We start from the raw sequence: 72,089 nt of genomic DNA, 5'->3' as shown, positions 1-72,089 counted from the left end.
TTTTATGTAAAGAATAAGAGCATTTATAAGGTGAGGTGCATTTGATGGTGTATAGAGAATCACATTTTAGTAAGTTTATTATGTTACTATTATTTTATTACGACATAATGCTTATGGGTTTAATTGGTTTAAACTATATGTTTTCAAAATTTAAAATTTGTAAAGCTCTCACAAAAATCTTGGTTGATTTGTTATTTTTTAAGACTCAATGGGAGGAATTTTTTTTTTAATAAATATGGCTATTTTATTAATAACTTCTCTAAACATATTTTTTTAAAATTATATTTTTATAGCAATTAATTTTCATACTTTTCCATAATCTAACTTAAATAAGCCATATAAAAAATAACTTAAATAAGCCATAAATTATGGTTTATTTTCTTAAAGTTATATTTATATGGAGAAAAAAATATCACATATATTCGAATAAATTTTTTTAAAAAAAATCATACAAACATAAACAAAATGAAAATCACATATTATATATTGCCCCCGAATTGTTCACGTTGTTAAAAATTCCACTCAAACTATTTCTGTTACTTACTGAGATGTGAGATTTCTGTTATTTTGTATCTTATGTGGCTAACAAACATATGAAGTGGCACGTTGGGCATTGACTAAGCACTGCCACGTCACGACCACGTATATAATTTAATTATAAAATAAAAAAATTATTTATTAAATATTAAATATTTAAATATCTTTTTTAACTAAAATCATTAAAAAAATACTAATTTTATATTTTAACTAATTTACGTTTTTTTAAAATATTTATTTTCATAAATATAAAACAAAATTTTAAAAAATAAACTAAGTTAATTTTTCCCTTTTCCTCGATCTCTCTCGTTTACCCGATCGTGGGGGATTTTGCTAATCTGGGCTAGTCGGCTTCAATAAAAAAAGCAAGGGCCATTGTAGATCTGGGCTCTGCGGCATCAGGAGGGAAAGGGATGTTTCAGAGATCTGGGCTTGGCGGCATCAGAAGGGAAAATGATGCGTCAGAGATCTGGGCTCGTCGGCATCCGGGGGGGGTAAGGGACGTTGTAGATCTGGGCTCATGGCTGGCTTCGTCAAAAGTAGGCTGCGAAGTCGTGAATGACGACTGTGGGACTCCAACAAGTTTGTGGACTGCGGAGTCGGGATGACAGGAAGTATGGTTTCTCTGTTTTATTTGGGTTTTCAAGTTAAACCCAGATTTATAAGTGGAAAAAAAAACTATACTAAGATGCTTTAATGGAGCTACATGTAAAAAAAATGATTTCAATTTGGGGTTTTGATCATGTATTCAATAATATATAGATGTATTTGAATTTGGATATGGGAACTGAATATATTTTTGAATTGGGTTTGTTCATAATTTAATTTTATGGTTAATATCTCACACAAATGTCTCGTATCACAGTAATTAATCTCATAACAAAATAAAGAATTATCATAAAATAATACTTTAATTTTTATTGATAGCTTTCAAGAGTACAAGATTTTTTATAGGTCATTACATGAAAACGATCATTGCCCAACAAGACACATAAACATGGTAATCATGCTAAGATATCTTCTTCCTTTCAATAGCATTTACCTCATTCTCGTGTGGGTCCTTTCGGTACCTACATACTCTAGCATAATACCCAGATTTTCCACAAACAAAACAGAGGCATGCGAGGTCCATGCACAGTACCAACAAACACAAAAGGATCCTCACCTTCAGGCTCAAAGGTGACCATCTTCCTTCTGCAATCAATAGTTGCCCCATACTTTACCAACCAATCCATACCAAGTATCATGTCGAAGTCAGTCATAACTAACTCTATCAAGTCTACTGACAACTTTCTGCCCTCCACTGTCACTGGCAAAGATCTGACCCATCTCTTGGATACCACTAATTCCCCAGTGGGTAACAAAGTTCCAAACCCCACAGCATAAAAATCACAGGGTCTACACAGTCCATCAATAATTCTACTAGCAACAAAAGAATGTGTAGCACCAGAATCAATCACAACATTATAAGGAGTTCCAGCACTAAAAAGCTGACCTGTAACAACAGAGGGAGAAGCTTCAGCTTCTGCTTGTGTCAATGCGAACACTCGAGCTGGAGTCGAACTGTCCGCTTTCTTGGGTTCTTATTTTCTTGCCTTAGGGCAGTCCTTCTTAAGATGGCCCACTGCTCCACACAAAAAGTAGGCCCTTGCCCTACACTCACCCAAATGGTGCCTCTTGCACCTAGGGCATTCAGGATAAGACTTCCAGGCCTCACTACCACCTTGACAACCCATTGAAATACCACGGGTTCGCCTATCTGAACCTAGAACTGGGAAGGTATCAAGAACCTTCCTCTTCTGATCACTGCGGCCTCCACCCCTACCAGAACCCACAAATGGAGGACCTGTCCTCCTGAACTCCTTTCTTGCTGCACTATCTCGCCAGATCTTGTTCTCTGCACTCTCAGTTGTGAGTTCCTTCTCGACCACCTGTGCATAGGTAGTAACCCCTGCCATAGTGGTAATACGAACATCTTGGGCTAATCTAGGCTGTAGCCCCTGGAGAAATCTCTCCCTCCTGGTCCCATCAGTGGGCACCAACTCCATGGCAAACTTTGCCAATCGATCAAACTTCAGGGCATACTTAGCCACTGATAAACTCCCCTAAAGTAACCTGATGAACTCATCAGCTTTTGCTGCCCTGATGGCATCATTATATATTTCTCGTTGAACTGAGTCTGAAACTATTCCCAAAACAAGGCATTGATGTTTCTGGTTTGGGTTATAACCTCCCACCAAACTCGGGCACCCTCCTGAAACATATATGTGGCACAAGCCACTCTCTCATTACTAGTCACCCTCATGAAGTCCAGGATGGTGGTAATCATGCTCATCCGCTACTCTGCTTTTACAGGATCTGCACTGCCTTCAAATATTGGAGGTTGCTGTTTCCTGAACCTTTCATAGAGAGGCTCTCATTTGTTACCAACCTCTGGCAGCTGCTCCGCTGCTGGCACCGATACAGGAGGTGCCTCAGATACACTGGCCACTGCAGGAACCTGTTTTTGTCTCAGGAGGCAGAGTTCTTCTCCCTGTCTATAACTGCTGCCAGTTCGCAGGAGCTGGCTGTAGAATCTGTCCCTGGTCATTCTCTTGACCCTGATTACTATTCTGGCCTTGATCACCCTGACCAGCTGATGTATCTGTCTGTCATGGATTCATTCTTATCAACTTATACTGTGCTACAATAGTTAATACGGTCAGTCAGGTAGTGATAACTAAACCTCTTGCCGCCTTACGGTCCAAGAACAAGTAGATAACAATCATATTCCACATTTATACAAATATACAAATAGATACATGATTATAGCATTTAGCACTTAACATGTATCAAGTAATAGTAGGGGTGTTCGTGATGCGGTTGGTGCAGTTTTTCTCTAATTTTTTGGACCGCACCGCATATGCGGTTTGAATAATTTTCCAAACCGTAACCCGCACCGTATAGACCTCAAACCGCATAAACTGCACTGCAAAAATGCGGTGTGGTGCGGTGCGGTTTTGGCAATTTATACCTATCGCCAAATAATTTAACAATTAAATATTATAATTAAGAAAGATTCATAATAAATCTCATAACCATAGAGTGTTTAACAAAATAATTAAATGTACAACAAGCTAATAAATTTTAAGCAAAACAATAAAAATATAACAAACTAATAACAAATAAAAAATATAATATAAAAGTAAATATTATTTTAATTAAAGAGGAATATCTTTAGATTGAAGTGGAATATGTGTTAGCATCATATGAAACATTATATTTCTTTCTAGATATTGTGTATATTATATTATACTATATAAATATTTATGCATTAACTTTAAATGTAGTAAAATTGAAAAAAAAAATATAAAAAAGTTAATATATATAATGATGTGGTGCGGTGTGGTTTGAACCGCATTTATAAAATTTAAAACCGCAAACCACACTGCACCACGCAGTTTGGCAAAAATACAAACCGCAACCGCACCGCGAAGGGTTCTAAACCGCAAATTGCGGTGCGGTGTGGGCGGTTTTTTGAACACCCCTAAGTAATAATTCACAATCAACAATACTAATGAGTATGTTCCAGCAATTTCAGTACTATTTAGCACACGGTTGCTGAAGATGCAGTATTCAAGGCACAGTCTTAACATGGTGTCTCATGTACACAGGTAAAGCATTTATACATATAAATACATAAATAGTTACCAAACCATGAGTCGAGCTTGTCTTCAGTGATGAGTGTGCATGCCCAGCCAGTCTACAGGAACCCTAAACCTTGGCACGCTCTGATACCAAGTTGTAACGCCCTGGTTACCCCAAGACAGTTACGGTGAACTTTAAATCGTGAATTTAACTCGCTAATCGAGTTCTTTGGTTAAAAACGTGCTTCTAGGTGTTATTAATAGGTTAAGGTGGAAAACCAATCAAAAGGAAATGGTATATTTGATTTAAAACATAAAACTGTTCATGGGCCCATAAAAATGTTTACAAGTTATTTACAACATAAAATGGTCATTACAGTTTGAAATTTACAACCCGCCGATTTAAGCGACAAAAATAGGGTAAACCCCCTAGTTCCCGTGAGAACTCCTTGGCCGTGGTGGTCAAGCGGCCGCATATGTACACATCACCACCTAAGCTCTCCACTCAAGGCTGGGTGAGCTTTTCTTTCCATTTACCTGCACCACATAGCACCCACAAGCCAAAGCCCAGCAAGAAAACACAATATTGCGTGAATATAATATCAAATGATGATCTTAATAATCATTCAAGACTTTCAGTCTAAGATAGAGAAGTGACAGTTGTAAAAGTCACTAAGGTGGGTTCCATTCCCATTAGCCACGTGACGATAAGGTCACATGGGCTTTATAAATAAGTGATCCTTTCACTAGCTTATATGAGATAGGTATCTGGTGAAGTAGTCACCAGCATAAACCTACCGAGTGACCAAAGAGTCACAACTATGGGATTCTGTTCCCTTAGCCATGTGACAAACAGTCACCTAGGCTTTTGGCCCTGGCTCTGAGTAACTAGTCATAGACTAGACAAGCGCTCATAATTTTCATCGAACTTAGGATCGGTCCAGCATTAATGCTCCTTATGAGTCATCCAACGCTGATATCGATTATATCTAATCTTTTATCGGCTCTGCGTTCGTGACGCTTATGCCGTTTCTGACTCTTAGGTCAGTAGCACACGACCAGTGTTCAAACCGTTGTGAACTTGACTAGTAAGTCACAGCTTCACAGACGGATCTGACACCATTGCCGACTCAGACTAGTAAGTCAGTGCCATTCACAAGTAAGTAAGATTTGCTAACATTTAATATGCAATCAACGTCCACGTTTAACATTCAACATGCCTCCAAAACAATCACACATGCCATATACACAGGGTGCAGTTTTCTTACCTTTGATTCGAGCGAGAATGAGTAAAAGAACAACTCTTGAGAACAATCTGACTTTAGTTCCTTAGCGGTTACCTAGTCATAACCAATTGGAATCCATTAATAAAGTAAATCAATAAGAGGTTCACAATCTAAAACCTCACTCCCGGGATCAATCCCGCCCTCTCAGGACTCCCAATCCACCCAAACAGGGTAAATGAACCCATCCCCGAGCCTTAAAAGTCATCCCGAGCCCTAAAATAGGCTTGCTAGAAAATGGACTAGCGCTGGGGTGCTACTAGGTGGTGCTAGGGCGCTGTCCCAAGTCAGAGAGACCCAGCTCTCTGCCTTGCCTAGCGCTGGGGCGCCAGGAATGGCGTTGGGGCGCCATCTGCAGACCATAATATTTTTCCGGTTTCCTTCCTTGCGACTCCCCCTGAAAACTAAGCTTCCAAACCAATCCCAAACATCAAATTCAACCCCTAAACTTCATTTATACCCCAACCTCATCAAAACCCAAGCAACCTTACTCAAAAACTTCCATTGATTCCTAACTACACACTTCAAATTCTCTTGACTAAAATCCAATAGAAAAACAGGGTATAGCTAAAGTTTCATAGATGAATTCTTACCTCAAGCTGGATTTGAGTCCTCTTCAATGGATGAACCAAGTTTCTAAGCTCCAACCTTTGATTTCCTAGCTTCTTTCTTCAAGTTGGGGTTCAAAAATTGAAAGGAAAAAGAAAGAAGGTGATGAACGTGAGAAGGGAAGACTTGCTCTATTTTTCTTTCAGTTCTTTCTACAGCATACTAGAACCCCATATATCCCTTTCCCAATGACCATATTGCCCCTAGGTTAAATAAAACTCTATAAAGGCTAGTAAGGGCAAAAATGTCATTTATCCTCTAAACCTGCTAATCATAATTAACGTTCTCCAATTCCCGCTATTCTCGATATTCTCAAATACCAATAATTCATATCTCATTACCCTTTAATTCCCGGCAACGCTCTAATCATTAAATCATCCTGAACTCATCCCGAGCCTTGAACTTAATCCCGTATGACTAAACTGCTAATTTGCACTCAAAGATCGTCTCATACCGAATAGCTCGAACAGATCCACATTATAATTTGGCCTCAGCAATAGATCATCGACATGCATACAAATATACAATTACGCCCTTCATGGGCCAAATTACCAAAATACCCCTGTAATGAAATGTGGACCCGCCTGTTTGCATTTAACATCGTATTATAATATAATTCACATAAGCATGCATATAATGGTTTAATGGCATAATAAATCATTTATGGCCCTCCCGACCTACTAATCCAACCATTAAACCACATTAGGGATTTTGGGGCATTACAGGTTACCAATAAAAGAACCACAAGCACGATCCTGATTCCAAGCCCCTAGCGATAACCTAGTCACAACCATAATATAAAATATCATCAAAATGAGTAAATAAATACTTCCAGACCTAACCTAAGCCTCTGGGACTTCGAATCCTACTAAACTGGGTAGTAGTATCGATCCCAGGCCCTTAGAGTTAAGTTCTCACGACTAAAAACCAAATCTGGGCAAAATTTCCTGAAGCGCCGCGACCCTCTAAACCCTATGTCGCGGCCCGCCTCTAGACAGAAGCCAACCTCCTCCTTCTTCAAGCCTGGGCTGCGGAACCCTAGAACAAGGCCGCGACCCAACCAAGAACCAGCCCAAAATCCTCGTTTTCTCCATTTAAAAACCTATCCAAACATCTCCAAATTCCAAAATCAAAGTTCCCAAATATCCTAATTATCCAATACCAATAAAACCCAAGCTTCAATTCATTCAAAAACTCATCAAACACACAAAATCCAATTCTAGCTTAAAAACTTTAAAAACTTGAATTACCTCCGATTGAGTTATTTTGCCAGCTAAATCCTCCGGCTAAAAAGCTTATAATCTTCCCTAGAATCACTATGTCTCAATCCTTGCCTGAATCCGAGTCCTAAAACTCAAGTTTCCTTCGAAAATGCGATCGGTTGTCGAAAATAGAACTTTAAGGAAGAGAGAACGTTCTTTTATAACTCTGACAGGTTACTTCAAGCTTAAGTAACCTCAAGCAAATCCTAATGCTCGGGGTCCTGAAAACGCCATCGGGGTAAAATAGCCAAAACTCCCAGAATTTCCCCCTGATCTCACTAACTCCCAATTTATCATCGAATATTTATTCCCATTATCCAATATCCCGGTAATGTGCTAAATACCCCTTGACTCACTCCGAGTCAAGTATAAATCACGTTGTGACTTTCCCACTAGCTTGCCTCCTAGGATCGTCTCATGCTGAGTAACCCTAGCATAACCAAATAATAATGAAGCACCACACACATATCACATATATACCAAATATTCCCGAAATGACCAAAATATGAAAATTGCCAATTAAACAGAAATTGGCCTACATGCATATTTAATACACCTAAACATGCATATCTAGTCATATTATGATATAACTCACATAATCATGCATATAGCCATTTAATGTCATAATAAATCAATTATGGCCCTCCCGGCCTCCTAATCAAGGTACTAAACCTTATTAGGAAATTTGGGTCGTTACAGTTACCCATCAAAACCCATTAAAAACGAACCAAAAAAAAAGGTTTCCAGCACAGGCCGGTCGACTGAGTGGCCAAAAATTCAAGCTTGCCCAAAACGCAAGCTAGTCGACCAGGTACCCTATGCCAGTCGACCGGCTCAAGTCAGAGAGTTATTTTTGCGTTTTTCCAAAATCATTTATTTGTACTTGCCTGCGTGCATGAATAGGGTTATTACTGCTAGGCATGCTTATTATGATTTGATGACATGTTATTAATTGCTTATGAGCATGTTTAAGTTTTCTTGCTGAGCCTCGACTCATGGGTGCTATATGGTGCAGGTAAAGGTAAAAGAAAGTTGGACCATCCTTGAGCTGGAGAGATTAGGTGACGATGTGTACATATGCGGCTGCTCGACCACCACGACCAAGGGTTTAAAGAGGAACTAGGGTTAAACCCTATTTTGTTGCTTAGGTTGGCTGGTTGTAAATCTTTTATTGTAATTAACCTTTTAAATGTATTTTGGGATCCCAATGTATACAATAAACGTTTTAGTGAAACGTTTGTATCCTTGACCAAAAATTTTAACCCTAAACCGTTAATCACATTTAGTTACACGATTATGGCCAAATGACTCGTTTAACGAGTTTAGCACTATTTAAAATACACAGTGTAACGGACCCTGTGAAGTAGGGCGTTATAGTAGGATTGGCTCAAACATGCCTAGTTATTTGGAAAGTGACCAAGGACTTACCTCCTCAATCACTTGGGGGCATATAAGGTATACATAATCACGCATAAGCAAAAGAGTAAAAAGCATAACTGAGTAGTACTTAGAAATTTTTTACAGTTTATAAAGTGTTGTGCTTTGTTCAAAAGAACAAAAAAATTAAAAATCTTGTTTGTTCAGACGAGCAGGAAAGTTAGAAATCTTATGTAGCAATTATTGGTATATCTAGTTAAAAACGAGTAGCCTAATGTATGTAGTACAAAAAATATTACAAAAAAAAAAAATACTTGAGATTAAAAGTTGCTCTGATAGCCAATTTTTTTACACCACGAACATTATTTCTCGGGTGTTCCAAAATATAAAAAGAGAAAAATAAAAAAAAAGGCAGCATTATTGGTCGACTACCTCCTCCTCGACCTTCTCCTGCACATGGTCGTCATTAAGATTGAGGGAGATTTCTGGCTCTTGAGTTTTAGGAACAGCAACCTCGACAGCTTCGGGAGCAAGGCACTTAGCGATCTCTTTCTCACGTAGCCTAGCAAGAAGGTAATCAAAATTAGTCTCCTTGTTGTTCTTCCAGAACATGTATAAGCAGTTGAATGCAACATTCTTGAATTTGGTCTTGGTCGAAGCAAAGCTCTCCTCAAGTCAATGCATTTGCTTGTCGTTTTCCTTCAACAGCTGATCACGCTTAGAAATAATACGAGTCTCCTTCTCCTAGAGAGCCTGAATGGCCTTGCTTTTTTGGTTGGTGTCAGTGATCTTCTCCTTCAGATCCTTTTCAAGCTCCTCAGCCTCCTTCTTCTTCTTTCTATTGGCCTCTTTGAATCTCTCCAAAGTGACCCTTTTCTTCTTCAGCTCGTTGGAAACTGCCTTTGCTTGAGGAAAAGTATGAGTAAAAGTCATCACACTCTGCAATATTAAAAGATTAGATGCGAGCATAAATTATTGTTCAGACATACAAAAAAAGAAAACGTGCTTACCGATAATGCATCTGAGATGGCCCGACCAAAGGCTTGGTCCACAGAGACTTCCTCGAGAGCCGCAAAGGCTTCAAAACTTAGACGTTGCTGAGAGAGCTGGAGCGTACGGGTGCAGATCACCTCAGCAGATGCCTTGAGGCGTTGAACTATATCAAGAGAAGTGTCGGGGTTGACCGCCGAAGCAACTGGGGAGCTACTTGTAGGAGGAGGAGTTTGGTCTGTTAGAGGAGTCTGGCTAGTAGGAGGAGGGATAGTCTCTAATTGAGGAATGTCTTGACTGAGCTATTTTGTTGCAGGCTCTTTGCTCGAACCAGCTCCAGCAGTGGTCATTCTCTTTGGGGCCTTCTTGGTCGAGGCAAGAAGAGAGGCCGAGATGTACAAGTCAAAAGTCTCAGAATCTGACATGGCTACGAATAATTGCAGATGTGTTAGGAAAATTCAATAAAGGTATAAAAGAAACTAGAGTAAAACAATTAGAAAAAAGATGGTACTCTTATTGTAACACCTTGGATAGCCAAGATCGTTACACTGTGTACTTATAAAAGTGCAGGACTTGCTAATCAAGTCAATAATTTGAAAACGTGTCACTAAACATGTGAAAGCTAAGGTTAAAAAGGTTTTGGTCTCAAAAGACTCATTTCATATATATAAACTATGGTAACATGGGATCCCATACAAAAACGCAGTTAAAGAAAGTTTACAGACTCCCAAAAGTACATGAGTAACTATTAGCCATACTAAGGCAAAATAGACAGTCTTCAGGTTCCATGTCCTTGCCTAGACCTCAACCGTGGCGGCCGAGCACCTGGTTATGTACATTCTGCTCGCCGAGCTCTCCAGTCAGGGCTGATCCAACTTGCCCTTGCCTTTACCTGCACCACGTAGCACCCGTGAGCCAAGGCCCATCAAGAAAACATCATAGATAACTCAAACAATGATAACAGACAAACAGTTCAGTAAGCATGTACTCTCATCAGATATTCAGCATATACAACCCAATACAAGATACATTCTATCACATACACTGTTCATGTCACATAATATTCAGGGTCGACGACTTAGGGCGCACCCTCTGTTTAACCCACTGACTCTGGCCCGCTTAAACCAAGCTCAGTGCATAATAAGCTGTCCTCGGCTACCAGTGGCCGAGCCGCGCCCTGTGCGCTAGTGAGACCCTTGGCACCCTTAGGCCGTTGGTTCACTAAATGGCTTGCATGGCATAATACCATCTTTTCAAGCTTCTACAATAGGGAACCCTTAGTCCCGTCACATATATTCAACCAGGTGCAGTTTTCTTACCTTTAGTCTGGGCGGTTATAGAATTACAAGCAACGCCCCTCAAGCACGATTCGTTCCCGAGCCTAAGCCTTTATCACCTAGCCACAACCAAAGTATAGGGTTTCATAAATACTCAAATATAGGTTCCAGTTATAAAACTAACTCTCGGGATATCAAATTCCACCAAGCACAGTGGTGAAACCAAACCCGAGCACACAAGACCACTCTCCCATGCTTAAAACCCTCAAAATCTCAAGTGTGCAACCAAGGGCTGCGGCCCCCAAAGCCTAGCCGCGGCCCTTCCCCAAAATAGAGCCTACTCCCTCACTGAACCACACATGCGCCGCGACCCTTGCCTTGGGCGCCGCGGCGCTCCCCCTTGGCCGAGCCCCCTTGGCTTCTTTGCATGCTAGGGCCGCAGCGCTCTAGAACAGAGCCGCGGCCCTCCCCTTCGAACCCAGATTTTACACCATTTCAAAGCTCAAAACCTTACCTTAAACCATCCCATAACTTCCCAACTCTTGACCAATTAATTCCCAACCTCTTTAGCATGATCAAAACAACATAACTCTCAAGAAAACACAGCCTAACACACTCCAATCTCTTCCTTTCAATTTTTGAAACCCAAGTGCTAAAAACACACAAACCAGCCATCAAACTCAATTTAAAGCCTCTAACCAGGAGTTGAAACTTACCTTTGCTGTAGTATCACTTCACCAAGCTGTGACCAAGCTAAGCTCCCAAGTTTCCCCTCTTAATTCTGCCTTAGAACATCACAACTAAACTTGTTTCAGCACTTAACTAAAACCCAGCTAAAACTCATAATTCAACCACAGAAAGTAGAGTTAGATGCTTACCTTAATCCCTGTTTTAGTGCTTGATAAATCCCTGAGCTAGACCTCCAAATTCTCACCACCAAACTCAGAAATCCCAGCTAGTTTCCCTTAGTTTCCTTTGTGTTTCCTTAAGCGTGAGAGAGAGCCTAAGTGTTTAGTCGGTTGTTTATCTTCTAAAAGCTTCTCTATATCAAAATTATCTATTAAGTTAATCTCGAGGCTCGGGGTGTCGGAACCGTCCCCGATGCCAAAATGGTAAAATCCCCCATTATTCCCGCCTAAACATTCTAACCTCAAATATATCTCCATATATTTATTTCCATGTCTCGATAACCCAAATCACTATCCGCTATCTAAAAGTATCCCCGACTTCTCCAAAGTCATATCTTAAACCCCCATTGTGACTTTTCCCACTATCTGGCCTAGACTCGTCTTGAGTCGTGCTCAGCGAACCTGTCCACATAATAATGTGGTTCTCACATATATCACATTTCATATTACCACATAATATAATCAATTATCATATAAATATTATTAAACATATAATTACTCATTAAATCACAATTATTCCATTAATGCCCTCCTGGCACACTAATCAAGGCCCTTAAGCCTTATTAGCGAATTTGGGTCGTTACAACTATCCCCTCCTAATGAGAATTTCATCCTCGAAATTTACCTGAATAGTGATAACTCTACAAAATAGAGTTATTTTACCATATTTTATATGCTAATTATTGCTTAGTTCTTGAGTTTTTAATTAACTTATTAAGTTTTTATGTAATTTTTAATCTATTAGTCTTTTTGTAGTTTTCTAGATTTTTTTATGTTTTTATAGTTATTATATTGTAATATGTTGTAATTTAATTATTTAAATTATTGTTGTGTGTTTAGTGGTAAAAATAAATGCATATTTATTCAACTTAAGTGTCAAAACAAATTAAGTTTAAATTAATATTTTCTTTAAATTAATGAGATGTATTTGTATGTTGAAAATATTTATTTGAAGTTAATTTATACTATTTTATAGAAATTAATTTGCATTTTTTTGCATTTTTATTTAAAGGAAATCAATGATGGAAGTGGCATTTATGAAAAGAAGGCAAAGATATTGGCACAAGGCCATATACTCCATTCAGCCGGCCCAGCAACAAGGCCCAGGCGTGGCCTTCTTCAGCCTTCAAGCCGCTCCTCCAAGCTGCCTCTTCCATCTCCTCTCCAGGCGTACGGCTTCAGCCTTCATCAATCACCAAAGCATATGCATATATGCATCTGCCAGCATCTCAGCCCAACGTGGGCCTTCCTCCTTCAGCATCCCAACCAGGCCCGGCCCGCCTAGCTGCTCCCAGCTGCCTTTTTTCAGCAGTCCAAGCCCACGGCCTGCCTCCAAAAGCCCAGACGCCAGGCCCACGGTTCCCAGCCATCTGTCCCCAGCAGCCTCCAATGTCCCTGCCGTACAGCACCTCTTGAGCTCATAAAATTGCATTTTGTCCCCTATGACAAAAATGCCAACCTTTTACCCATTTTTTCTACACACTTTTTACCCCAAAATCATCATCACTCCTATAATTTACCCCTATTTACCATATTATTATTAATTTAATCAATTTACTTAATTTAAATTGATTATTTTAATAATCTCATTTTGGCTATAAATAAGGGTTTTGAAGACCATTTTGGGGTGCTTAATGTTTTTGGTTACCATCTTTTTCTCTCATTTTTCTCTCTACCATTCTATCTTCCATTTGGGTTTTTCAAGAGCATTTTGCAAGTATGTATGTCTTTTATTTTGTAATTTCTACTCTAGTTATGTGCTTCTAATCTTTTTCATAAGATTATTAAGATCATGATGAAGCAACTTGTAACTGGTAATATTTATGTTGTATGTTGATTTCCCTTGTAATACAACAAAGTTTATGGATTTTTCTTCTACATATATTTCTTTCATCTTAAATATCTTGTATTTTAGATTGTTAGAACATATTTACACTTTGTTCTTCATTAGTGCATAAACATAATATTCTTTGTGTAAGATGTGTCATTAAATTGTACACATCCATGCTTAGAACAAAAATATTATGTTTTGCCTTATAAATAATGTTCATTGATTTATTTGTTATTTCATTAGATTGATTTACACTAAATGCTTTGAAATTATAATTTTGAAAAGTGAAGAAAAATCCTATCTTTTTATAAGAAAATTGTGCTTAAAATTATAAATATTTTTGGAAAATGATAGTTTAAATTATTTTAACTATCACTAAAACTTGGGAATCAATATACTAATAAATATTATTAAACTTACATTTTGTGGATTCTAGTATCTTAATAATCTTTTCTTTTAACACTTATTTTCAACTCATTATTGGTTTATTTTCATTATCTTAAATAGCTTTATTTTTCAATATTTTATTTTATGTTCATAATATTAAAACTTATCAATATTTGGAACTAGGTTAGAATTTATTACTTTTGATTTAAAATAGTTTCATTTTCGATTTTAGACAACTCCTTTGGGTTCGACATCCTTGCTTACAATCACTATTCTATATGGACGATTCGTGTGCTTGCGATATATAAATTTTTAAACATACCCGTTTTGGGTCCATCAAATAGCTCGGGATACTCATCCCGCATCGCCGTCTCTAGCTCCCAGGTCGCTTCCTCGACCTTGCTATTCCTCCATAATACTTTCACTAACGAAATTGTCTTATTCCACAGAACTTTATCCTTCCGATCCAAAATTTGAACTGGTCTCTCCTCATAGGACAAGTCTGTCTGCAGCTCCAAGTCCTCATGCCTCAACACATGTGTAGTATCAGAAACATACTTCCGTAACATAGAGACGTGAAACACATTATGAACTCCTGATAAGGACGGTGACAAGGCCAGCTTGTAAGCCACCTGCCCAACCCTCTTTAGAATCTCAAAGGGTCCAACGAACCGAGGGCTCAGCTTGCCCTTCACTCCAAACCTCCTCACACCCCTCAACGGTGAAACTCACAGAAACACGTGGTCCCCAACCTGGAACTCCACGTTCCTACGCTTAGGATCAGCGTAGCTTTTCTGTCTGCTCTATGAGGCAAGCATTCTAGCTCGAATCTTTTCAATGGCCTCATTAGTCTTCTGAATCATATCTGGCCCCAAATATCTTCTCTCACCCATCTCATCCCAGTGAATAGGCGATCTGCACTTCCTTCCATATAACATCTCATAAGGAGCCACTCCAATCGTGGACTGATAACTGTTGTTATATGAAAACTCAATCAATGGAAGATACATACTCCACGAACCCTTGAAGTCAATCACACATGCCCTAAGCATGTCCTCCAATACCTGAATCATCCTCTCAGACTGTCCATCAGTCTGAGGATGAAAAGCTGTGCTAAACTTCAACTGAGTCCCCATGGCTCTCTGCAGAGCTCCCTAGAACTTAGAGGTAAAGATAGGGTCTCGATCGGATACAATAGACTTTGGAACCCCATGGAGACGAACTATCTCCTTCACATACAGCTCTGCATACTGTTCCACAGTATAAGTTGGCTTAACTGGTAGGAAATGAGCTGACTTAGTGTATCTATCCACTATCACCCACACCGAGTCATGAAGTCCAACTGTCCTGGGTAATCCTCCCACGAAATCCATCGTAATATCCTCCTACTTCCATTCTGGGATACCCAAAGGCTGCAGCAATCCCGCTGGTCGCTGATGCTCAGCCTTAACCTACTGACAGGTTAAACATCTAGATACATACTCAACTACATCATTTTTCATCCCGGGCCACCAGTATAATGTCCGCAGATCCTGATACATGTTCGTGGTACCCGGATGAAGTGAGTATGGCGTAGTGTGGGACTCATCCAATATCTCACGCCTAATCCCCTCATCTGCCGGAACACATATCCGTCCCTGATATCGGAGCAAACCTGTCTCCGAAATTGAATAGTCCTTAGCTGTCCCTGCTAAGGCATGCTGCCTACTATCCTGCAACTGCACATCCCCCAACTGACCTTCCTTGATCCGCTCCAGCAGGGTCGACTGCAAAGTGATATTGGCTAACTGGCCCACCACCAGTTCTATCTTTGCCCTAACCATCTCATCAGCCAATTCTCTCGAGATCTGGGTAGAACTATACAACTGTCCTGGGCCCCTCCGGCTCAATGCATCTGCCACCACGTTGGCTTTCCCAGGATGGTAAATGATATCACAGTCATAATCCTTAACCAACTCTAACCAACGTCTCTGTCTCATATTCAGATCCTTCTGCGTGAAGAAATACTTCAGACTCTTATGATCAGTGTAGATCTTGCACTTCTCTCCATACAGATAATGACGCCACACCTTCAGTGCAAACACAACTGCCGCTAACTCCAAATCATGAGTCGGATACCTTTGCTCATACTCCTTCAGCTGTCGAGACGCATAGGCTATAACTTTCTCATTATGCATTAGCATACATCCTAAACCCAACCTCGATGCGTCACAGTAGACCACGAACTTTCCTTCCTCCGAAGGAAGACTCAACACAGGCGTAGAGATAAGTCGTCGCTTCAATTCTTGAAAGCTGTTCTCACACTTCTCTGACCAGACGAACTTCTGATTCTTTCTTGTCAACTCTGTCATTGGCGAAGAAATCTTCGAGAACCCCTCAACAAACCGCCTGTAGTAACCAGCCAACCCAAGGAAACTCCGCACCTCCGAGGCATTCCTCGGCCTCGGCCAATCCCTAACTGCTTCTACCTTGGACGGATCCACCTTAATCCTTTCTGCCCCAACTATATGTCCAAGAAAGGTCACCACCGGTAGCCAGAACTCACACTTCTTAAACTTGGCGTACAACTGATGCTCCCTTAATCTATGTAAAACCTGTCGAAGATGCTGCTCATGCTCCGCCTCTGAACTGGAGTATACCAAAATGTCGTCGATGAAGACAATAACGAACTGGTCCAAAAAGTCCTTGAACACCCTGTTCATCAGATCCATAAAAGCTGCTGGGGCATTGGTCAAACCAAAAGACATGACCAAGAACTCATAATGCCCATAATGCGTCCGGAAAGCCGTCTTTGGTATATCCTCATCCTTGATCCTCAGCTGGTGATAACCAGATCGAAGATCAATTTTTGAGAACACCGTCTTACCTTGCAGCTGATCGAACAAGTCATCAATCCTTGGCAGAGGATACTTATTCTTAATAGTCAACTTGTTCAATTCTCTGTAATCGATGCACATCCTCAAGGTCCCGTCCTTCTTCTTAACAAACAACACCGGAGCGCCCCATGGAGAGTAGCTAGGCCTGATAAACCCCGGTATCCAGGAGTTCCTGCAACTGCATCTTCAACTCTTTCAGTTCTGCTGGTGCCATCCTGTATGGTGTCCTAGATACTGGTTCTGTCCCCGGTGCCAACTTAATCTCAAATTGTATCTCCCTACGCGGCGACAACCCTGGCAAATCCTTAGGGAAGACATCCAAAAACTCGCTCACCAATCTAGTCTCTCCCGGCCCTGCCGGCATAACTCTGGTGGTATCCACCACACTAGCCAGAAAACCTACGCATCCCCCCTGCAACAGGTCTCTGGCTCTCAACGCTGAAATCATAGGTATGCGTGGTCCAGACACCGCACCCACAAAGACAAAAGGGTCCTCGCCCTCCGGCTCAAAAGTAACCATCTTCTTCCTACAATCAATCGTAGCCCCATACCTAGCCAGCCAATCCATTCCTAGAATCATATCAAAGTCTCCCAAATCTAATTCAATCAAATCCACCGAAAGTTCCCTACCATCAACCATCACTGGCAGTGCCCTAATCCACCTCCTAGAGACTACCAGCTCCCCTGTAGGCAACAAATTCCCAAACCTCGCAGTCCAATACTCACTAGGTCTACACAGTCTATCAATCACTCTACTAGAAACAAAAGAATGTGTAGCACCAGAATCAATCAATACTGTAAAAGGAAAGCCAACACTAGAAAGCTAACCTGTCATTACTGAGGGACTAGCCTCAGCCTCCGCCTGAGTCAAGGTGAATACCTGAGCTGGGGTCAAGCTATCCACCTTTCCTGCTTAACCTTTCTTCACCGTTGGGCAGTCTTTTCTGAGATTCCCCACTGCCCCACAAACAAAACATGCCTTGGCCTTGCACTCACCTATATGGCGTCTTCTACACCTCGGAGAATGTAGTGGATCAATGTATATACATGAAGGTTAGTGGGAGCAGCTTCATTTGTCTAGTATTGTATGTGGATGACATTCTACTTGCATCCAATAATTCTGACTTATTATTTGAGACAAAACAACTATTGTTTAGCTACTTTGACATGAAGGATCTTGGTGAGGCCTCTTATGTGCTCGGGATTTAGATTCTTCGAGATAGAGCTAATGATATTCTTCGTTTATCTCAAAAGACTTACATTGATAGGATCTTAAAAAGATTCAATATGCATTCTTGTTCTCCTGGGAAGGCACCGATAGTGAAGGGTGATAAGTTCTCAAAGGCCCAATGTCCACAAAATGATAAAGAGAGAGATGAAATGAAGATTATTTCTTATGCGTCACTTGTAGGCAGCTTGATGTATGCTCAAGTATGCACACGCCCAGATATTGCTTTTGTTGTTGGTGTGTTGGGTAGATACTTGAGTGATCCTGGACTTAGTCACTGGAAAGCGGCTAAGAAGGTCATGAGGTATCTTCAGGGTACCAAGGATCATATGTTGACTTGCCGGCGAGCTGACACTCTTGATATAGTTGGGTTCAGTGATGTTGATTATGCAGGATGCGTAGATGATAAAAAGTCCACTTCAGACTACATCTATATGATGGCTGGAGGAGCTATTTCGTGGAAAAGTGTCAAGCAGACTCTCACAACTTCCTCTACGAAGGAGGCAGAGTACATGGCATGTTATGAGGCTACTTGTCAAGCAATATGGTTGTGGAATTTCATTTCAGCATTGGGTGTTGTAGACTCCATTTCGAGGCCGCTGAAATTATATTGTGACAATTCTGCAGCTGTAGCTTTCTCTAAGAACACTCGAAGTACTTCTCGCTCAAAGCATATTGATATTAAGTACTATTTCGTTAAAGAGAAAGTTGCTGAATCCCTCATTACCATTGAGTACACGCCTACCGCTAGCATGTTGGCAGATCCACTTACAAAAGGCTTACCTATATGTGTGTTTGCAAAACACATTACCTGTATGGGATTACTAGGGGCCTAGATTACTGAGTTCAGTGGGATCTATTTTATGTATTGAACATGCTAGTATTTTGTGTGGAATGCTTATGACTTGTATTTATGAAACATGCATAATGATATTTGAAGTCACTTCTTATTATTGTTGTCATATATATGAATATATATATTGTTGTTTGACGAAGTGATAGGTACAAAAGAGACGAATGCGCATAGTTTCAAATTAATGTACCACATGCATGTTTGGTTTAATGATTGTTATTGTATTTGAATGTATTCAAGACCGAATCATAAATAATATATGTATCCTATCGATATGATATTATATATGATTTATTAGACTGTCTTTTAGTGATGGACAATATTATGGTGGTTTGATTATATTGTCCAAGTGGGAGAATGTTAGAATTTTATATGGACTAATATAATTACAAACATAATTCCATTATCACAACCATTTTCTAGAGTGCCTACGAATAGTTAAAGACCATAATGGGATGGTTAATATTAATCTAATTGCATTTGAGGCACATGGTAGCACTCTAAAGACTATAGGTTGGCTCATTAAACCATAGTGCGCCATATCTAATAATATAAGCCCAATAGGCCCAATATACCCCTTAGGGTAAGAAGGCATACGAGACATATATATAGAACATATATGTTGTTGGGTGAATATAAGCATGTGGTTTTGGTAAGGGTTGCTCTCCATAAGTTCTCTCTTGTATTGCGATTTTCTAATTTTGTTTGTGTAGATTGTGAGAGATTCAAAGATGAACATTGGAGACTCAATGTCAGGTATGTTTATCTCTATATATTCAATTCAATACCCTAAATAAAGTTTGATCTTCCAGCTTACATGAGCATGGTTTATTGTTATTGAAATCAGAATTGATAATGTTATAATGCTCATATGTTAGAAATATAAACACCATCAACCCCTCTTAACAGGCAAACATCATCAATAATTGAAAAATCACCAAGAATCCCAATTCTCTTCAAAACCTCAAGATTAAATAAAGAACATAAAAAAAATGGCTTACCTCTGTGATGAATTCGTATTCTACAGAATAATTGAACTCCCAAACAGTTGTTATTCCTCCCCTTGGTGTTCAAACTCTCCCAAATTTCTTCAGAAACAAGACTTGCTCCCCTTGGAATGAACCCAATACAAGTGTGAATAAGTGCCTAGGAAGAGAGAGAGAGAGAGAGAAAGGTGCCGAACGTGATAGGTAGCTGCACACCAATACTTAGCCAATATTCCCTACAAAATGGTCAAATGACCATTTTACCCCTAACCTTACAACCTCAAAATTACATCCCATGGTCATTTTAGTCCTTTGCCCAGAATCCCCACTAAACCTCAAATTCCCAATTTAAATACTCTAATCTCCCAAATACAAATATTTTCCCCCAATTATATCTTATTTGCCGATAATTCTCAAAATACACAAAATTACCAAAATACCTCATTAGCTCACCTTGAGCCGGATATAAATTCTCGTTATGACTTTTCTGCTAAATTGCTCAAAAGGATTGACTCATGCTGAATATCACGAATATATCCACATAATAATGTGGTTTAAAAAATATGTCATATAAAATTACAGTTATACCATCAACATGTCAGAATTATAAAAATGTTAATTTCTAACAAAAGCAGGTCTTTAAGCACATATAATACACATAAAAAATACTCACATAATTCACATATTCATATATATATATATATATATATATTTATAATCACATAATTTCTAATTATGCCCTCTAGACACGCTAATTAACATATGAGATATTTGCGGCGAAAATACCTAAGTTTTGCAAATTATGACACTTAAATACCTAACTCTTTTTTTTTGTAGCTAAAATACCTAACGTTACACTTTCTTGGCACCCGTTGGTACCTCACCGTTATCTAACAGGTCAGCGCCTACGTGACAATTTCTGATTGGTCCACGTTATTAATAATTGAATTTCTATTTAAAAATTCATTTAAATATTTAAAAATTAAATAAAACTCATTAAAAATCTAATAAAAAATTAAAATTTTATTTAAAAATCACACTTTAATTAAATTAAAATTAAAAATCATTATTCAAAATACCTAAAACTAAAAATCTAATTAAAATAAATACATTTTTTCTCTTTCTCTCTCCCGATTCTTCATCTTCATCGTTCTTCCTCTTCTTCTTTTTTCTGGGTTGCTGGGTTGGAGAAGATGGATGTCGAGGCTGGGATTGCTTGGACCGAAGGATGACAAAGAGCACAAATTTGGGTCTGCTTGGATGGAGCTCAACAGTCGGCATCTAGGCTGAAGAAGATGGATCTGCGATGCTGACGGGGATAGCTTCAGACGGAACTCCGACCACCCTGAGCATGGAATGGTTGGGACTGATGGGTCTTCGTGCGCCTCTTCGACATGGGGCTGAGATGGAGACTGAGAAGTGGCCGTGGTTGGGCTCCAGTTATTGAGGCAGGCTTGGCATCTCCCGATGCTACATCTTCTGTTCAACAGGGCAAATCTTCAAGGGTGGCTTCAGTGCGAATCTTCGCGACAGAGGTATGGATGCGAACTTGGCTTCTCCGAAATCTGGGGCTTCGTCGAGACAGAGGCGTGGATGGCTTCGCGACTGGGTTGCTTCGAAATTGTGGATTTCTTCATATTTGGGTAATGTTTGATTGATTTTGTAATGTTGTTTGTACAGATTTTGAGATTAGTTTTGATTGAATGTTTGAATATTTGTATGAATTTGAATTGTTTGAAAGTTTATATGGATTTTGAATTTTGTTTTGATTATGAGATTGGATTGAAATGTTAATTTTTTTATGATCTGGGAATACATACTTTGTAATTGTTCTTAAGTATGGGTTAGCTTGGATCTTGTAAATCTAGGTTTGTAAATCTGGGTTTTAGATCTTATCGGCTTGGGTTTGCAAATCTTGGAAACAATGTCTTATTTAGTTCTTAATATTTTTAAATTTGTTTTAATTTTGATAATGCTTTAATTTTAATTAGTTATTAATCAGATTTTTGTTTTATTTTTAATAAGATTTTTATTTTTACGGACTTTAATTAATAATATTTAATTTTAATTTAATTAAAAAATGAATTTTAAATTATTTAAAAGTTTTTATTAGATTTTTATTTAATTTTTAAATATAGAAATGATTTTTTTAATTAAAAAATGAAAAATAGACACTTAGACCAATCAGAAGCCACCACGCAGGCGCTTTCCTGACACTTAATGACCAGGTACCTATGGATGCCAAGAAAGTGTAACGTTAGGTATTTTAACCGCAAAAAAAAAAGAGTTAGGTATTTAAGTGTCATAATATGTAAAACTTAGGTATTTTCGTCGCAAATATCCCTTAACATATTAACCCTTATTAGAAGTTTTAGAACGCTACAATAGAGTTTAAAAAGTAATTTGTCAAAATACATAGTTCAAATATATAATGAGACAAGACACAAGATAAAAAATATATATAAACCCTAATATAATAATAAATAAAATAGAGTTTAAAAAGTAATTTATCAAAATACATAGTTCAAACATATAATGAGACAAGGCGCAAGATTAAAAAAAAATATAAACCCTAATATAATAATAAATAAATAAAATGATATAGCCTAGCATATACTATTTTCTTTTTCTTTCATACAAAAAAAAATGTAAAGCACGTGTTTAACTAAAAAAAATAATAAATAAAAAAAATTAAAATGGGTTACAACTACTATTTAGGCTAGGCCTACCCTCATATAATAACGTGAAAACCATGTGTTAAAGTAGATTCTTTTGCCACGTCACATCATTATCTTCTATATTTTGGTTTTATTTGTAATTTGAGATATGCTTCACTTGCCAAAAAATAAAAATAAAAAAAATACACCGTAAAGTATCTGATGTTGTTATACTTAACCATTGGATGATTTTTCCATTTTTTTCTACCTTAAATAAATATAATTAATTAAAAAAATATGTCTTGTGTATAAAAAATTAGTATATAGTTTGAATATACCTACCAATACTATTTGGAGTCATTTGGTAAGAACTTGTAAACAATATTTGGTTGTGTATGAGAATATTTAGTTAGATTTCTCTTAATTGAATTACATTGTTTATTTAAACACAATAATTTTATACATTATTTTGAAAAAATAATTATATGTGGGATTCACCAATTATAATTAATGAGAGTATTTCAAACTCACCATTTTGGAAAGAGTAAAGATTGTCCTGAATAATCTTATTTCTACTATCTTAACATTTTAGGGCTTAAAAAAATGAAATTTTTATATCAAACATGAAATATTAAAGATTATTATTCCCATTCCCAAAACAACTCCTTAAATCTATTTATATAGTTGGCAATTATTTAGTATTATTGTTCAACATTGTATACAATGCAAATGCTATAATATGTTTTACACATTAAATTAGAGTACTTCTCCATTTTTTTTATTTGTATTTTTTGTTGTAAGTATTATGGGCACAAAAAATGTAACAAATTGATCAAATTTGACACTAAATTCATTTTCTTACTCTAATGTACAGATCTCTTTGAAAATAGAGAAAGAAAAAACATCTTCTCATCATGTATTTATGTGCAAACAAAATATTTATAAATTGGTTCATAAATATAATTAAATATGGAAGTTTCTCATGAAGTGGGCCTATCTTGTATTTTAATAAATCTTTGTTTACTAACTTTTAATTTAATATAATGTGAAAGGAGGTTTATAATTAAACTGTGTAGGCTATTCACCCAATACAAACGAAAGTCAAACATTTAGTAAATGCTCAATTATGATGTTTAGCTGATGCCAAAAACTTTTCTTTCTTTTCTTTTAAATATATATAGAGGACAATTCTCATAAAGAGACTTTATTTTAAGTATTTTCGATCCGTGAATAGTTTTCGGTGTAATTTTTTTTATGATTGTGTATATTGTAGCTATTTAGAGTATTCTGCAAATTTTTAGATTATATCAAATAATTTACAGTACCGAAAATTAAATTCAAACATATTATTGCGTGTGTGACTAAGTTTTTAGGTCAGAGTATATCACACATTAACATATATTGTGAGTGCTGATCCACTAACTTTTATATTTTAGGTCTGCTCCAGGTGTTTTATTGAGGATTTTTTGAAGCTAGTCATGACTTTCTGGGCAGTTTGAAATAGGAATAACAAGAAATATGCTTCTTTTCTTTGCTTCTACATTATCATAATAATGTTACTCTTAAGTTGAGGAAGAAGACAAGGTGGGAGGCACCAAATGAGGGGTTCTTACTTGTGAATTGTGATGCCCTTCTAACCACGGTCTCCTTTGAATGCGACATTGGAGTGTCATTATTCTCGATTATAAATGATAGGGGTGTGCTGATTTTGTCTGATCCAATTAGAACCAAATATAATCGATCGCCAAAATTTAAATATCTAATTATAAATGAATCAGATCAAACATAATTTTTTAAAATTCAAATTGAATCAATTGGTTGTTGGATGTGCGCAGAAATCCAATACAACAGACCAAACTGTTTCAATTACATTTATATATAATTTTAAAATATATTTATTTAATTTTATTACCCCGAGTGTGCCCCTCCACACATAGGAGTATTAAAAAACCTTAAATCCCTAACCATATATCACTTTTTTTTCTCTTTAATTATGATTTATTATTATAATTGATGTTGGACTCCTATAAATTATTATGATTTATGCTTGAATTTGTATTGTTTTGTATCATTGTGAACTAATTAGTGTCTTTATTTATATTATTTTAAAAGGTAGGTAACCATTTGGTACCTTGTGTTTTTGCAAAGTATCATTTTGATACCTTCTGTTTTCAATAATGCTCATATGGTACCCTGTATTTTAAAATCATATATATTTGGTACCCTAAACTCAAATTTAATTAATAAAATTTTACCAATTTAATCAAACTGCTGTCAATTATATAAGTTCCAAGTTTAAATTTAATTACTTAATTCATATAACTGATGACAGTTTGATCATATTGACAAAATTTTATTTATTAAATCTGAGTCTAAGGTATCAAATATGTATAATTTTAAAATACAAGGTACTATATGAACATTATTGAAAACATAGGGTACCAAAATAATACTTTACAAAAATATAAGGTACAAAATGAGTAAATTCCCTATTTTAAATCATTTGGATTTTGGATGAGTAGTTAGTATTTTTATAATTGAAGTATATTATATAAGTTAGGTTTAAAGTTGATTTTTTAAAAAATAAAAAATAATTTTTTTGCCTAAATAAAGGTTCTAAAATAATAGTTGAACTCAATCCAACTAATAGTTAAACAGATGATACATCCAATGGATATATTGTATTAGATTAAATCAGTTGTAAAAATCAATATCTAATTAATAATTAAATTAAATCAAATAGACTTAAAACTATTAGATGTGAATCGATGAACACCCGTGATGAAGGCTGTGTTGTGGCAGCTGAAGTTGTTTTCAAACCGTGCATTTTCTCAGTGGAAATGGCCGAGGCTTTGGCGGTCAAGCATGGCCTGAAGCTGGATAGAAAAGTTGGAATCATACCTTTCTCTTTGAGGTCTTATAGTGCTATGGTGATTGTTTTTTTTTAGTTGATAATGATACTAAACATGTGGATTAGGAATGATCGTTGAAGATATCGAGGGCTCTGCTAGTTTTAGTTTGTGTTCTTTTTCTTTCTTTCTTTCTTTTAGAGAAGCTAATATGACTACTTATGACATTTGTAAATTTGCCTTGAAAAACTTGTTTATAGTTCTTGGGTGGGGAAGTTCCCTTGTGTGGAGAACCTATCCTTGTTTAGTGTTGCTTTGCAACGAAGTTTTTCTATTTTTTTTTTTGGCATTTACTCATTTGGTACCCTATATGTTTGCAAAGTATCATTTTGGTACCTTCTGTTTTCAATAATGCTCATATGGTACTCTACATTTTAAAATTATACATATTTGATACCCTAAACTCATATTTTATAGATAAAATTTTGTCAATATTATCAAACTATCATTAGTTATATGTAATTAAGTAATTAAATTTAAATTTAGACCTTATATAATTAATTAAATTGATAAAATTTAATTAATTAAATTTGAGTTTAGGGTACCATATATGTATGATTTTAAAATATATGATACAAAATATGTACGATTTCAAAATACTGGGTACTAAATGAATATTATTATAAATACATGGTACCAAAATGATACTTTACAAAAATACAGAGTACCAAATGCTTACCTACCTTTTTATTTTATAAAAAAAGTAAGCATACTCCAACATATTTTTTTCCCTTAAAAATTAATTATCTAATTCTTAAAAATCATATTCATTAATAGAGCCAAAAAAAATTCATCATCAAGAAAATTAGGTGATATAAAAGTAAGTTATTGTATCTATTTAATTTTTATATATAAATTTATATATGAGATTGTATTAAATATTTGTTTAGCTTAATTATTTATTTTACCAAGAAAGATTTAATTTTATTATTTTAAAAGAATATGTACATTTTTCAAAAAGACAAAGTATGGATAGTGCAATTACAAATAAATATATATTTAAATTTAAGAGATATAATAAATATAATTTGGACTGTTTATATAAATGTATAGAAAGTGAATACAGCTTTCTCATTGGTCCTATAGACCAAATCATACTCTTTAATTAATTTGACTTTTTTGTCCAAGACACCTTCGACACTTTAAAAATATTAATATATATAGGGAATTCTCTTATATGAGTTTTACTTTAAGCCCTAGCGATAGGACTCTCAGTGTTTACAACCCATGAACAGTTTTTAGCGTGATTTTTTTATGACCGTGTATATTGTAGCTATTTAGAGCATCCTGCAAATTTTCAGAAAATTCCGAATAGTTTACAGTATCGAAAACTAGGTTCAAACATGTTGCACCCGTGACTAATTTTTTTTATGCGCGTGGAAAACAACATGTTTGAACCTAGTTTTTGGTAATGTAAACTATTCGGAATTTTCTGAAAATTTGCAGAATGCTCTAAATAGTTACAATATACACGGTCATAAAAAAAAGTCGCGCCGAAAACTGTTCACGGGTTGAGAAACACTAAAAGCCATACCGGTAGGACTTAAAGTGAAGCCCCTATAGAAGAATTGTCCTAAATTATCTTATAAGGGCTTCACTTTAAGCCCTACCGGTAGGACTCTCAGTGTTTACAACTCGTGAATAGTTTTCAGCGCGATTTTTTTTATGACTGTGTATATTGTAGCTATTTAGAGCATCCTGCAAATTTTCAGAAAATTCTGAATAGTTTATAGTACCGAAAACTTGGTTCAAATATGTTGTTGCACGCGTGACTAATTTTTTTTATGCGCGGAATTTTCTGAAAATTTGCAGGATGCTCTAAATAGCTACAATATACACGATCATAAAATAAAATCGCGCCGAAAACTGTTCACGGGTTGAGAACACTGAGAGCCCTATCGGTAGGACTTAAAATAAAGTCACTATAAGAGAATTCCCCTATATATATATTTATATGATTTTCAATGCACCCCAAAAAAGGCATTTTGGTGCACCTAGTGGATGTTTTTGCTTCGTGAAATATTTTCAGTGATTTTTTAATAATAGTGTATATTATAGTTATTTAGAGTACTTTGCCATAAATTATTGGAACTTTATTTTTTATAATATAAATTGTTTGAAATATCTCAAAAATTTACAAGATCCTCTAAATAACTACAATACATACGACCATAAAGAAATTATACTAAAAATACTTCTTGAGCAAAAAACTAGATAAAAATGCAACGGTGTACCTCTTTTTGGGGTGTACCGTATAACTGCCTATATATATATATTATAACTATATAATTTTGGATCTTGGTGGAAGTTTCAAATTGAAGTACACAACTAAATAGTTTAGTTGACTAGGATGGCAATTTAGTGACAAAGAAAATAAAAGTAAATGTCAAAATATACATGGGATGGGATGGGATGGGATGGGATGGGATTGAATTCAAGAATAGAATAACATTCTACAATTGATTAAAAGCTCCATATAAATAGTTAATTAATTGAACTCGACAATTCCATGAAAATGATTCCTCAACAAGTAAATTTATATGGCGTAATTGACTTTGTATATTTGATATAATTTTGGAAAATTTTAAGTTTGTGGAATACAAAACTAACTTATTAAGATTTTTAAGTTTTAAAATGAAATTCAAATTCAATCTCAATAAATTTATAGAAAATTAAACACCTATATTTACTCTAATTCCATTTTCCACACACTATTCAATTCAATGATCACAACAACATGATCAAATTCAACTCAAAATTAGGTAAAAAAAAATTATAGTTAAAAGAACTAACCAAACAAAAGCCAAAGATAAACTTCTCATCAAAAAGTCAAGACCCTCAACCTCAAGGAAGCTACAAACTTCCAAGATTCCAAAAAGTCTGAAATATGAAATTACTAAAATACCCCTGAGTTAAAAAAATTCTTACATTTCTGTCCTTCCCTCCTCTTGCAATGAGAGAGAGGTGGTTTCTCTCACCTTTCAAAGTCACCATTTAAGACCCAAACAAAAACAAAACAAAGCCAAACAGAAACACATGCGTGATCAATAAGCCATTTTTCCTTTCTTTCTTCACTTCAATCTCTTCACATTTCACACGCGCACGCACAAAGTTCCAATCTTTCGTTTCATTTCCAAACCCTAGATCTTAATCACTCGCCCCATCTTTACGGCACCATTCAAGTCCTCCTTCCTTTCTTTCCCTACTACTACTCAACTCAACACTCACATAGCCCTCCCTAACTTCCCCACCCCTACTACCCATTTTTGTCCAGATCTGCTTAATTCTCACTGATAATTCTCCTAAACCCACTTCCAATTTCTTGTCCCAGCTCCTTGATTCTCATCAATTTGGCTAATTTTCGTCGGATCGGTACATAATTTGAATAATTTAAAACAAACCCATTACGTTTTTTTTCATTGTTTCACTGAATTTTGCATTATTTATCATCTGGGCACTCGTAATTTCGACGAATATTTTGGTATTTAAGCTGAATTTTGCTAGATTTGGTGTTAAATTTTCTGGGATACGCTTGAATTTTTGTTTAATTGGATCTGAGGAAAGAACGTGAATGCTCCCTTGAGTATGCTTTATTATAGTTCTAGTTGGTAGTAGTAAAATTCTTTTTCCGGTCACTGGTTTCTCATGGCAATGCCATCGGGAAATGTGATGCTATCGGACAAAATGCAGTTTCCGAGCGGCGCTAGCGCCGGCACCGGTGGTGCCGAGATCCACAGGCAGTGGTTTCCGGACGAGCGTGATGGGTTTATCTCCTGGTTACGTGGGGAGTTCGCAGCGGCCAACGCGATGATCGACTCCCTTTGTCACCATTTGCGAGCCGTGGGAGAGCCTGGGGAATACGACGTCGTTATCGGGTGCATTCAGCAGAGGCGGTGTAATTGGAACCCGGTGCTTCATATGCAGCAATACTTCTCGGTGGCGGAGGTGATGTACGCGCTTCAGCAGGTGGCGTGGAGGAAGCAGCAGAGGCACTTTGATCCGGTGAAAATGGGGACGAAGAGATCAGCTACAGGTACTGGTACAGGGTTTAAGCATGGAGTCCATAGGAATGATGCTGTTAAAGATGGACATAATTCGACCGTAGAATATAATAATTCCTTTGATGGGAATTCTTCGAGTAATTTGGGTGAGCGAGTGACGTCGAGTGAAGAAGTAAAGTCTGGAAATGAAACTGAGAATTTGGATGAGAACGAGAAGGCTTTAGCGCCTGCTGCTGAGGATAAAAAAGGTAACTTTATTTTGGTTTCGATAATATTATATCTGTTATTATCATCCTATTTGGAGATTATCTTGTTTTATTATTAGATTTTGTTTTCTCTTTTCCTTTTGGGAAAGTAAAGTTTTTTATTTTTATTTTTAAGATTAGATATAATATGGTTATTGCGTTATGCAAAAGCTTGCTTAATGATTACGCTATCTTATCCATTCTTGTGAGCTGGTAAGAAAAGTTGCTTAAATGATTTTGAGAGCTGGATTTGGACCAATAAGGAAGGTGAAAAGTAATTAACAACCCTTTGAAGAAATGTAATTAGTTTCGACTGGAAAATATGGTTGATAAAGTTTGAAGGATAAGTTATCTCGGTCTTGACAATTTTTGCCTTGTATTTGCCACAAATTCTGTTCTTAAGAGATTTTTTTTTCACATTAAATTACTTTAGCAGATTCTTCTTTAATTTTACGAAGATGGAAAGTCCAAAGCTGAATATATTAGATTTTTCTCGTGACATTTTGTCCTTGATTGATAAAAAAAACAGAGGCATGAAATGCTGGATTTTCTATCTCTGCCTGGGCTGAAAAAACTTGTTTGTTATAAAAAAACTTGTCTATTTTTATTTATTAGTATGCACCTAAAATTTAGAAAGAAGCATTTTTGCAACTGCCAAGGATAAGATACAGATGATAACTGTCCTCTTTTATTAATACAAATATTTTTCATATCAAAATAAAAAGAAAATGTATGCAACTAAATGTATGCAATGAAATCACGTTGGTTGGGATATTGATAATTAATTTTGGTTTCTTTGGCAAAAGAATCTGTAACAAAGAATCATGAAGATTGCACCTTAAAAAGTTCTGGGAATTCTGAAGGAGCCATATCTGGAAATTCAGAATCAGATGTTGTTATAGATAATGGATGCACCTCAAGTTCTAAAGGTAAATATTTTATCTTTTTATGTTATAGTTGATTTGTTTCTGTGTGGCACAGTTAAAGAAATCAGGATCTGTGTCCCAATTGGATACCTGGTAGCTAATTATATTGGGTCTTTAACTTTTATTCTTCATGATATGTCTTTAAGTGATGCAAGAGGGTATGTGATCATTTTATTTCTCAGATGACCCACCCCACACTCTTTCATATATATGAAATTTTTTGGGTAGTGATGGTTTTTAATCATGTATGGATATGTTGTAACTCTATTTTTTTTCACATGTATAATGTTACATATTTTGTTTAATTTTCAACACTTGTTTGATCAGATATTGCAACTGATTTCTAGAATTTTTATATTTTGATCCTCATTTAATGAATCACTCCTCAACTGAGGGACAAAATGCTATTCAATTTTATTCTGATCTTACTGTGTTTTTTAACTTATTCTATTCTTTGATCATTACAGAAAATGATTCACATTCCATCCCAAACCAGAATGAGAATTCAAGTCTTACTAATCCTCCAAAAACCTTTTTTGGTAATGAGATGTTCGACGGAAAGATGGTAGTATTCTATTTGTTTTTTTGATAAAAAGTATTTTATTTAACAACTCAATGCTTATTCTTTGTCTTGAAACTGCAATTTGATTTTTTTAGTATTTATTTAAAAAAATTAGGATAATTTGTGTCTTCTACTTATGTTCTGAAATTTGGTTATTTGTTTTCTAGGTAAATCTGGTTGAAGGACTGAAATTGTATGAAGATTTCTATCCCAACAATGAAGTGCCGAAACTCATTTCATTGGCAAATGATCTGAGGGCTGCTGGAAAAAAAGGACATTTTCAAGGTACACTAATCTTTCTTTAGATGGGATTAAATAGTCGTTTCTTAGTTACATATTTCTAAATATTAATTTATATCTTGCATAAAATACTTTTTCTTGGAGATAGATATGACATAATGTTTGCATTTTATATTAGATATATTTACAAGGATTCAAATCCTGAACCACACACACTCATACAAGCAACGACTTCCCAGCCTCAAGTGGCATGTAGTGTTACAATTTCATTTCTGCTATCTGTTAGATTCTAGTTGTTAAGGTAGCAAGACATTGAAGTTGGTGCACATCTCTGTAACATTAGTGCTAGGGACATGACATCATCATTATTATTAATTATTGTGATTTGTGCATTTCATCTATTATATTCATAACAATAAATTTTACCTGGACATTTTTTTTTGCTGTTGTATCACATAAATTTTAAGAAATTTATTATGCATTTATTTTCTTTAGTTTCCTTCCCCCAAGAATTTCTTTAAATCCAAAGATAGGAAAGAAAAATCATTACGGAGCAATGAGAATTTGTGTGGGCTACAGGGCCTCAAACAAAGTCACAAAATAGTCATAAGTTGACCAGTATCATTATATTAACAGGGCCAACTTGTTTTTGGTCAGTCATAAGTTATTCAGTTCAGTGCTAAGTCATAGATTGTATTTGTAGGTTTTATGTTTGATCTATTGATCAGTAGGTTGGGGAGTTCCTCCCTATAACCGTTGCTTATGTTTTTCCACTCAATTGCCTGGAAGTATGTATTGTTGTATGTATTTATAAATGTTGTTAGTACATTATATTATACATATGTATTTCTGAGCCATTTGGATTAGTGATGTTGGATGTTATTCTCGTTATTGTTTCTCATTCTTAATTTTTTAAGTTGTACGTTGTGGATACCAAGAGCAATAATATCCATATATCATTTTATTCTCCATGCAATATTTATGACGTTGGCTGGTATGATTTAGTTTAAGATACCTGTTCTTTAGAAGTCTAAGATGATGCTCATTATTTTTGTTGTGTCTATATCGGGTATATTCATATTATTTATTCATTTTATTTATCATTTGACTTTTATTAATTAATTTAATTTATATTAAACACACACAAAAACCATATGTATGCCATTTTACAGTACCCCACCTGTATTTGTTTCCAAGGAAAAAAATGTTAAATGCCATGTTTATTATGTTGCATAAGCTCATGTTTGCCTTGGTGATGTTCCTGACGGGAGACTTAGATCCTTACCATGCATGAAACTTCTTTTATACTTTTGGTAACCTAGTATGAAGACATTATAGTTGATGACCTAATGCAAATGAATTTTGTTTTCTCGTATACAAATGCAATTATAAACTTCCTTGTTATGGAAAACAGGTCAGATATATGTTGCCCTAAAGAGGCCCATGAAGGGACATGGAAGAGAAATGATTCAATTGGGTCTTCCCATTGCAGATGCTCCATTTGAAGATGAAATCCATGCAGGGACCTCAAAAGGTACGTCTCATTTGTTCCTCAGAATCAAATGTTTTTCTTTGGCAATGTTAAAAATCATTGTCTTATCCTTTTCTCAACCCCTTGTTGCATTTTCCTTTTTTTAAACATTGCAGAACGGCGAATAGAACCTTTTCATCCCTTGCTGCAGGATGTTATTGAGCGCTTACTGAGCATGCAAGTTACAACTGTGAAGCCAGATTCTTGCATTATTGATTTCTTTAACGAGGTTGGTTATTGTGAGATTTGTCATTTGTATTGATGCTTTTTGAGAAGCATGTAGTGTGTGCTAAGCAAGTGTAATTTTGTTGGTTGACGATCATGAAGGGTGATCACTCACAGCCTCACACATGGCCACCTTGGTTTGGAAGGCCTATTTGCGTTCTATTCTTGACAGAATGTGAGATGACTTTTGGGAGAGTAATAACAATAGAACATCCCGGGGATTATAAAGGCACACTTCGACTTTCTCTTAAACCTGGGTAAAGTTTTCATCCTCTCTTTCTACCTTATTATTTTAAACAGTTATTTAGAGCGTTATCCCCATTGTAGATTTATCACAGGTAAATTATGAGTTCTACAGTAGGGGCTTGTTTCGGAGAATTTATGTTGGACAAGTTATCAAGTACAGTTACAGAAGGTGTTGCATTGGTGAAACCATGATTCATAATTTTATAACAGCGTTTATGTTCTTTTATAGATGGCCAAGATTTACTTCTTGCAGACATCTTTTGTTTGTTGTTGGTTTTTAAATTCATTAGTAATTTTAGATCTTTGCTATAGACATGACACACTTTGTTTCCCTTCAACAATGCAGATCCCTCCTTTCGATGACAGGAAAGTCTGCAGATTTTGCGAAACATGCAATTCCTTCTATTCGCAAACAGCGCATAATTGTTACATTCACCAAGTCTCAACCAAAGAAATCCTTGCCAAATGATGGTCAGCGTATGCCTTCAACCGGGGTGGTTCCATCTTCTCATTGGGTTCCACCATCCAATAGATCTCCAAATCACATTCGCCATTCTGGTCCTAAGCACTATGCACCAGTTGCAACCACCGGTGTTTTGCCAGCACCAGCTATTCGTCCCCAAATACCACCTCCAAACAGTATGCAGCCGCTGTTTGTAACTGCTTCCATTGCACCAGCCATGCCTTTTCCTGCAACTGTTACCATTCCGCCTGGCACAAGTGGATGGGCAGCTGCTCCACCAAGGCATCCTCCACCTCGCTTGCCTGTTCCCGGCACTGGAGTTTTCCTCCCTCCATCGGGCTCTGGTAACTCATCAACCCCTCAACATGTACCGAGCAACGAAACAAACCATGCTGCTGAGACCGTTTCCCCACCAGAAAAAGAAAATGGAACAGGGAAACCGAGCCATGGTTCAGTTGCTTCTCCAAAGGGAAAAGTAGACGGAAAAACTCAGAAACGTGAATGCAACGGAAGCGTTGATGGGACTGAAAGTGAAAATTCAGGGACAAAGGAGGACAGTACAGAAATGAGCAAGTCGACTGCAGCAGTTTAGAGAGGGACATATGAATATATATATAGAGAGAGAGATAGAGAAAGAGTGAGGGAAAGAAAGAGAGATTGAGAGGATTAATTCTTGGAAGGAAATAGGCTGCGAAGTGCAATGAGTTGGAAGCAAATGTAAAGAGCGGCAACATTCAAGACTTTTGACATGAGATCATATGAACAAGAGGAATGGGGAGACTTTTTAGAGGGAACTTTGAGTTCTCGTTGAAATCCCTCGTCCTCTGTTCCTTTTTTTCTTTTTTTTTTTGGTTGTTCAATTATATCAACTCTTACTATAGGTCGAAAGCACAACCTTAATTTAATCTTTTTTCGCTCAGAAAATTTTATGATCTCCAATCCTTCTCCCCCATATGAATTTTTTCTCCTTCACTTTCACTGCTCTCTCTCTCTGCCCACTGCTAAAGAACGTTTATTTTGAGAGAAATATCCATGAACATGTGGAGCGTCATTGCATGGATCACCTTACGAGCATGAAAAAACTAGTGAAACATGTCATAAACGATGCTTCTCTTTTCTCTCTAGAACTTCAACGTTCAAAAGGCACCACTCTTTTCTTTCTCAAAGCCAATATTCGGAATTTACATTGGTGCTATTGTCCGTTGGTTTTCTATTGGCTAAGGTTGTGTCGGGGGCATCTGTTGGTGGCAACAACGACTCAAACTTAGTTGTTCATTTGGTTGCATTATAATTTTTTCTCATTGTTCCTCATTTTATTCTTAAGTGGAGATCTTGTGTTGTTATTCTTTCAATAATTTGATTCCATGTGAATTTTTTCGTGGCCACAATCATTTATTTACAAATTTGTTTTTTTATTCAATCTCGTCTTCATTGTTTTTTTTTTTTGGTTTTTAGCGGCGAAAATACTCAATGTTTTCGTAGTATTATACTTTTACACCTAATATTTTTTTTTTGATAGTGAATATACTTAAACCCGCTAAAAGCATCTCTCCGTTACTACCCACTTGTTAACACCGTTATTGGTGCTTATGTGGCATTGATGTGTCCTGACTGAAATAACATGTCATTGCCACATGTACAATATAAAATAAAAATTAATTTAAAATTGCAAATAATTATAAATTAAATAAATAAATAACCAAAATTAAAAAATAATTTCATAAAATAAAAATCAGTTTAAAATTATAATAAAAAAATGTCTTCACTTTCTTGCTATTTTCTCACACTTTCTCTTTAATTTTCTAGCTTACCAAACATTTCAACATACAAAAATCCTATATTCTCACACTTTTTCTCTCATTTTCTAGCTTACTAAACATATATTTTTTTTAAAAAAACTTGTAAAAAGAGAGAGTATAAACACAACTTCATACAAATCATTGATAAACAAATACCCAAATTCATACAAATGAGATCTAGAAGAAAAAAAATCAGATTTTCTTTTCTTCTCTCAAACTTTCTCAACATCCAAACACCCATAATAATTTGGGCAAGAGAAAAAGAAGAAAAATAAAAATGGGCTGATAAAATTTGGGCCTGAGAGAAGAAGAAGATGGGGAAAAAGAAAAATAATAAAAAAAAATAGGAGGGGGGAGGGGGCCTGCGAAAATCTGGGTGCAAGAGAAGAAAAAGAAAAAAAGGGGTTGGGGGGTGCGAAAATCTGGGCAAAGAAAGAGAAGAAGAAGAAGAAGAAATAAGAAGAAAGAGGAAGAAGAAAAAGAAAAAAAAAAGGGGGTTGGGGGGTGAGAAAATCTGGGCAAAGAAAGAGAAAAAAAAGGGTGGGGGATGAGAAAATTTGGGCAAAGAAAGAGAAAAAGAAAGAAGTAAAAGACAAAAGAAGAAATTATGGGCAAAGAAAGTGAAGAAAAAAAAAAGAAAAAGAAAAAGAAAAAAAAGGTGGTGGGGGTTGAGAAAATCTGGGCAAAGAAAGAGAGAAAGAAAGAAGAAGAATAAAAAGACAAAGAAAAAAGAAGAAAATCTAGGCAAAGAAAGAGAAGAAGAAGAAAATGTGGGGATTGGGGAAGACGTGGGGTAGTGGTTGTTTTTAATTTTTTAATTTTTATTTGATAGATTTTATAATTTATGAAAATAATTTGATTTTGATTATAAAAATATATATTTTTTAATTATTAAATATTATTTTATATTGTACACATGACAATGACACCTTATTTCGGTCAGGCCACGTCAATGCCACATAAGCACCATTAACAGTCTTAACAAGTGGGTAGTAACGGAGATACACTTTTAGGAGGTTTGGGTATATTCACCGCAAAAAAAAAAAAAAAAGATTGGGTGTAAAAGTGGAATACTGCGAAAACATTAAGTATTTTCGCCGCTAAAATCCTTTTTTTATTAGGAGCTCTCCTCTAAACAGGGAGGTGACTTCATTAAAATAGAGTAAAGTCTTACAAAAGGTGTCTGAACAAGGACTCCAAACAAACTGAAAAACCAAACAACAAAAGACCAAACAACCAGCAACTAACTAAAACAACAAACAATCACAAACAAAATAAACAATACCCCTGCTTGCATAGTACCATTTTCTTTAAAGGTCTCAACAGCCCAAGCACTATCACTCTTGAACACCACAGCATCCATAGACATCATAGCTGCTTATTTTGTAGCCAAAATGAAGCCTAAGCTATCACCAGATCTATTTGGATCACCTTATCTACCACTACTCGTACGATTTTGCCATTATTGTCACGGCACAATGCCACCAAGCTCCTTGATCCGTGATCACCACATCCGTAGAGAAGCAAATCCATCCTGGAGGAGGATGAACCCATCGTTGGCCATCCTCAATCAAATTCAAATTTCCCCATTCTTGCATGCGCTTGTTAAAAATCTCGCACAGCCTGTGAAACAGATTTGGCTGCTCTCCATTATTGATTCCATTTCTTCCCCTATATATTAAATCCACTAACACTGAAGCTCTTAACATGGACTCATTAGAGGATAAATTTGGTGGTCTGTTAGCGTTATTGGCTAGGAAATGGAACCATTCCTTCCATCCCGAAACACCAATACGATTTGCATTTAGGCCCCAATAGTTCAAAAACCAAAGCTTAGCACTAAAAGGACAGGACCAAAATAGATGGAAGGAATCTTCTGTGGCTTGGTTACAATGGATACACTATGCATCATTGATATGCATGAAGGAAGCCAATTTGGCTTTGCAAGGAAGAGCATGAGTCTATTTGAATCATTTTACGCAATACAAGGTTCAAAATGTAATTTTTCATAATACAAAATCCAAACAGGTAATTTTTCATATTAGTGCATTTCAGATAGTGTCCTAATACTGGTCTAGGGGACTCTATGCGACCCTCAAGGTCTCTTAGTGCAATTTCATAGTCTCTTATAAGTGAGGTCTAAATAATCCAATGCGACTCTCAGGGTCTCTTAGTGCGATTTTAGGGTCTCCTAGTGTCATTTCAAGGTCTCCTATAAGTGAGGTCTAAATATTCTGATGCGACCCTCAAGGTCTCTTAGTACGATTTCAGGGTCTCCTAGTGTAATTTCAGGGTCTCCTATATGTGAGGTCTAAATAATCCAATGCGACCCTCATGGTCTGTTAGTGCAATTTCTGGGCCTCTTGGTGTAATTTCAGGGTCTCATATAAATGAGGTCTAAATAATCCAATGCGACTCTCAAGGTCTCTCAGTGAGATTTTCAGGGTCTCCTAGAGTAATTTCAGGGTCTCCTATAAGTGAGGTCTAAATAATCCAATGCAATCGTCAGGGTCTCGTAGTGTAATTTTAGGGTCTCCAATAAGTGAGGTCTAAATAATTCAATGCGACCCTCATGGTCTCTTAGTGCAATTTCAAGGTCTCCTAGTGTAACTTCAAGGTCTCCTATAAGTGAGATCTAAATTATAAAAGTGATTTAATCAATCAATTATATTATAAAATATTATTATAATTAATTTAATCATTGAATCACATTATAAAAAGACATTTCATTAATAATTTGATCATTTAATAATATTGTATAAGTGATTTACTTATTGAATGTGATTTTATTGTTTATAAATAAACCAATTAGTATCACTATATAAGTACTTTCATCATTGAATTACATTATAAAAGTCCAATTATAGGACTTCTAATTAGACTATATAACTCCTACTATTATTAATAAAAAATTGAATTACAAGTCAATTCATCATTTATATACATTATATAAGCCTTTTTATTAGTAATTTGAGGGTCTCCAAGTACAATTTTAGGGTCTCTTAGTGCAATTTGAGAGTCTCTTATAAATTAGGTCTAAATGCTTCAATGTAATCCTTAGGATCTCTTAGTGCAATTTGAGGGTCTCTTATAAATGAGATGTAAATGCTTCAATGTAACCCCAGGGTCTCTTAGTGCTATTTTAGGGCCTCTTAGTGCAATTTGAAGGTCTCTTATAAATGAGGTGCAAATGCTTCAATGCGACCCTCAAGGTCTCTTAGTGCAATTTGAGGATCTCTTAGTGAAATTTGGAGGTCTCTTATAAATGAGGTGTAAATGCTTCAATGTGACCTTCATGGTCTCTTGGTGCAATTTGAGGGTCTCTTATAAATGGGGTGTAAATGTGTAATGCCCCAAATTTCCTAATAAGGTTTAGAACTTTGATTAGGAGGCCGGGAGGGCCATAATTGATTTATTATGGTATTTAATGATCATATGCGTGTTAATGTGAATTATATTATTACATGATGATAAATGCATGCATATGGGTGTATTTATAATTATAAGGGCATTTTGGTAATTTGGCCTGTTGAGGGCATATTTGTAAATTGGGTGCATATTGTAATTTGTGAATGAGATTTAATTATTATGGAGATATATTCGAGCTATTCGACATGAGACGGTCATATATAATGGATTAGCGGTTTTGTCATAACGGGGTCAATTTTGGGGTAATAGAAATGTTTATTTGGTGATAGATTGGGAATATTTGAGATCAGGGTGAAATTCTGGAAGTTTCGACTATAGTGTCCCTGGGGGTGTTTTCGGGACCCCGAGCACTAGGTTTTATTTAAGGTTACTTAAGCTTGAAGTAGCTTGACAGATAAGAACATACGTTAGAAACTTCTCGTTCTCTCTCAAAACAGTCTGTTTTACCGTTTGAGCCTTTTTGAGGAAATCTTGAGTTCTAGGAGTCGGAATCAAGCGAGGGTCGAGGCGTAGCGATCCTAGGAAAGATTAGAAGCTTCTTAACCGAAGGATTTGATGAGAAATAACCCAATCAAAGGTAATCTAAGTTTGAAGTTTTAAGTTTTTAAAGTTTCTAAGCTTAGAATTGGACTTTGTTAATTGTTGAGTTTTTGGTCGGTTTGAGCTTTGGGTTTTGAGGGTTTTGGAGTATTGGGAAGCTTGGGAACTTTGATTTGATGATTGGGGAATGTTTGGGTATGTTTTTGGAGGATTTGGAGTGCTTGAAACGCGTTTGGGAATGGCCCAGGGTTGGGGGCCGCGGCCCTGTTCTTGTGCGCCGCGGCCCTTGTTCGAAGAAGCAGGTGTCTGGAAGTGAGCCTTGCTGGGCGCCGCGGCCCTTGATGGAGGGCGCCGCGGCCCTTGCCTCAAAGAACCCTGGGGGCCGCGGCCCAAGGTGCTAGGGCCGCAGCCCTTGCCCTGTTTTCACCCCGTTTGCTCGTTTTGACCCCGGGAACTTAGCTATGGGCCTCGGGAGTGTCCCTACTACTTGGATTAGTTTGGATTGATCTCTTGGGGGCTAGATGTTGGTGTGAAACCTTTGATTATCATGTTATTGATGGTGTTTCATACTTGGTTATGATTAGGTGACTGCTAAGGGCTTAAAGGTTGATCGTTCTCAAGGATCGTTCTTATATTGGTACTAGCTCGAATCTGAGGTAAGAAAACTGCACCTTGTGTATATGTGACATGCATGGCTATTATGGATGCATGTTGGTTGGTTATTGAGCATGACATGCATGGCTATTATGATGCATGTTGATTGGCTATTGAGTATGACATGCATGGCTATGATTGATGCATGTTGGATGTTTAAATGTAAACATTGTTAGCATAATGAATGCTTGGCAAATCTTGCCCATTTGCATATGACTGTTGTTGAGGCATGCTGGATAATTAAGTGTGATGCATGTAATGCACGAGAAACATGTGATAGGGCATGCCATGAACGATGAATATGAGATTGGTCAGAGGTTGAGTCTCTGAGTTTGTGCATGATCATGACTGTGCTAGAAACTGTTTAGTAAGCATGCTGAATGCCCTATTCTTGGATAACTGGCATATGATACATATTGATAGCATTGCTTACTTGTGTATGGTACTGACTAACTAGTCAGATCGACAAAAGTGTTAGTATCAGCTGTGAAGCTGTGACTTACTTGTCAGGTTCGGCAGTGATACTGGACACAGGTCAGGAAGCGCTGACTTACTTATCAGAACGGCCTTAGCGTGAATCACGCAAGCCAACAGAGATTAGATCTAATCGATTACTAGCATTGAATGACTCAAGGAGCATTAATGCCTGACCGACCCTGAGGGTCGATGAATAAACAGAGCTTGAAGGCTAGTGGCTTACCTATCAGCCACTCTCTTGCTAGAAAACAGAGCTTGGAGGCTAGTGGCTTACCTAGCAGCCACTCTCCTGCTAGAAAAGAGAGCTTGGAGGCTAGTGGCTTATGTAACAACCACTCTCCCGCTAGAATCATGTGATGTGCACCCATTGGTTTGAAAGCTTTATATTCAGTGTGATTATAATGGTAATCATTTGATAATGTTTATGAAAAGTGTTATGTTTTCTTGCTGGGCTTCGACTCACGGGTGCTATGTGGTGCAGGTAAAGGCAAGAGGAAGCTAGACCATCCTTGAGTTGGAGGGCTTAGGTGATGACGTGTACATATGCAGCTGCTCGTCCGTCACGGCCGAGGTTTAAAGTAGAACTAGGGTTGAACCCTGTTTTGCCGCTTAGAACGGCCTGTTGTAAATATTTTCTGTAATAAACTCTGAATTGTATTTTCGGGATCCCAATGTATATGTTAAACGTTCTAGTGAAACGTTATATCTTAATCAAAATGTTTAATCCCTAAACCGCTAATCATACTTAGATCACGATTTTGGCCAAATGACTCGATTAGCGAGTTTAGCACTATTTACAAGGCACATCGTAACGGTCCTAGGAGTTGGGGCGTTACAAAATGCTTCAATGCGACCCTGTAACGCCCTAATTTCTTGACGTTAATTTGACAATTACCATAATTAATGTTTAAAATAAAAATACTCTTTTATTTATAAAATCGTTCATAAACACCACTCAAACGTTTCAAAGAATGAAACTCTAGAGTTTCGTAGTTTTCATAAATAAAATAAACAACTCAAAATCCAATCCATAAAACTAAAACATCATTCTAAAAGAAATACCTAGTAAATTTTCAATGTAAGCCCGATCCCTTATGATCGTTAAATCCTTGACATGTACGCCCTCCGCCGAAGCTCTCCAACTTATTGCGTAGTAACCACATCTTTGCATTTATCTGCAGCATAGAGTACCCATGAGCCAAAGCCCATCAAGAGGAGCTGTGTATGACACAACCCCATAACCTTAACCGGGAATTTAAATCAATAACAGTAACAATAATATAACATAAACCAAAACTCATGAAAAGAAAGCGTAGTCCAAGTTGAGTTGGACAAGTATCGTATAACGTAAGCATGCATTTTCAACATATCTTAAGCGTGCATTTTCGTAACGTAGGCATACATTTTAAACGTAAGCATGCCAAACCGTTATCACATACATATACACAAAACATAACCATAGTTCATATAAGCTCATTAAACATAAACATTCACTGACATAATCATGCATTAACATAAACATATCTCATAAATAGTTTCTACCATAGAGTACGTCAAGCGTACACCTTGCGTGCAGGTGTCCACTCTTCTTACCTCAAAAGTAGTGATTCGCACACCCTAATGCGTCCCTTCAAGTATCCTCAGCGAGCCTATACATAACATATAACATCAATGTTTTAAAAAAATCTTAACCAAACAAAACCATAATTATACTCACTAGTATTATTTCTATGATTAATTCATCCAAGTCTTAAAACCCCTCTGCATATAGTCCCAACAATTACCAACTTATATCTAAAGGTACATAAAAATATCCTCAAAATCACATTTCTGGGCAGCTGGCGCGGTCGTGCTCACAGAGAGCTAGGCCAAACTAGACAGGTAGCGCGGTTGCGCCAGGGCTGGGCGTGATCGCGCTAAGTCTCTAATTTCAAAGACCGCAGTTGCAATTTCTAAACCTGAAATTCAAGCCGAATTGTAAAATCTCGACCCCAAACCACCAAAACAGGTATCCTAACATCATTCTAATCCCATGAATCTAGATATTAACATCCCTAAACCTATATTAAACATTCATCAACCTAGAAACAATAACAACAGTCTCAGATCTTCAAAAACTTAGATTAACAAAACATTAAACAGAAGTTTGAACACTTACAAATCAAGATCCAGCCACTAAAATCTTAGATCATTGACATCTAAGGGATCTCATAGCCTTTCAATATTCCAGATTGATGATCTCCTCCAAACCTCAAGCTTTAAAATCTCAGATCAAGAACGAGAGATTGTTCTTGGTCTGTTCCCCTTTAGCTTATCGCAAAACCAGAGTTTGAAGAAAATACGACGTCTAAACCTATTTTACTTATTAATTAATTATTTAATCTGACTTAATTCATGTAAAAACCAAATGACCTTTCTGTCCCCAACCTCAAATTTATCCTTAATAATCACTTAAGACCCTTATTGTAATTTCTATCCAAAACTAATAGCTTTAATTTTTCATAATTACGTTTTTTATCATAAAACCCATAATTCTTCTTTGGCGCCCAGTACACAATTTCTATTACACTTTGGCCCCTAATACTTGAAGAAACTAATGCGTGTTGATTGCTTGACAGAACACATAATTAAACCTACATTGTAAATTAGGCATATCATAATTCATATAATTAAACACATAATGTCATATAATTTACCATCATACCCTTACTAGTAAAAACGAATATTATAGACCTTCAGAGTCTCTTAGTGCAATTTGAGGATCTCTTATAAATGAGGTGTAAATGCTTCAATGCGACCCTCAGGGTCTCTTAGTGAAATTTTAGGTGGGGCAGATTCAAACGTTCTATCTCCTCATACATTTCTTTATTCAAACGTTCCACCTCCTCATATCTCAATATGTGCAATTTTTATTAGTCAACCGTGGAACATTTTAGTGACTCCAATAATTCCCTATAAACATGATCAGTTGGGGTAGATTGTGAGGATGACACAAGACGAACTGGAGTAAACTGAGGAGGTGACATAGAAGAATCTACAAAGATCTAAGTTGAAGGACCCTCTGAGGAAGGTGGATGAGGAGATGGAGGTTGGCAATGTAACGCCCCAAACTCCAGGGACCGTTACGGTGTGCCTTGTAAACAGTGCTAAACTCGCTAATCGAGTCATTTGGCCAAAATCGTGAACTAAGTATGATTAGCGGTTTAGGGATTAAAAACTTTGGTTAGGATGTAACGTTTCACTAGAACGTTTAATTTATACATTGGGATCCCGAAAATATAATTTCAGAGTTTATTACAGAAAGTATATACAACAGGCCGTTCTAAGCGGCAAAACAGGGTTCAACCCTAGTTCCACTTTAAACCTCGGCCGTAGCGGACGAGCAGCTGCATATGTACACATCATCACCTAAGCTCTCCAACTCAAGGATGGTCCAACTTCCTCTTGCCTTTACCTGCACCACGTAGCACCTGTGAGCCGAAGCCCAGCAAGAAAACCCAATAAAGCATGATATAATGTCAACAACGATCATAATAACCATTCAGGACTATCAGTCCAAGCGAATAGATGACAATAGCCAAAAGTCACAATAATGAGCATCGCTCCTTCTAGCCATATGACGATAGGGTCACCAGGGCTTAACTGACAAGTGATCCTTTCATAAGTTTGATTAGGACAGATGCATGGTGAATGGTCACCAACATAACCTTCCTCCCGACTCTAGAGTCGTGCAACAGACAGCGTCCCTTGACCATGTGACAACAGTCACCAGGGTCATATACCTTGGCCATAAACATCTGGTCGTAGACCAGGCAAGCGCTTAATAGTTCTTCGACCTTAGGGTCGGTCTGGCATTAATGCCATAGAGCCATTCAATGCATAATTCTCGACTTAAGCTTGATTAGGACAGGTGCAAGGTGATTAGTCACCAACATAACCTTCCTCACGACTCTAGAGTCGAAACTATGGACAACGTCCCTTAGCCATGTGACAACAGTCACCGGGGTCATATACCTTGGCCATAATCATCTGGTCGTAGACCAGGCAAGCGCTTAATAGTTCTTCGACCTTAGGGTTGGTCCCGCATTAATGCCATAGAGCCATTCAATGCGTGATCATCAACTTTAGAGTTGGTCCCTGACTAGTCAGTGTCGATCACAAGTAAGACATGCCACCAATCATATATCACATGTTCAATATCCATTAACAAGGTATTTAGCATGCTTACTAACAGATACCAGTACAGTTAGGACCATGCACAACCACAGAGGCTCAAGCTCTGAACAATATCATACCCAGTATACAAAGCATGTCCTAATCACATGTTTCTCAGGCATCATACGTCATATATCCAGCAATCCAACATGCACCAATAATAGCCATGCATGTCACATTTAATAGTCAACCAACATGCATCAAGAATAGCCATGCATGTCATACATAATAATCAACCAACATGCATCAATAACAGCCATGCATGTCATACATATACACAGGGTGCAGTTTTCTTACCTCAAAGCCGAGCTAGAACGATTAAAAGTACGACCCTTGAGAACGATCAACTTTTAGTCCTTTAGCGGTCACCTAGTCATAACCAAATATAAGGTATCATTAATAAAAATGATAACTGACGGTTCCCAAACCAAATCCCAGCCCCCGAGACCTCAAATACTACCCAACCGGGTACTAGGTCCAACCCCGAGGCCTATGGTAAGAATCCCTAAGCTAAAAACCACTTTTTAGCAAATTTGGCCTTATGGGCCGCGGCCCCCAAAAGCTGTGCCGCGGCACGCCTCCAAACCCCATCTGCCAGACGCGCATGGGCCGCGGCACACAAAAGCCGTGCCGCGGCACCGAGCCTAGTTCAGCCTAAAACCAACACGCGAACTCAGAATTGCCCCTGCGTTTTCCCTTAGAACCAGCCCCTCAAATTAGCCCAAAACCCCTTCCAAACACTCATTCAAACCTCTAGACACCACCCATAACCTCCCCTCATCCAAACCCAATCTAATCACCCATCAAAACCCCTTTGAATCCAAACTTCTCACAAGAATCAAAAGCTGAAAACCAAAACTTGAAAACAGAGCACACCTGAATTCATTGGCTAGAACTCACCTTAAACACAGTTTTGAATCCCCTTTGATGATTGCTACAGGTTCCCTAGCTGCCACCTTTGATTTCCAAGCTTAACTTCTTGATTTGGGCTCTCAAAATTCAAAGAAAAGAGAAGGGGAAATCTTGTACGGGATGGAAGAGAGAATGAGAGGATAGGCTCTGTTTTACTCTGCCTTCTACAGCCTTCTAAACCTCATGCATATCCAAGCCAAATGACCTAAATGCCCCTAGGTCTTTTAAAGGCTTCTAAACACTCTCAAGGGTAAAATCGTCCTTTACAACCTACCTCGTTAATTATAATTAACGCTCTCCAATTCCTGCTATTCTCAATATTCCCAAATACCATTAAATCATTTCCCGTTACCCTTTAATTCTCGGTAACGCTCTAATCATTAAATTCACCCCGAGACTCACCCCGAGCCCCGAACTTAAACCCGTTATGACTAGACCGAACACTTACATCTCATGATCGTCTCATGTCGAAAAGCCCGAACCAATCCACCTTATAATGTGGCTAGATTAATTAATCTCAATCATGCACTCAAAATATACAATTACGCCCATAGTGGCCAAATTACCAAATTACCCTCATAATTAACATATGAGCCTATATGCATGCATTCACCATCATATAATAATATAATTCACATAAACATGCATATAATCATTAAATACTATAATAAATCAATTATAGCCCTCCCGGCCTCCTAATCAAGGTCTTAAACCTTATTAGAAAATTTGGGGCATTACAGGCAATCTGGCGTAGAACACTTTGGATGGATCTGGGCCTCTTCTCCCGCAACAATACGAGGATTATTACGTAGGATGACATTCCCGACTAAAAATGAAGAGATCTGATCTATAATGTCATCTGCATCGTCTACATAGCCATGAAGCCTTTCATAGACCAATTTACCTTTCTCCTTTGCACTTGGAGCTAGAGTAGGTCGCACAAAGATCTGAAAAACCAAAGAAAGGAAAGTAAAATAAGTTAACATAACCAAATATATTTGCGTTTTAAAAAATTCACAAGCAATTTTTATATGTGGATAAATACCTCATCATCTTCCTCAATTACTTTGTATATTCTAGCAACTAAGATATTTTGGAGGTTAACATTTATATTTTAACCAAGCCATCGTGGAATATGATTTCCAGAAATTCTTTGTCCAATAATTTCTCCCAATTTTGGCATTGCTTCACAAATCCATATCTATAAGAATCAAAACAAAAGTTATAAGCATGAAAAACATATGATAAACCATACTTATAAAAAATTAGATGCAAAATTTTAGATTTTTTACCTGAAATATCCAAGGACAACATATGAAGTTCCACCTGATAGAATCTTTATTAGGATCTGTCTGCAAGTCTACACGAGTGATTTGATCTATAATTTTCTCATATACCAGCCTCCCCCAAGGATATTTATCAAATATCTCTAATTTGTCTACTAGTTGTAACCAAGATGAATCTATTGTAGTACCGACACTTGAATTTAAAAGAAACACACTTAGTAGGCAGATAAAGCACAACTTCACTCTATCTTTCATCCTTTCCACTTTTGGTATACTATCTAGGAAATTTGCTACATCTTTTATTTTTATAGACTTATCCTTGAAGTACTTATTTTTTAAATTGTTGTTTGATGAAACCACATTCAGTTCTTCAGGTGCTAATTCGCCACCAGTGTATAATTACTATTGCAAACTCTTTGATAGAGAACCTCATAGATTTGCCATTTATCAAAAATCACAACTCATGCTTTTTTTGACAATTTATCCTCCTCACAATTATCTGGTGCGATAAGGTCCCACAAAATTACCTTTACTAGGGGGTTCCAACAAATGACCCAACTGACCATATTTTCTAAAAACATTATTGTCAGTTTTTGTTAACCACAATTTTTTTCTTCTTCAAATAATTGCATCGAAAACCTAATGATAACTTTAGATTTTCTTTGTACATTTTCATTCGTAATAATACTTGAGACACAAGGAAGCTCCTTTGTTAAAACAACTCTAGAAATCTGAAATAATTTACCAAACAAACAAAAACAATATAAATTAATGTAAATAATAAGTACAAACATTTATTACAAGATTGAACTAAGCGACCCAAAAGGTCGCAAAAGATCTCTTAGTGTATTTTTACATTAACAAGAAAATTGAACTAAGCGACCCTAAGAAACCTAGAGGGTCGTTGGGTCTCGCAAAGGTCGCTTAGTGTATTTTGCATACTATGATCGTCGATGAGGGGGACGAGGCCGAGGCCGAGGCCGCATCCGCGGCGCAACAATCAAGGGCGGACACCCAACAATCTCGACTGATCCTCCACAATTTCCTTTCCCTCCATCAATGCAATGAACTTGAATTCATCCACAAGAGTTGCAGTACAGTGGGTTACAGGCCCAACGTCTTCTCCACCACTCTTTCTCATCTCATCGCCACCAATTCTCCCCATTTTCTCAGACCCTTCATTTCTATTAGAGGTATTCACCCTTTACTCAATACCCACTTCTCCTTTTTCATTTATTTTTGTTAACAACTTCAAACCATTATGATGAAGAGAGGTTAAAGGAGAAGGTAGAGGAGTTCTTCGGCTGCGAGTATGAACTCTTTGTTGAGTTCACCGGTTTGATCAGGTTCCTTTTCTTTACTTGACTGAATAAATTTTCTATTTTTTGGACTATGTTATGTGATGCTAGTAAACTATGTGTTTCCAGTTGGACTAGAGGAGCAAGCATTGGGTGGCATAGTGATGATAATAGACCCTATCTTAAGCAGAGGCACTTTTCGGTGTGTATTCAAACTTGTTATAAGAGTCTCACTTTCACTTTTTATGATTATGTGCTTTGCTTAGATAGTTTTTCCTATAAATTTTCCTTTTGCCCATTTTCAAATGTTCACCGTTTTTGTGTATCTATTTGGACTGTGTTACTTGGGGTACTCCAGACTGACAGTTTTCCTCATTTTTTATTGTAAAAGGCAGTTTGTTATTTGAATAACTATGAGGATGATTTCAGTGGGGGACTTTTCCACTTTCAGGATGGGGAACCACAAACTATTGTACCATTGAGAGGAGTAAGTAGGGATACTATGCTTGATAATGATTTTCTTTAGTTTCTTTGTTTGGTTCATGCATTAGAATGGAAGACCAAATACCCTTTGGGAGTATTTGAATGTCAAATCAGAACTAAGGAAAGGAAAAATAGCGTTGATTGAGATTTAGTTTCAGTGATTTGCTCATTATTCACCTAGTAGCTCTATATTTTCAGGATGTTGTGATATACACAGCTGATAGCTGCAACATTCATTCTGTTGATGAGGTAGCTCTCTCTCTCTCTCTCTCTTATCACTCCTGCACATGAAGTGCCAAATGAATGCTGATTCTCTGTTGCTGTTTTTCTTTTGTGCTCAGATTATTGATGGGGAAAGACTTACTTTGGCATTATGGTTTAGTCGTGAGAGTTCTTATGATGAGGACGCTAAACTTATTTCCCTTCTCTCAGAGAGTGCATTACATAGTAACAAATGGCTACCACTTCCGGCATCCAGTGATATGTATTGGTTTTCACTGGGCCAATCTTCTGAGGACCGCTTGGGTTTTGATATATGCTGGGCAAGATTGCATGTACTTGGGTTTGACATACTTTATTCTGAAGATAAGAGCTGCTACTCTGATATCTCTGAGTTATTAATGGAGCCAGTGCAATTAGCAAGGGGAAATGAGTTGTTTGACAAGGAATTTGTCAATATCCTGCATGCACTTCAGGTATTAAAGCAATGCTTATGTTGCCATGAATTGGTGTTACAAAGATTAAAACTGCTTTCATTTGAAACACCAATTCTTCCTTATTGTCTGTTAGTTATCTAAATTTGAGTCCTTACTCAAAGTTTTGAGCGAGTCATGTACATTCACATATAGTGTTTTCAATCCTTTATGCAGTTTAGTGTTGCTCCATTCCCCTCTTCTATTGTTTATCAAAGCAGCATTTGGTAACATGGAAACACAATTATAATTCACTTGGATTGTTTTATTTTTTGACGTCTTGACTGATGGCATCTATGATCTACATGTTAGCAATTGAAATGGCTGAAGAATTAAACAAGTCGCTATAGCACAAATACGTTCTTTCTTGAGTAATTGGAATTTTCTTTTGAATATCCCTCCGTATGAAAGATATGCATGTTTTTTCTAGTTCTGCAACTTGTAATCTGAGGGTGGTTTATGCAGAGTGTTGAACTGAAAAACTTATGCAGAACTAAGGCTTGGGTTTGATGTCATTTATTTTACCATTGTTAAAGACTACTTTCTGACCACCATCTGTATTCATTAGAATTTTAGAGGTGGTGTCACTGCTGCTAGCTCGTTGCAGCAACAAGTTTGCCACCTTGAAATTCTTTCATATTTCTTCCTGTAAGTTTCTCTTTAAATTATGTTTAACAGGTGGTGCAATACTACTACTGGAAGGCTTCCGAAGTGGAAGCTATGAAAGTTGAAGTAGAAAACAGCAAGGTTGTACTATTGTCAGAATTGCAGCAACACAGAATTAGTAGCCTCAAGTCTTTATTTTTGAGGGATAATCACCTAGCAGAGACGGTGTTTAGTCGTGCAACTTGTGGCAAAAGTGTGCAGCACGGTTTTGATTGGACAAAGTTTGCTGCTACCATTGCAATGTGGGAGGGTTATGCTTGCGATTCTTATGAGGGAATAATGAGAAGCTTACCATACTGGAGAGTACAACAATCTATATTCAACGTTTCATTCAATGAGACGTAACTGGTATGTTTACTTGATGCTCTTTATTAGATTTAATAAAAAACTAATCATTTGGAGTGGTACTTTATCAATCAACCACATATTTTTGAACTGTTATAACTAAGCAGAATATGTTTTCTCAAAACAGTCAGAGATTAAAAAGGGTTGGGGGAATGTGGATGTTAATGATAGATTAAGCTATAAATATGTATATTTTCCATTAAGAGTAATAACTACTTGGCATTATCTTAGACTTACAAGCAGAAATTTGAAAGGACTATATCTAATAGTCATCACCTTCCACCTTTATTTGTAATAATCACATTATTCTTCCTCTATCTCCATCTGAACAACTATATAAACCGCCATTTAGTAATCAGAGAGAGATTTCTCTACATGGATGAGTCCAAATTTTTGTAGATGCTCTCTTGGTGTAAGACATTACCAAAGACATCGTAGAATGAAAAGGTGGCCGCTGTCTCAGTTATTTCCATTGACATGAAACCTTGCCCATCATAGTACAGCTTGAGCTCCTCTGGGTTCCACTTTTTTTCGTCTCCTCCCCATGCCTTGGAGCCACCTCCACTTGTCATGAACTGGATTTGGCTGCACAGGACACAATTCTAATATCAGTTGCTAAGTTCTTTAGAAATTTATTCTTACTGAAAAAAAAAAGCATGGCTTTAAGATCAAGAAAACAGTCACCTTTTATTGTCAACTATGTGCTCTAAGCAATGGTCATGGCCATTGACATAGAAATCAACATTGTTTGCCTGAACAAATAGTGTACAATATGAGTTTGGAGTTCAATCTAAGAACAACTTTTCCTTTACAAGAAAAGAAGCCAAGTTTAATTCTTATTTAGAATTATTAGAAGGAATTTTATTCAAAACCTCAAGTATTGGGAGGAGTTGTGATTCAAGCTCTTCGGTATTTCCATGGTGTCCAGCGCTTTTGATTGTATGGTGACCAACCACAATTTTCCATTTTGCGGTTGAATGCTTCAGTGCTGAATCCAACTTCTGTTGCATTGCAATAATATATATTTATATATATATATATATATATATATCTATATGTTAGAATTTTTAAATGTTTATTGAATTATGTAACTAATATTGGCGTAACTAAGGGGATAGTGCTCAACACCACCTTCAATAGCTTTGAGAGATAACGGTTCCTTGGTAACACTCCTCTCCAGTCATATGTATGGTCCTCTGGGTTGGTGAAATACTTGTCCACAAATGGAGTTGTGTCTACAAAGAAAAATTCCACAATTTCTGCCCCAAGAAAAAATAATAATAAATTTGAGGCTAGGCAATTTCAGATTGTATTGGCTAATATTACCCAACTTGAGCAATGTTGTGCCAGGTTTCATACTATATTGGTCCAATTTGGATTGTGGGTAGTGCTAAAATAAGCAAAATTACTCACTTGTTTTGCATTAGCAACCAAACCAAACCAAACAATGCACATATAATGGTGGTTTATTCTTATAAAGTATATTTATTAACAGATTGAAATTATATAAAACATGTACCTGCATTTACAATGAAAGACCTTAAGCAGAGCCATCTTCTATCTTTTTTCTTGAGATCAGGACTCAATTGTGCTAATGTATCCCCACGATAGTCATGGTTCCCCAAAACTGCCAATTAAGTGTTCAAACACATTAGCAAAATATTGGCCAATCCAAATATTGTTAATGCAAATTATGTATAATATAAGTTGGATTTGGTGAGAAAATATTTAAGTAATGTTAAATTAATGATTAGATTTGAACAAGTTATTATTACCAATGTACCATTGCTTCTGCAAACTTGGAGCTGTGAAGATATTGGAAAATGACTCATAAAATGCAGGGTCATTCACACCAGTCAAACCATCTTCATAAAAATTGTCACCCGTGGAGATCACAAACTCAATGTCTAGTTTCTCTCCAATTATGCCCATCTACACTTCATATAAAAGTAATATATTATAACGAAGATTATTATAAACTAATAATACATATAAATTTCATAGTATTAAATTAATGTAGATCCTACATTTATATTAGTGCGAGTGATGTTGGTACCAAAACAAACATTTCTTGTTTGTTATGTTTAGAGGTAACTATTACATTTCTTGTTTCATGAATATTTCACAAATTATCCCATCAAGAACTATTTCAATAAGTAATATTATATAGGGATTTTTTTTAAAAAAAATATGGCATTTATACTATTAATGTGCAAAAATATGAGAATTATACTTTTCTTAACTTGTATGGGAAAATTTATTAAAGAAAAAAATTAAAGTATAAGAAACACAATTAGTAGCTAACTAAAATATATAAGTACCATAATTTAGGGGTTTTTTCATTAATATATCTATAACAATGTTTTTTTTTTCATTTATACGGTGATTTAAAATTTCTTTCATTAATATATATATTTAAGTTTTTCTTTCAAGATTACGTCTTAGCTAAGAAAGTTTCTTTGCTACTATATCTCATTTTTCACTTATGTATTAATTACTCTATAGGATATATATATATATATATATTAATCTCAAATTATACCTATTTTCAATAATTTCCATGTTCAAGCAAAGATGATTGCCTTATGCACTGTTTTAGTCATATATATTTATAGAAAATATTAGATACTAGGTTGTATTGTACTTGATGAATTCTACTGCATTTGTTAGACCCAGGTTCAATTAAATATACCAAATTCACCTATTTTTCTCTTTTATATATATATATATAGTTCAAACTATATATACTGTAATTGTAAAAACATATAAACAAATACTTTATGTAGGAAAAAAAAAAAGAAACTCATCACTTCATTATAAAATAACTTTAATTATTTATATAAAAAAAAACTCTGTTTTGAGAGGCCAAAACAGAGAATTTATGAGTTGCTTAACAAGTTGCTTAAATAATCTTATGAGTTGCTTAAGTAGTTTTATAATTTGCTTTATAGGTTGTTTGACAAATTGTTTTATGGGTTGCTTAAGGAGTTTTATAGGTTGCTTAAGGAGTTTTACGAGTTGCTTAAGCAATTTCATAAGTTGCATAACATGCTGTTTTATTGGGTTGTTCATAACGGGTTTTATGGATTGCTTACGTAGTTTTATAAGTTACTTAACATGTTGCTTTATAGGTTGCTTAACAAGTTGTTTTATGAGTTGCTTATTAACAGATTGTTTAAGGAGTTTTATAGGTTGTTTAAGAAGTTTTATGGGTTGCTTAAACAATATTTTATAAGTTGCTTAAAATGTTGCTTTATTGGGTTGCTCAACGAGTTGTTTAAAAAGTTTTATGAGTTGTTTAACATGTTGCTTTATGGGTTGCTTACGGAGTTTTACGGGTTGCTTAAGAAATTTTATAAGATGCTTAACATGTTGCTTTATTGGGTTGCTTAAGGAGTTTCACGAGTTGCTGGAGAGCTTGTTTATATGTTTCTAATCTTTCATTTGTGTTTTTTTATTGGTGTTTGGTTTGTTGCATGTATTTTAGTTTATGCTTTAGTATTGTATAACTTTTTATGTGGCTCTGTTTTTGTTAAACTACTCTACTATAGTCATATAGCATTTTTTATTGCTACATGATAGTTATACTAGAGTGATATTTGGTATTTATTTTTCAATTAATGTTGGTTGTTAGTCATTGTTGGACTCTTTAGCTATGTGGTTATTTTTCAATTGATGTTGGTTGTTAGTAATTGTTGGACTCTTTTCCATGTGGCTGAATTACTAATTTAGTTACCTTCATTTTTTTTGGTGAGATATATTTGTTGTGAAATTGGCTTAATGGAAGATTATGGCAGTGCTTATGTCGGTTTACTATTTGTTTCATGGAACTTTTTTTCACAACTGTTTATATGTTGTTTATGAGTGTATGTAGCTATATAGGATTTTTCTCTATAATACAAAAAGGAAGTCATGGTTGCTACCTACAAAAAAATTATATACCCTATAGGCAATGAAGACACTTGGAAAATACATAAACATATCAAAGCTGTGAAAATACACCCTCCAGAATGAAGAATAAGAGTAGGCAGACCAAATAAAAGATGTAAAGATGCATGGGAGAGAAACAAAAAACCAAAAACGAAAAATAAATGCATGAATTGCGGTCAAAGTGGACATAACAAAAAGATTTGCAGAAATCGAAAGAAATATTAGATATTGACTTACAAAATCATATATTATTACTTCATTTTTTTTCAAAAAAATATGAAAAGTTAAATTGTTTGATTTATACAATGATTTTGGTTCATTTCCTTTATGTTTTAAATGAAATCATGAGTATATAAATATATATAAAAATTAATATAGGGAAAAAGATTAAAAAAAATTGGCAGAAATCAGCTTCTTGACCTTGAGAGTAAGCAAAATTATCATTGCAAGAAAAATGTTCCCAGTGATCTATTTAGAACAAGTACTCATAGGACTGAAAGTTAGGTAATAACGAAATGTCATTTTTCTATAATATATAAATATGATAAAAGAAAAGAACAAAATATTTTTATCAGGAACACGCAAATGTAAAAATAATGGGTGAGTGAGACAACAAAGAAGAAAACGTAAAAGTAAAACTAATAAATTATTTTTAATATAATCTTGAAAAAATTTACATATAGAAATGAAAAGATATAAAATATACCGTAAAAAATAAAAAATAATGATATATTATCGTATTTTGGGTAATTTTTCTATTTTTTTTATCATAGTTATGTTTTATTTGATTTTGAAGGTAATTTTATTTATCTATTTATTTTTAGTTTTTTTCTTCATTTTTTGATTATTTTTTCGGTTATTTTTTTTCTTTTTTTCCTTACTTATTTTTTCTTCCATTTTTTCCTTTTTTATACCAATTTTTTCCTTCATCCTTTTTTTCTTTCCATTTTTCTTCTTCTTCTTTTCAATTTTATTCATTATCTTTTTTTTTTCTTCATATTTTTTCAGTTTTCTTTTTTTTTTTTTTCATTTTTTTCCTTCTATTTTTTCTTCATTTTTGTATTTATTATTTTCTCCTTCCATTTTTTTTTTCTTTTTTCACACATATGAGATTTTTTTTTCTTTCTTTTTTCTTCTTCCATTTTTTTTTCTACCAATTTTTTCATTTATATTTTTTTCTTTTCAATTTTCCATTATTTTTCTTCTTCTTCTTTTCATTTTTATTTATTCATCTGATTTTTTCCTTCATCATTTCTTTTGTGTTTTTTTTTCTTTTCATTTTTGTACTTATTCTTTTCTCATTCATTTTTTTTCACACATATTTTAACATTACATAATTATTTTACTATTTTTTTTATAGTTTTTTTCACTATATGTAAAAAAATTCAAATAAATTTTTTCAGCATTTTCTTTTTACTGTAACACTTATAGGAATACCAAAATTTGGAAAGAAAAATAATAAAAATATGAAAACGTTTTGGTGTGTGTATATTTATAAGTTCTTTATGGTAACTAGTTACCTATGTTACTAAAATTATAGTTACTTCTTCTTCCTTTTTTAATGAGTTCTGCCCCTTTTTCCTTCAAATTTGATGTTTATTTTCTTATTTAATATGAGTAACTCGTCACCCTCTTATGGTAGCTGGTTACCCCTCTTACGGCAGAAAATTACTCCTCTCAGGATAACTGGTTACCCCTTTTGGTACATGTTGTTTAACCTAGCTTTAGATTTTTTATTTTACATAATTGTCAAAGATCAATCAAGTAACTGGTTACCGTACCCAGGATTTGAAAAAAAAAATGTACAATCTAAAAAAAAAAGGAAAAAAATGTTTATAATAAATAAAAAATAATTTTAAAAGCAATTTATATTACAAAAAAAAATTGCAAAACAACCAAAGAAAAATTTAATATAAAATTATTAATATAAAAAAAATAATATAAAAAAACAAACAAGCTAAAAAACTAATAATAAAATTACAAACACACCCTTCCAAATTAATAAAACTTGATTAAGAGTAAAACTATGGCATAAACTAACTTTTATACAAAAATATGGAAAAATAAACACATAAAAGTGAAAATTCTTAAAAAAAGCCATAGATTAACTTTTTTTTGTTGAAAAAAGCCATATTTTTGCACATTCTATTAAAAATCCCATATAAATTGTAATTTCCTCTATTATACATATCTTGCATTCTTCCAAAAGTTATAAAACTCTTACTATTTACAAGAAGTGAAATTAATCTCAAGAAAAAATCAGTGCACTACCAACAACCCATTCATTACTCAATAATCTTAATTATTTAATTTTCAAGCCAAGAAATGCTATTTTCTTCATGTATAATCTTTGCAAACTAACATTATGTTCTTATAAAGGTGGACCCCGGCTGTGTTAATTGCGCATATTATATGCCTGACTAATTATATAAAAGAAATATTTTTGGTAGTGAATATTAGGTATATTTAGTATTTTCGGTATATGGATAAGTTATAATTCAATTTTTTTTACATGACGGTGTATAATACAGTTACATGAGACATTTCACAAATTTTTTAGAAAATTCTGAATAATTTAAGATCACGAAATTCAAATTTAAATAGCTTATTACACATATATATATATATTGAACAAGTACGTGTGAAATAAGCTGTTCAAATCTTAATTTTGACATCCTAAATTATTTAAAATTTTCTGAAAATTTATGGGAAGTCTTGTATTTACATTATATACTGTTATGTAAAAAAAAAAATTAGAGTTGCAACTTATTTATGTACCAAAAATACTAAAAATATTTATAGGTAGTAATTAAATATATATATATGTTATATATACGCGTATATTTCAGAGGATATAGATGTAGTCCTGCTCCGGGACCGGTCTCGTTCCACTGTGGAGCAATATTATTTCTAAATTACTTCTAACATTATTATAAATTAAGAGTAGTTATAACCTAATTAAACCTATTATTTCATATAGTTAAAAGTCATAAAACTTTAAATAAAGGGATACAAATCGCTATTGATATTTATTTATAGCATTTTCTTTGTGTGTCAGCTTTCGTATATAATAAGACATAGGCATAGCATCAATTTAAGGGGGTCCAATATACATACCAACGAAACTGCTATGGAATATGCATCGAATTATGCTTTAGATATATTACTATGACACGTAACATACTCTTCTCATAAATAAATTGTGGTTTTCAACCACATATAAGTTTTATAGATGAGCTACTTTTATGTCCGTTGGTTTTGAAATTTAGATATTATTTATTATCCTGAAAAGAAAAGTACTATAATGTTAAGGTGTTACTTAACAATTTTTTTTACCTATTATGAAGTTCACACTTTTTGTTTTCAGTGCAATTGTTTTAATTAACAGAGACAGAACTGAGTTTATACGTAAAAGGGTAGATATAACATTAAGGAAAGAAAGAGAGAGCCAAAAAAAGAAAGTGTTTTGTTTCTCTTATGATATGTTACGTATCAATAATCTACAAGTTTATTATTAGGTCGTTTGGTTGTGGTGACTATTACAACCACGATTTGACCTCACATATGATTCAAATATTATATTAAAATATACGAGAAATTGATAAGAATGATATTTCTTTAAGTTATATTGAATTCTCATTTATTTTTGATAATTTTTTTAAAAAAAATTTAATTTTAAAATTTGATTTGTTGTCTAAAATTTTCGACCAGTTATTTGAATTTTTTGACCACCTGACTAAATTTTTAACTAACTGTCTAAATAATGAGATACCGTTTTGTAAAAAACTATTAAAACTAAACTAGAATAAAAAATAACTTAAAAAAATCATATGATTTTGCGAAACGATGACAATATCAACAATATAAAATATATATATATATATATAACATACTTAGGGGTGAATCATCATTCGATGATTTCATGCAAAATATTTTAGCTAAATTACTAGTGCGGGTATCCTATTTTTTTGATATAGATCGAAATCTACAAGTCAAATCAACTTAAATAAAGATGGTGACATTTTAGAAATATATATACACAAATATTTCAATTAATATTCTCATATATATATATATTTATTATGGTTATTATTAATAATTAAATAACTCATTAATAAAATATAATATGCATCTACTTACCAGTTCAAACTTCGACAGTTTTGAATATTATTTCTGTACAAACTTCTAATTATGAACAAATATAAGCAAGGAATAATATATATCAAAACCTTATAGTATTAAATTCAACAAATTATGGAACCGAAATGATAATCCCACGATCTTTCGTATCAGAGACTTTAGAAATTTATTAAGCACCAAACCTAGAAAATGAATTAATATGAAAGAACATATATAATATATATTATTACCTGATGGGCGACTTGGGACTGGTTGTAGAAGCCCCGTCGTCCCCAGTCGCCGACCACCAAGAAATTGAGCGACCTATCAGCTGGTTTCGCCGCCGGGTGTCGGAGATATTGAAGTTCAGCGCCACTCATGACATTTATGAACGAAAGAGCTGTAAAGAAGAAAACTACTATAATGGTCCTAGAAGCCGCCATGGATGATATATATATATAAATATATATGGATTAATAGTATGTGTTATTAGTTGTTATTGCATGTAGCAAAACGAGACTCAGATAAATTTGATTTTATATAATATGGGCAAGAGAGAGTGATTTTAATTTGTTTCTAATACATGAAATGAATAAAACCAAGCTCTAAGACAGTTTTGAATTATGGAACATTTTTATAAATATATATATACAAATATAAATATAAATATTTATAACGTGTGTGATGCACCATTAAGCATGTCAACAAGTATATAACATGGGATATTCTTTGTCTACCAAATAATTATTAATTGGTTTGAAATTTTTATATATATAATGACATTACTTGAAAGCTACAACGATCGATAACTATATATATCTGTTTTATATAATAAGTTTGTAGATAACGGAAATTCTTGGTTTTAACAGTTTTTTTATTTTTTTAAGGTTAGCTTTAACAGAATATTCTTATATTTAACAGTAGTTTGTAAATACTTAAACTTAAATAAAACAAAATAAATAATTAAAAAATTAAAATAAGATATTTTTTAGATATTATACAATAATAATTATTTAAAAATAATAAATAATTAAACAAATTAAAATATGATATTTTGAGATATTTTACAATAATAATTATTTAAAAATAATAAGATCATATGTGTTATAACTTAAATATAATTTAATTAAACTTAAACTGACTTATTAGAATAATATCATATTAAATATATAATATAATCTACTATGAATTAGCAACAAATTGTTTTTTTAAAAAAACTAGCAAGAAACTTAAATTTAAAGTCTACGCATAATATTTAATATTACATTAAACATATAATATATGATCTTTTGTTGTCCCTCATAAATTCAAAAACTAGAACAAACATAAACTTAAACAAAAATAAATAAATTATTTAATTAAAATATGATATTTATTTGAAATTTATATGATATTAATATAAATTTTATAAATAAAACTAAACAAACGTTCATAAAACATTTAAGTGTTTACAAATTACCGTTAAATATAATAATATTCTGTTAAATATAAGAATATTTTGTTAAAGTTAACATTAAAAACATAAAAAACCGTTAAAACCAAGAATTTCTGTTATTTACACACTTATTATATAGAAGAGATATATAATACAATTTAATTTTGAAGCTTTGTCATATATATATATTAATGGTTACTACTCATAGGTGGTTACTTTAATATTAATTATTGGATTAAGAACAATGATCTATATTTATAATTAATTAATATTTCTAAAAATAAATTTTGATTTTTTCAAATTTTTGGATGGGTTACCTGATGAAAAACGTGTATTTATTATGAAAAATGTAATATTGTAAACTTTTCATTTTTCAAATGCATGTCAATTTCTAAATATAGCTAGTATATATATATATGTGAGTATTTGAATGTTTATTTTATTTTTAAAATATAACGTTTGGAAATAAAATAAAATAAAAATTGAAAAGAATAAATGGTTGCTTATATCTGATAGGGATATATACCTAATAATCTCCTAGGTATTGGGTTGGAATTCGTTGCATTCGCTCAATCAATATTCTCTTCTCTTCCTACCAAAAAAACATGTGGTAATATTGAAAAGCTGTTTTTTTTTGTTTTTTTTAAAGTTCATTTTAATAATTAAGAGTGGTTTAATGTTTTGTTTTTATCACAAAAGTTTCAATTTTTTTAATAAAAGATTAATTTTATTAATAAAGATTCACGACCAAAGCCCTTAACAAACAAGCAGGAGCATCATGCTCCATAAATACAAGAGAAACGAGCTAAGGAGTGCACTCCCTGGTTCCAGATCGTGTAACAAAAATCAAATGAACTTGACTCATAGCTGCCAGCAACGACTTATAGTCCTCCACCACAGACCCCAAATGCAGAAGCCATAACAATCTGACTTCGAATGGCCCTGCACAACAACAAGACAATCGGTTTCGACCATCCCTTGCTGCCAACCTCTCTCCTGCGCCAACTCAACGCGACAACATCTACATTGCCTCAGCTACCTCGGGTTGCACCCTCCCCCATCTACTCATCATCTTAGCAGCAACCAGCTTACCATTACTATCCCAAGCCACACACTCAAAGCCAAATTTCAATTCCTCTTCAAACACGACAACATCTACATTGACCTTGATCATATTACATTGAGGCTTGACCCAGTGATCACTACCGTCCCCTGGCACAGAACACACCAGCGACGCAACATGACTGTTGTTTTGAACACTTGTCCATTGATCAAGGTGACTGGATGCCCTAAATATCCACGAGTTATTAGCGAGCTGGAAAATTGCATAATTCAATCCGCCACGTGTAAATCGCCCACCCGGAGCTGCTGTTACGAGTCTCCACCTTTTTAGCCCGAGCTGATCAAAGAGTTAACAGTCTACTCGACGGCAACGGGTCAGCAGTATGGATATCACGAGCTAGCGCTACATCAAGCTCGAAGTGCGGCATAGATTTGACATCCCTGACTATTTGTGAAGTCAACCACGCAATGTAAACGTGTGTATATCAGACATTACGTGTCTATTCCATTCCTGAATTCTCGAACACGCAGTATAACGTGCGTGTTCAGGCACTCCACGACTGTCTTGGACCATGCGACCCATTATCCCTCTTACCTATTGATTAGACCACACCTCACTGTCAGGTTTTAGGAATTAATTGCCAGTGTCACGGAGATGACATGATGGGTAAGAGAGTCACGGGATGACCCCTTTTACCAACGCCCAGGTATCATCTCCCTATAAATACCAAGACCCTGGGTGTTGCAAGGGGTTGGCGTTTTTGTTGTAAAGAAACACTCTGTAAGGAATACTCGAGAGATATCAATAATATTGACTGGTGGACTAGAGGGATTTTAACCTTCGAACCACCTAAAAGGAAATGAGTGATAACCTTCCCATTCGCCAGTTTAGAATTAAGTTATCTTCATATTACGGTTCACTATTTAGCACTAATCCATCCTGTTTATTCGTATAATTATCTGTTGGCGAAGAACCGCGTCAACAGTGATCTTTATCAAACACAACTGTATCAATAGCAAGCTGATTTTTTTGACACCAAACCAACTAATTCATTCTTTTCAAAATAGCCCAACAAACAACCATATAAAACTCCAAGCGCTCCTTGCAAAAAGCACCAAAAACATTGTGAAGCCAATCCCCAAAATAGCTTCCTCCCAACAAGGTTTCGCAAAAGAACAACTTATTAGGCAATGTAAAATCGATTTAGCACCTTGAGAACACTGAGGACATCGACTCTAAATAGGAACTCTTTTACTTACTAATTGAAGATTAGTAGGCAAACAATTAGACATAGACCTCAGCAAAAAAATCTTATCCTTCAGAGGCACCTTCAAATTCTAAAGTTTCTTCCAAAAAGCTGAATTATCCACCCCTATCCATTGTTCTTCCCAATCTGAATCATTTTATTAGCAAATTTCACACCATAAAAACCGGTCCTTTCCCCCATTCAACTCCATCTATCATCATTTAAATTCTCACTCAACGGAATGCTATCAATCAAAATCATATCCCACTCAGTAAAGAAATCATTAAGCACATCTTTATCCCATTGACGCAAGCTAGGAACCAACAAACTCGCAAATTTCTTCCCTTCCAAACCCAGATGTAATGAGGAAACAAAAGGGTTGACCTCATCAGGCAACAATGGGTCAGGCAAAATGTCTACATTACAACCACTCCCTACACACATGCGAGCCCCACTTCTAACCAAAGATTGAGACTCCAATATTGTAACGTCCCAATTTCTCTAATAGAGCTTAACACGCCTTGATTAGGGGGCCAGGAGGGTAATAATTGAATTAATTATGTGTTTATGTGATTATATGCATGGTTATATGAATTATGTGAGTTATATTATAATATGACTAGGTTTACATGTTTAGGTGTATTAAGCATGTAGTGGGCCTGTTTCTTATTAGAAGGACATTTTCGTAATTTTGACCAATTGCAGGCATATTTTTAAATATATGAGTTTAATGATTGAGACCACATTATTATATGGATATATTTAGGTTATTCAGCATGAGGCGATCCTAGTGAGCAAGTTAGCAGTTTAGTCACAGTGGGGTCAAATACCCGGCTCGGGGTGAGCCTTGGGGTATTATAGTAATTTAGTGCATTACCGGGGTCTATCGGGTAATGGGAAATCATTTGATGAGTATTTGGGTATAATGGAGTTAATTGAGAAATTATGAGGTAATTTGAGGATTAGTGAGAAATGGTGGCAAAAGACTATTTTGCCCTTGAGGGCATTAAATGACTTAGGTTTGACCAAAGGGTAGTTTGGTCTTTTTTTTTTAAGTGTTGGGGTGACTTAATTGAGTGGAAACTCTTAGAATATGGTATAAAGTATCAAAGACATCAACTCCATTTCTCTCTCTCTCTCTCTCTCTCTCTCTCTCTCCCTCTCTCTCTCGTTTCCCTCCTTCTCCCTTTTTTTTTTGTGGTGAAGGCTTGCTTGGGTTTTGGAAGAGAAGGGCTTAAATTGGAGGCTTTAAGTTGAGGATATAGTTAGGAGCAGCTTAGGGGTTGAATTACACAACTGAGGTGAGAATTCTCCTGTAATGCCCCGAATTCTTCGATATGGTTTAAGGGCGGGTTAGTAAGCCGGGAGGGCCATACTTGCTTAGTTATGCCATTAAATAATATTATGCATGTATATGTGAATTAAATTATAATATGATGTTAAATGCATGCATGTGAGTCCACGTTCTTAATTACAGGGGTGTGATGATAATTTGGCCCGTTGAGAGTATAATTGTATGCATGTCGATGATATGTTGAGACCACATTATAATGTGGGTTGGTTCGACCTATTCGGCATGAGACGATCTTGGATTATTGATTAGCGGTCTAGTCACAACATGTTTAAGTTTGGGGCTCGGGTTGAGTCTCGGGGTGATTTAAATGATTTGAGCGTTACCGGGAGTTAATGGGTAACGAGATATGAATTATTGGTGTTTGAGATTATCGAGAATAACGGGAATTGGAGAGCGTTAATTATGATTAACGAGATAGGAGGAAAACACCAAATATGCCCTTGGGAGCCTTTAGAAACTTTAAATTGACTTAGGGGTAAAATGGACATTTCACCCCTAGGATAGATATATCCATTGATAGCTGAAAGAAGGAAGTAAAAACAGAGCAAGTTTTTTAGTTCTCCCGTACCTTCTTCTCTTCACATTTCTTTGTGGTTTTTGGACCATTCTTGGGGATTCAAGCTTGGGAAGCAAGCCTTGGGAGTTTAGGAGTGTGTTCCTCCATTGAAGAGCATCATAAGTTGAGCTTTGGGTAAGTTTCTAACCATAGAATTCTCTGGTTTGCCCTGTTTTAGTTTTGTTTTGCAGCTGAGATTTCTAGGGTGAAAACTTGGTTTTGTTGGGAGTTTTGGCTAGGTTTCCCATGCTTGTGATGTTTGGGATGTGTTAGGATGGTTTTTGGGTTCATTTGGCATCAAGAATGGGATTTGGAAGCTTGGGAATCAAGTTAGAATCGAAGGAGTTGAAGAAGGTCGGTTCAGGGGAGTGCTGGTCTGGAGGTAGCGCTATAGCACCCACCCTAGGGCGCTACATCGCTCCTCAGGAGACTTTTTGGCATGTTGGTGGTTCTGAGTATAGCGTTGGGGCGCTAGGGGTTGAGCTCTGTAGCGCTACCCTGTTCCTTCAAAGTCCCGTTTTGGGTGTTTTTAAGGGTTTTTGACTTGGGGTTTCAACCCTTAAGGCCCGGGATCGAATCTACTCACCGTGTGGGAATGTTTCAAGGTCCCGAGAGTGGTGCTTAAGTTAAGACCCTATCTATGTTGAGTCTCATTAGTGGAGGTTATAATTGGTTGTGATTAGGTAACCGCTAAGGAACCAAAAGATCGATCGTTCTCAGGGGTCGTCCTAATAATATTTCTTGCTCGAACTTGAGGTAAGAAAACTGCACCCTGTGTATATAAGACATGCGTGTTGGCTATTGAGGCATGTTGATTGATAAATGTGGACATGGATTGCATATTAAATGCTAGTGAATGATGATTACCTGTATATGGCATTGACTAGTCAGGGACACTGACCTAAGAGTCAGAAACGGCATAAGCGTCCTGAACGCAGGGCCGAAGGAAGATTAGATCTAATCGATATCAATGTTGAATGGCTTTAAGGCATTAACACTGGACCGACCCTAAGGTCGATGAACTTATAAGCGCTTGGCTAGTCTAAGACTGGTTATTCAGAGCCAGGGCATATGGCCCCGGTGACTGTTTGTCACATGGCTAGGGAATGTTGTTCCATGGTTATGACTCTAGAGTCACGAGGAAGGTTATGTTGGTGACTAATCACCATGCACCTATCCTGTTAAAGCTAGTGAAATGCTCACTTATCTGTTAAGCCTTGGTGACCCTATCGTCACGTGGCTAAAGGGTGCTGTCCCCATATTAGTGACTTTTGCGACTGTCACCTATCTGTTTTGGACTGATAGTCCTGAAAGATTATTATGATCACTGTTGATATTATATCATGTTATATTGTGTTTTCTTGCTGGGCCTTGGCTCATGGGTGCTATGTGGTGCAGGTAAAGGGAAAGACAAGCTCACCCAGCCTTGAGTGGAGAGCTTAGGTGGTGTTGTGTACACATGCGGCCGCTTGACCACCATGGCCAAGGAGTTCTCAGAGGAACTAGGGGGTTTACCCTATTTTGCCGCTTAGGTCGACGGGATTGTAAATTTGATACAGTAATGACCATTTTGTACTGAGATCAACTTGTAAATGTTTTGATTAGCTCTGCAAAGCAGTTTGTAATGAAAAACATCCTTTCCTTTTATTAGTCTTTCAACCTTAACCTGCTAATCGCATTTAGAACACGTTTTTAACCAAAGGACTCGGGTAACGGGTCAAATTTTCGGTTCACCGTAACTGTTCTGGGGTAACCAGGGCGTTACATCTCCTCTGATTTTTTGAAGCTTTTCCTGAGTTTTCCTAATGTTATGGTGTTCTTGAGGAATGTTGAGGTGTGGTATGATGGTTGGAATTCTTGAAGTCTAGGGAGTTTAATTTAATGTTTTGAGGTTGTTAACTTATTTGAATTGGTTTGAGAGGTCTGTTTGAAGCTGGGAATTTGTGTTCTATGGTTTAAATTTCAGATTTTGAAGAGGAGTTGAGTTCTTGGAACTCAAAGGGTGAATTTGAGGTTCAAAGTGTTTTTGGTTGAACCCTTGGTGTTTTTATGTTTGCTTGGGGTGTACTAATGTGATTTTGAGACTCATTTCTAGTTGGTGTTGACATTTGGGGTGCATTTTGATGAGTGGAGCTTGGAGAAAATGCAGGAGGAACCCAGAATTTCTGGGTTCGCATAGTAGCGTCCCTGTCCTGGGATTGGGCACCCCTGCGCCAAGCAAGGGAGGGCTTTGAGGTATCTTTGTTTTCCTTGGGCTCCCCTGCCCTTGTTCTGGTCCCCCTACGCTATGTAGGGGAATTTCTGGGGGCTCTCTGACTTGGTTGGGCACCCCTGCCCTATGCCAATTTCAGCAAGCCCCATTTTTAGAGCTTAGGGAGAACTTAGGGGCTTGCGGGATGGTTCCACCACCCCCTTGGGTGGAGGTGGAGGCCCCGAAGGCACGTGATTGATCTCGGAGTTTGTTTATGGGATCGAATCATAATGAGGATATTATTTATGGTTGTGACTAGGTTACCGTTAGGGCTCGAGGTATGATCGTGCTCGATGGTCGTTTTTATCTATCCAGTGCTTGGACCAGAGGTAAGAAAACTTCACCCAATGCGTGATATATGTGATTAGGGCTTGACTCGGTTGTTAAACATGGTTGTGACTATGCTTGGACTGTTTTATTAGACATGTTAACTATGCTGTGCATACTTGTGATATTTAATGTATGATTATATGTTTATCTGATTAAAAAGGCTTGACTTATAAGTCAAGGACGGCAATAGTGCGCTGAGCGCTGGTCGAAAGGATTGACTTTTAAGTCAAGGGCAACAATAGAGTGCTGAGCACATGCCGATATGGTTAGGCCTAATCAGGAGCATGGTATACGCTTGACGACCCTATGGTTGCTTGGAAATTAAAGCGCTAGGTACGCTTAGCTAGCCCTAAGGATGGTTATACATAGGATATGGAAATGGGCCCCGATATGACTCTATAGTCACTTATCATTGTTAGAGAATATATGTAATTGCCTCAATGGAATAGGTAAGATAATACAACTCTATGCAATATATTACAAATCAATAATGATTGATTAAAAAGAGTGTTACAACTCCATAACTGAAAATACAAACAAACAAAGAAAGGAAGAGGAAGAAGGAGAAGAAGAGAATGGTGAAAGATACAACTCTAAACAAAAGTTACAAGTAAATAGAAAATGAAAATAAGAAGGAAAGAAATAGGGAAAATTGCAAGAACAAAATAATAGTAAACTCTCACTTACACAACTTAAGTGAAGAGGGTTGGGGATCACCAACTTGAACAAGATTTAATACATTTGTCCAAAAGCTTATTTCCCCCTAACTCAAGCATTAAGGGATCTCTCACATATTTTTGGAAATGCTTTCTGGAATAATCAAGCCTCAAGGTGAATTTTCCAACCAAGTGCTTTGTGGATGGAAAATGGTGTGTCTTACAAGTGAGCATTAGGCTCCTATTTATAGAGTTTGAGATACCCATTTGAATTTCAAATTCTACCAACCTCTATGGATGTTACCAATGTTTAATTGGATATTTATGGAATTAAAATAGAGATTTGGGAGTTATTTGGGATGTTAGAACCGTTCAATTTGGAAAAAACTGAAAAACCAAATAAGTTGTCAGCCTCACTGGTCGTGGCCAGAATCATCAGTGGCCGCGGCCACTGGCCTCTGTCCCCCAGGCCGCGGCCAAGAAAAGATAGTGGTCGCAGCCACAGCCTAGTTTCAGCACAAAAATTGTCATTTTCCAAATCGTTCCAAAACGTCCAAAATCCTTTCCCACATGATTTTGTAACCTCCAAAAACCTATTGGGAGTTAAACAACATGTCTCCAATAGCCATATTTCATTATGGCTTTATGAAATCCAATCTCAAATGTGTAACATATAATATACACATTGTTGAGTAATATTTGGGAGTTACAAATTTGTAACTGATTTTGTAACTCCAAATTATGTCACATTTGGGCACACACATGTATCCAATTTTGTGACTCTCAATAATATGTTACAAGGTGTGACAAATCACATTTGTGTGACAAATCACATTTTGTCACATTATTTAATCTAATATTATATTATATGAAATAATAAAACAATCATAGGGCCCCAGTGTGACTCTATCGTCACTTATCTGTGGTAGCGGGCCCTAGTGTGACTCTATGGTCTTTTATCTGAATTGAATGCATGCATGAATAGGATTATTACTTCTAGGTACGCTAATTATGATTCGGTAATATGTTGTTAACTGCTTATGAGCATGTTTAAGTTTTATTGGCGAGCCTCGGCTCATGGGTGCTATGTGGTGCAGGTAAGGGGAAAGGAAAGCTGGATCAACCATGAGTTGGACAACTTAAGTGATTGCGTGTACATATGCAGCTTGCTCGACCACCACAGCCGGGGATTCACAAAGGAAGTAGGGTTGAACCTAATTTTTCCGCTTAGGCTAGCTTATGTTATAATTGCTCTTTTGAACTGTAAATGACTTTGTAAATATTTATTGTGGGATCCCATGTACGAACTTAAACATTTTAATGAAATGATCATTCCTGCTACCAAATTTTTTAACCCTAGTCCGTTAATCACTTTTAGTTAGATGTTTATGGCCAAACACTACGAGAAATTCAGTCTTTACCTACCAATTTTATTTGTGGGTAAAATTGGTGCATTGGTAGGTAAATCCCTTTATCTACCAATTTTGACCAATAACCTATTGGTAGGTAATAGTTAGTCGATAAATGTATTATTACCTACGATTAGTATATTGGTAGGTAAAAATCATGTGGACCCCACAAAAAGTGAGTCAGCGTCATTGACCTAGTGTTTGACGTGGCATCATGCATGGAAAGTTATGTGGCACATGACGTGGCAATTATGTATCAGGAAAGATGACATGGCGAATGGCATGTCTTCCACAGTGGCAGGTGACATGGAAGATGATGTGGCACGTGACAGTAGCTTATTGGGCCACGTGGCCGTGTATTAGGTTCTGACATTTACCTACACTTAAATATGTGTAGGCAATAATATAATTTATTTGTAGGTATTACATATGGCAGTAGCTTATTGGGCCACGTGGCAGTGTACTAGGTTCTGACATTTACCTACACTTAAATGTGTGTAGGCAATAATATAATTTATTGGTAGGTATTATTGAATTATTATTTTGAAAAATATTTAAAATTAATTATTTATAGATGATTAATTAATTAAAAAACAGACAAATTTTATAAAATAAAATAAATATATATTATAAAATGTTCAAACAAATAAACATAAAAGATAAAATGTCCATAATAATTTATCTTTAAAGCTTTAATTAAAAAAATAAAAAAAAAACTACGAATCATCTTGTTCCTCTAGAATTGAAGGGGTGAGAGAATTTCCGACATTTGCATCAGAAAATTGATCTGACGGAGGCGGTGGCATCATATTGTTTTTCCTTAGTATTTCCAAAACAATACTTAGTTGGTCATTTGTAGAATAAAGTTAGTTGTTTGCTTCATCAAGGCGTTGGGCTAGCTCCTTATATGTTGGCTTATTTGACTCAATTGGATTGCGTTGGGAATTGGAAGTTGCACTTGAAAAAGATCGACCCCAACCTTTCAAGTGTGCAGAAGAGCGTCCAAGAATACGCTCCATAATGTCTTTATCAAACATTTCTTCTGGAGTGTGTTGAGCCCTTAACGCCATCATTTTATCCTATATACTAATTTTATTTTCTAATTAGTAATGATAATTATAATTACATATATTTCTGTAATTTATACTTACATATATTTCTGCTAAATCTGGTCCAGCCCATATTCCTTTTTTCTCATCATAATGTTTTAGATGCCAAGTCTCGATTTGGCCAGTGGAAGATGCTAACACCATTCCCCTTCTAATGTGATGTCGCGGTGTTGAAACTGATCCATTTCTAGATTCTCACATTCTCTTTGAACGATTATCAGTATTCTTCAATGACCTTTCCCGAAAAAGAGAATAAGAAAAGTTATTAACACAAATAAAATTATAATTTCAAGAAAATAACCAATTACTTTAAATTAGTTGGAAAACCAACGATCACACAACATCTCCCAATCTTGTTGGCGATCATCCTTCAAATCAGGATGTCGTTTCCTCTTTTCCATTTGAACATCTTCTTCTCCTACAATTTCTTTGAAATATCCATGTAACTTGTACTTGAAATTCATTCAAGCTTTTCTCATTTGATCATCAATGCATTTTATAGTGGTATCATCATGCAAGTTAATATCAAATGAATCCTACAATTATATAAAATAGAATTAATAAATTTTTTATATTAGTTTAATTTATAACTTAATATAAAACCTACTACAAGAAAATGTCGTAATGGAGCTCTCACATCCTTGGGGACAAATCTCCAATCCTTTTAATGAAATGTCTCATGGTTATGAACAATAAATCCAATCTGGTTATTAAATTTCTCAGCATTTCCATAAATAGGCTAATGACACTCAGCTTCAAATACAACAGGTAACTTCCCACTTTGAGTTGTCTTAGCATCACTAGCAGTTTTGTATCCACGAGTAGGCCCACGTGTTTTTCTACTACTAGGACCACTTGATTCTATAAAAAAACAGTAAGTTTAAATTCATCCTAATTTTAAAACAATAAAATGTAAAATGTATGAGACATACCAGATGGTGTTTGAGATACATTATGTTAAGTGGCAGAGTCAGTAGCAAAGGCAACTTGTTGACTTTGAACAATAGGGGGAATGCTAACTTCAGGTGGATCACCTTGAGTAGTAGAGCGGGTGGTGGGGAATCCACCCTTCAATTCAGTTATATCATCAACTTGAACAGTTTTTGCACAAATCTTTTGAAAGAATTGACATAGCTCAATCAAAGCTGTTCGAATTTCCTTCGTTAGAAAAGGTAATATGGCAACTGGTAATATTTTTGAAGTAATACATGACAATCATGGCTTTTCATGCCTCCTAGTTTGTCATTATCAGTTACACATCGACTTATATTCGAAGCATATCCATCTGGTAATCTAATACTTCGAATGAATTTACAAAATTCCTTGCATTCTTCTTTAGTCAAAATATAGTTCGCATGGGGATTTTAAATTTTATTGTTGGATGACTTCTTCAACCAAAGATTAGAGTGATTTTTCAAATTTTCTCAATCTTTACGAGCCTTCAGCGTGTCCTTTGATTTACCTTCAATATCTAAAACTGTTCCAATAATGTTATCACAAACATTTTTCTCTATATGCATCACATCAAGATTATGACGCAATAAGAGTTGTGACCAATACTGCAATTCAAACAAAACACTTTTTTTTACACCAGTTCAACTCATTCTCTTCACGCTTACTTGAAGAATTACTTAGCGCCTTACCAGTTGTACGAGTTGGAACTTGTCCAAGTTATTTTAAAATTTCAGCACCAGTAAAAGTTCTAGGTGGGGGACGTAACTCGATAGACCCATCATGTTCTCTACTCTTTCGCCAAGAATGGATGCTTTTCAAATAACATCGATGGCCCATGAAACATTG

At 35.6% G+C, this 72,089-nt stretch overlaps 3 protein-coding genes across 4 annotated transcripts; 2 read left to right on the top strand and 1 right to left on the bottom strand.

The window, feature by feature from the left end:
• Nucleotides 1–28,619: 28,619 nt before the first annotated feature.
• On the top strand, nt 28,620–34,987 carry LOC133824376 (RNA demethylase ALKBH10B). The gene is made up of 8 exons (XM_062257258.1): nt 28,620–29,845; nt 30,649–30,771; nt 31,236–31,333; nt 31,498–31,615; nt 32,985–33,104; nt 33,218–33,330; nt 33,429–33,583; nt 33,919–34,987. Exons 1-8 carry the CDS (start codon nt 29,242–29,244, stop codon nt 34,625–34,627), a joined length of 2,040 nt encoding a protein of 679 aa, XP_062113242.1. The 5' UTR covers nt 28,620–29,241; the 3' UTR covers nt 34,628–34,987.
• Nucleotides 34,988–48,213: 13,226 nt separating this feature from the next.
• LOC133824372 (uncharacterized) lies at nt 48,214–51,061 on the top strand. The gene is made up of 7 exons (XM_062257254.1): nt 48,214–48,540; nt 48,618–48,693; nt 48,775–48,847; nt 49,037–49,132; nt 49,327–49,377; nt 49,470–49,823; nt 50,499–51,061. The coding sequence occupies exons 1-7, from the start codon at nt 48,291–48,293 to the stop codon at nt 50,829–50,831; spliced, it is 1,233 nt and encodes a 410-aa protein (XP_062113238.1). The 5' UTR covers nt 48,214–48,290; the 3' UTR covers nt 50,832–51,061.
• Nucleotides 50,976–59,503, bottom strand: LOC133824373 (purple acid phosphatase 7-like). Of its 2 annotated transcripts, none has more exons than XM_062257256.1 (7): nt 59,132–59,503; nt 52,607–52,763; nt 52,351–52,458; nt 51,963–52,066; nt 51,704–51,832; nt 51,516–51,583; nt 50,976–51,416 (listed from the first exon to the last, which is right to left on the bottom strand). In XM_062257256.1, the coding sequence occupies exons 1-7, from the start codon at nt 59,321–59,323 to the stop codon at nt 51,203–51,205; spliced, it is 972 nt and encodes a 323-aa protein (XP_062113240.1). In that variant the 5' UTR covers nt 59,324–59,503; the 3' UTR covers nt 50,976–51,202. The 2 variants fall into 2 exon arrangements, with proteins under 2 accessions (XP_062113240.1, XP_062113239.1); XM_062257255.1 differs by having other exon boundaries at nt 51,963–52,090; nt 59,132–59,502.
• Between the last annotated feature and the right edge of the window lie 12,586 nt (nt 59,504–72,089).

The sequence above is a fragment of the Humulus lupulus genome, chromosome 3, assembly GCF_963169125.1.
Source record: "Humulus lupulus chromosome 3, drHumLupu1.1, whole genome shotgun sequence".
NCBI classification, from domain to species: Eukaryota; Viridiplantae; Streptophyta; class Magnoliopsida; order Rosales; family Cannabaceae; genus Humulus; species Humulus lupulus.
The sequence above is the reverse complement of the archived record's forward strand: the minus strand, read 5'-3'. Positions and strand labels throughout refer to the sequence as shown.

Coding starts and splice junctions, on each gene's coding strand:
- LOC133824376 (XM_062257258.1), top strand. CDS start 29,242: ATGGCAATGCCATCGGGAAATGTGATGCTATCGGACAAAATGCAGTTT. Junction 33,331..33,428: donor TTATTGATTTCTTTAACGAG/GTTGGTTATTGT, acceptor ACGATCATGAAG/GGTGATCACTCACAGCCTCA. Junction 33,584..33,918: donor CGACTTTCTCTTAAACCTGG/GTAAAGTTTTCA, acceptor TCAACAATGCAG/ATCCCTCCTTTCGATGACAG.
- LOC133824373 (XM_062257255.1), bottom strand. CDS start 59,323: ATGGCGGCTTCTAGGACCATTATAGTAGTTTTCTTCTTTACAGCTCTT. Junction 52,459..52,606: donor GCAGAAGCAATGGTACATTG/GTAATAATAACT, acceptor CTTAATTGGCAG/TTTTGGGGAACCATGACTAT. Junction 51,584..51,703: donor AACTCCTCCCAATACTTGAG/GTTTTGAATAAA, acceptor CTATTTGTTCAG/GCAAACAATGTTGATTTCTA.
- LOC133824372 (XM_062257254.1), top strand. CDS start 48,291: ATGATCGTCGATGAGGGGGACGAGGCCGAGGCCGAGGCCGCATCCGCG. Junction 48,694..48,774: donor GAGTTCACCGGTTTGATCAG/GTTCCTTTTCTT, acceptor ATGTGTTTCCAG/TTGGACTAGAGGAGCAAGCA. Junction 49,378..49,469: donor ACATTCATTCTGTTGATGAG/GTAGCTCTCTCT, acceptor TTTTGTGCTCAG/ATTATTGATGGGGAAAGACT.